Source organism: Somniosus microcephalus, chromosome 5, assembly GCF_052327205.1.
Source record: "Somniosus microcephalus isolate GS21.2 chromosome 5, FLI_Smic_1.0, whole genome shotgun sequence".
NCBI classification, from domain to species: Eukaryota; Metazoa; Chordata; class Chondrichthyes; order Squaliformes; family Somniosidae; genus Somniosus; species Somniosus microcephalus.
The window spans coordinates 16942220-17004283 of record NC_140991.1 but is presented as its reverse complement, the minus strand read 5'-3'; the positions used below and the strand labels follow the sequence as shown (position 1 = coordinate 17004283).

The 62064-nt window shown below is 49.1% G+C and overlaps 2 protein-coding genes across 2 annotated transcripts in view; one reads left to right on the top strand and one right to left on the bottom strand.

The window, feature by feature from the left end:
- Positions 1–7421: 7421 nt before the first annotated feature.
- pycr3 (pyrroline-5-carboxylate reductase 3) lies at positions 7422–36075 on the bottom strand. Its single transcript, XM_085987369.1, has 6 exons — positions 35826–36075; positions 32125–32189; positions 17763–17942; positions 14707–14919; positions 13115–13207; positions 7422–11135 (listed from the first exon to the last, which is right to left on the bottom strand). Exons 1-6 carry the CDS (start codon positions 35902–35904, stop codon positions 10953–10955), a joined length of 813 nt encoding a protein of 270 aa, XP_085843495.1. The 5' UTR covers positions 35905–36075; the 3' UTR covers positions 7422–10952.
- A 15193-nt stretch (positions 36076–51268) lies between these two features.
- Positions 51269–62064, top strand: part of bmb (brambleberry) — a 31070-nt gene continuing 20274 nt past the window's right edge. Inside the window, exons 1-3 of the mRNA XM_085987368.1 lie at positions 51269–51697; positions 58541–58669; positions 60833–61018. Coding sequence (XP_085843494.1) covers positions 51452–51697; positions 58541–58669; positions 60833–61018 — 561 coding nt within the window. The 5' untranslated portion in view covers positions 51269–51451. The remainder of the gene's footprint in view (positions 51698–58540; positions 58670–60832; positions 61019–62064) is intronic.

The following is a 62064-nucleotide window of genomic DNA, read 5'->3' as shown; positions in this document are numbered from 1 at the left end:
AGGGAGGTTATGATGGAGCTGTACAAAACGCTGGTAAGGCCACAGCTGGAGTACTGTGTGCAGTTCTGGTCGCCTCACTATAGGAAGGATGTGATTGCTTTGGAGAGGGTGCAGAGAAGATTCACCAGGATGTTACCTGGGATGGAGCGCCTCAGCTATGAAGAAAGACTAAACAGGCTGGGGTTGTTTTCCTTGGAGCAAAGAAGGCTGAGGGGGGACCTGATTGAGGTGTACAAAATGATGAGGGGCATAGATAGGGTAGATAAAGAGGAACTTTTCCCCTTAGTAGGGGGGTCAATAACAAGGGGGCATAGATTCAAGGTAAGGGGCAGGAGGTTTAGAGGGGATTTGAGGAGGAACTTTTTCACCCAGAGGGTGGTTGGAGTCTGGAACTCACTGCCTGAAAGGGTGGTAGAGGCAGGAACCCTCACAACATTCAAGAAGCATTTGGATGAGCACTTGAAATGCCATTGCATACAAGGCTATGGACCAAATGCTGGAAAATGGGATTAGATTGGACAGGGCTTGATGGACGGCGCAGACACGATGGGCCTCTTTCTGTGCTGTATAACTCTATGACTCTATGCTGTTCCCCGAGCTTACGCTGGGTTTCCGTGGGATTCGGAAGGCGGGGAGAGATGTAGCAAGCAAAGGAGTTTAGAGTGTTCCAGAGTGTGGAAGCAAGGTGGTTCAAGACTCTGCCATTGAGGGTGGGGTTGCCAAGTTTGCCAATGCTCCTGGATTGTCCGAAACGCTCCTTGAAACGAAGATGAATCTCCTGGGTACTGCTGCAAATAACCCGGAAGAAAATGCAGAAGTAGGTTTGCGTGTCGTGGTGACGCTTTGAATGACCTCTAACATATTATTTTCAAATTGTTTGGCAATTGGCTGAAAAAGTTTTTACAAAACTACCCAAGACAGAAAAACAAAGCTCTTCCCACCCCTTCCTCAAAGACAAGGGGGTGGTGGGGGGAGGGAAATATTAGTATCGACATTACTGACTGACACTGATGAAAGGTCATCGGCCTGAAACGTTAACTTCGTTTTTCTCTCTCTACAGATGTTGCCTGACCTGCTGAGTATTTCTGTTTTTATTACTGATCACAAACTCCTTTTAAACATTTTAAAGATTATAGTTTTCAAAATATATTGCAGGGTTAAACCATAACAGGTGGTATTTGGCTGCTGTACTGACGTTTGCTCAGTGATGTCTTGGATATGTGGGAAAAGGGGTACATAAGAACATAAGAAATAGGAGCAGGAGTCGGCCATTCGGCCCTTCGAGCCTGCTCCGCCATTCAATGAGATCATGGCTGATCTTCTGCCTCAATTCCATTCACCGGCCCTATCGCCATATCCCTTGATGCCCTTACTAGTCAGAAATCCATCGATCTCTGTTTTGAATATACCCAATGACTGAGCCTCCACAGCCCTCTGGGGTAGAGAATTCCAAAGATTCACCACCGTGTGTGAAGAAATCTCTTCTCATCTCAGTCCTGAATGATAACGTAAATTCGGAATATTACTTTGGACTACATGAAGAAAGACTAGAGGAGATAAATGAAAATGAGCAAAAAATAAATTTAGTATAATATCCGGAAAAACTGTTTTTACTCAAAGAATGATCAGCATTTGGAATAATCCGGCGAGTAAGGGACTCGAAAGAGAAACAGTAAGGATAGTTAAAATAGAATCAGATAGAGGGATGAGCTTTGATGGCTTTTAATAATCACTGACTTTTCTTATAAAAATGTGTATTTAGAAAATACTTTTAACATAGTAAAACATCCCAAGGCGCTTCATGGGAGCGTAATCAGACAGAAATTTGACACCAAGCCAAAGAAGGCGATATTAGGACAAGTGACGTGAAGCTTGGTCAAAGAAGTAGGTTTTAAGGAGCGTTTTAAAAAAGGAGAGTGAGCAAGTGAATTCCAGAGATTAGGGCCTAGACAATTGAAGGCATGGCCGCCAATGGTGGGACAAAGGAGATGGGGGATGGACAAGAGGCCAGAGTTGTAGGAACACTTTATAATAGCGCTGGTTAGGCCACAACTGGAGTATTGCGTCCAGTTCTGGTCACCACACTTTAGGAAGGATGTGAAGGCCCTCGAGAGGGTGCAGAGGAGATTTACCAGAATGGTTCCGGGGATGGGGGATCTTAGCTACAAGGACAGGTTGGAGAAGCTGGATTTGTTTTCATTAGAGCAAAGGAGGTTGAGCGGTGATTTGATATAGGTGTACAAGATTATGACGGGTTTGGATAGGCTAGATGAGGAAAGGCTGTTCCCACTAGTTGATGATACAAGGACTAGGGGACACAGATTTAAGGTTTTGGGCAAGAGATACAGGGGGGATGTGAGGAAAATGATTTTTACACAGCGAGTGGTGAGGACCTGGAATTCGCTGCCGACAGAAGTGGTGGAAGCGGACACACTCAATGCTTTCAAGGGGAGACTGGATAGGCACTTGAGGGAAATAAATTTGTAGGACTACGGGGATAGAGTGAATGGGACTCACTGGATTGCTCTACAGAGAGCCGGCACGGACTCTATTACGTCCGTGAATGATTGAGACACGGACAGCAGGAGTTGAACAAAACAAGTCTTTACTGATGGAAGTCAATAGTGAAACTGAAACAACAGAGGCTCGCTAGCGCCTTTTATACAGGGGTGGTCACTGCCGGTACTGCAGTCTGAGACCAGTTATTCTCTTAAAGGTACATACACAACAATTCCTCCCCTTTTAGATAAACAGTACATAACGTTCATTTAACAACTAAATGATAACTAATTACAATCACAATTACGGTTGCTAGATACATTGGTTAAGTTTAAGCAATTATAAGTTCAGTCTTTGAGGAGGCTCCCTGATTCTGTCTGGATAACGCCTCTTTGGGGTATCAGGTTCTTCTGGCAATGTTGAGTCGGGATCAATGTCGTTGTTTGGTTCATCTGCTTCCAATATTACCGGTTCTGCGGTAGCTGCAATTGGAACGTCGATTTCATTACCAGGTGTATCAGGTTGTGGTGTGGAGTTGACGTTTTCCAGTGACTCTAGAATCTGGTCAGCATGGCGTCTTACAATGCTCTCCCCAACGTCCACGGTGTACATGAGAGGTCCTTGTCGTGTACAAATCGTTCCTGGCTGCCATTTCTCAGTGCGGTAGTCCCGGGCCAAAACTGGTTGACCTATCTTAAAACTCCTGGTCGGCCTTTCATTCATATTCTGAAACTGCCTGTTCTCCACATCTCTTCGGACGTTTGGCTTAACCAAATCCAAGCAGCATCGTAGTCTTCGATTGAAGAACATCATGGCTGGAGTTTGGTTGGTAACTGCATGTGTCGCATTCCGGTAGGCAAACAAGAAGTTGTCCACCTTGTGTTGTAGGGATATATCTTCATTACACATTGCCTTGATAGCCTTCTTAAATATTTGGACAAACCTCTCGGCCAATCCATTAGTGGCTGGATGATATGGGGCAGATGTGTAATGCTTAACACCATTGTTCTTTAAGAACCTCCGGAACTCTTCAGACACAAACTGTGGTCCATTGTCAGAGCAAATCTGTTCAGGCAGCCCATTCCTGGCGAATATGGTTCGTAAAACTGTGATAGTTTTTTCCGTGGTGGTTGAGGACATTTTTATTACCTCTGGCCACTTTGAATGTGCATCCACCGCAATTAAAAACATCGAGTCCATGAAGGGACCAGCAAAATCAATGTGCACCCTTTGCCATGGAGATGAGGGCCACTCCCATGGATGCAGAGGAGCTTGTGGTGGGGCATTTTGGACCTTCTGGCATCCTGCACAGCTCTTGGTCATCTCTTCAATTTCTCTATCGATTCCCGGCCACCACACAAATGCTCTGGCTAAGTTCTTCATTTTTACCCCACCCAGATGACCCTCATGAAGCTCACTGAGCACTCTATCCATCAACTTAGGTGGAATTACTACTCTGGATCCACACATCAAGGTTCCTCTGCACACTGACAGCTGTTCTCTTCTCGGCGAGAATGCTGGCAGCAGTGGTTCGCCATGTGCTGGCCATCCCTTCACCGTTAAATCATAGACCCGTGATAGTGTCGGGTCATTCCGTGTTTCCTTTTCTATGTTTGCATTCGTCACAGGGAGACATTCGACTATGGTCGAGTGGAATAACTCCATTGGATCCACTGCAAGGTCTTCTTCTTCCACCGTCGGCAACGGTAGGCGTGACAATCCATCAGCATTTCCATGCTGTTTAGTTCCTTTGTACTCGATGTCATATTGGTGTGCCCCTAGGAAAAGGGACCACCTCTGCAGCCGTTGTGCTGTCATTATCGGTACGCCCTTCTGAGGGTTGAAAATGGAGACAAGAGGTTGATGATCGGTTAGTAGAGTAAATTTTTGACCGTGCAGGTAGTGATTGAACTTCTTCACCCCCCACACTAGGCTGAGGGCCTCTCTGTCAATCTGGGCGTAGTTACGCTCGGCAGAAGTTAACGAGCGTGACGCAAAAGCTATCGGCCTCTCTAAACCATCAAGGAATTTATGTGACAGTACCGCCCCAATGCCGTAGGGAGACGCATCACACGCCAGTCTGATCGGCAGTGCTGGGTTGTAGTGAGCCAATACTTCCCTTGAAGTGATTAAGTCCTTACTCTTCTGAAAGGCCCGCTTACAATCATCGCTCCATTTCCATGCTACCCCCGTTCGTAGCAGGGCGTTCAGTGGGTGCAGAATTGTCGACAAATTCGGCAAAAACTTATGATAGTAATTCACCAATCCGAGGAATGACCTCAGTTGCGACACATTTTCAGGCGCTGGGGCCTTAACAACCGCTTCAATTTTGTCAGGGGACTTATGTAACCCCTCTTCATCAATCACATGGCCACAATATGGTATCTGTTTCTTAAAAAATTCGCACTTGGGGCGGTTGGCTCGCAGCCCATGTTCCCGTAGTCTAGTGAGCACCTGTTCTAGGTTGTTAAGGTGTTCACTGTCATCTTCACCCGTCACAAGGATGTCGTCCAAGTAACACTGAGTCCCCGGAATCCCTTGCAGGACTTGTTCCATCGCTCTTTGCCATATCGCCGGAGCCGATGCTACTCCGAATACCAATCGATGATACTGGTAAAGACCTTTGTGAGTGTTTATCGTGAGATACTTCCTAGAGGACTCTTCAACCTCCATCTGCAAATATGCTTGTGCTAGATCAATTTTTGTAAAACGCTTCCCTCCAGACAGTGAGACAAAGATGTCTTCTATCCTTGGAAGAGGATATTGTACTGTGTGAAGGACTGGGTTCACCGTCACCTTGAAATCCCCACAGATGCGAATCTTCCTTGGCTCCCCGGACTTATTGCTTAACGTTTTCTTCATGACAGGAACGATGGGTGTCGCCCACTCGCTCCAGTCGACCTTAGACAACACGCCTGCCTTCTCCAGATTCTCCAGCTCTGCCTCGATGGCTGGGCGAATTGCATATGGTACCGGTCTTGCTTTGAAAAACTTGGGAACTGCATTCTCTTCTATTTTTATCGAGGCAGTTACGCCTTTAAGCGTGCCCAGTTCTTGTTGAAATACCTCTTTGGCGTTAGCTAAGATTGTTGACAATCGTCCAGGAGTGACGTCTTCATCTTTTTTGCCGTCCACCGTCATTGCATGAATGGAGTGCCAATCTAAGTTTATCTTCCTGATCCATTCCCGTCCCAATAACGGTGGTCCACCATTTGGCAGTATGTAGAGATACAATTTCCGTATTTCCTTGCCGTTGTATTCGACAGGCACCCTTATTTTTCCTCTGGGGTATACTTTTTGCACCGTATACGTCGTCAAGACGATGGATGTCTCTCTCAAGGGTATGTGTGAAAATAGCTGCTCGTAGTCTCGTCGATTCATGACGGTTAGCGCTGATCCTGTATCCAATTCCATTTTAACTTGGGACCCTGCTATCGTGAGGGTGACCCAAATGGTTCGGTGATCCTCTTTTGCGATTACATTGTGAAGTTTGAGACAGCTTAGTCTCCTGTTCCCGGATTCACTATCGCTCATTTGGTCTTCGGAACTACTGTCCGTCATCTTTTGTACTTTCTTGTACGGTTCCTTAGTAGCCTTTTTGTTGTCGCTGGTCTTCTTCCCAGACCTGCAAACTCGTGCAATGTGTCCCATCTTCCCGCATTGCCTGCATATTTTGTCTTTGGACCAGCAGTCCTTCTGGTCATGGTTAGTTCTGCCGCAGCGATAACATTTTGCAAATCCCCGTGTCATTTCGTGGGTGCCGTATTCCTGTGGTTTTTGTTGAATTTCTGCAGCTCCCCTGGCTGCTGCTTCATACGATACTGCCACGCTGAAAGCCTTATCTAGCGTCAGCTCTTTCTCTGCGAGTAACTTCTTCTGTGTTCCTTCACTCCGGAGTCCACAGACAAATTTGTCCCGTAGGGTATCTGCCAGTCCTGCTCCGAACTGGCAGTGCTTTGATAGCTTGCGTAGTTCCGTAAGGTACTCAGCATTGCTCTCATCTTTATGCTGAGTTCTCCTGTGGAATTTAAATATTTCTGCTATCAACAGCAGTGCAGGGTTTAGGTGTTCCTGTAGGACAGCAACAATTTCGTTAAAACTCTTCGCCTTCGGTTTGGCTGGAGTAATCAGGTTCTGCAATAGGCCGTACGTTCTAGCGCCCATTACGTTTAGCAGTATCGATGCCTTTTTCTCCTCCACTATTTCGTTTGCCTCGAAATATACCTCGACTCTTTCCACATACGTGGTCCAGTCCTCTATTGTATTATCAAAAGCAGTGATACAGCCAGTCTTCGGCATCTTGCAAATCTAAAATGGCGCCTCCCGCGCTTTGCCTTCTTCCCTGATTTAACAAAATGGCGCCTCCCGCGCTTTGCCTTCTTCCCCGCTGTTGCAACCTGCAGCTCCTCGCGGTTTCTTGCGCGTTTAATATTTCTTTTTTTTAAAATTATTTTCCCGTCGTGGAACATCACTGTGGGATTCTTGCCTCCCTCTTCGCGGGTCTATACGCAGCCCGGCTTCGTAGCACCGGCCACGCCCTGTGTGCCCCACCCTCTCTCTTCTTCCCGACAACGCTGCTCGGCCCCGTTGCAAACCACCCGCTCGAGTTCGCGACTGCCGCAGCCCAGGAAAGATCAGTGCACTACCTGCCACCAGCCCGAATAGCTGAAGCACCGTCGACAGGAACCAGGCCCCACTTCCGACAGCTTCTCCAGCAATCTTCAACTCTGCAAACCCAGGGGCGGATGCCCACGGTCGACGCCTGTTTCTACTGCCTCTTACTTTCTTTTCTTTCTGGCCTCGACCTCTGCTCACTTCGCTGTAGGAATGGATCCCAGGAGGTGGTGCAGACTGTAGGTAGGCTCGTATCTGCTCGTCGCCAGTATTATGCCCGTGAATGATTGAGACACGGACAGCAGGAGTTGAACAAAACAAGTCTTTACTGATGGAAGTCAATAGTGAAACTGAAACAACAGAGGCTCGCTAGCGCCTTTTATACAGGGGTGGTCATTGCCGGTACTGCAGTCTGAGACCAGTTATTCTCTTAAAGGTACATACACAACAGACTCGATGGGCCGAATGGTCTCCTTCTGTGCCGTATGACTCTGTGACAGAGTTCTTGGAGCGTTGTAGGGCTGGAGGAGGTTACAGAGATAGGGAGGGGAGAGGCGAGGCATGGATGGATTTGAACACAAGGATGAGAATTTTTAAATTGCGTTGTTGGTGGACCGGGAGTCAATGTACTGAAGAATTCTAAGCTTCTTAATATGGAATATTTGGTGTCTACTCTTGAGAAGGACTAAATAAAGCCTATGGGAACTGTCAGGGTAGATGCTCGCCCGGGAACCTTGAGATGGATAAAGGAATAGACTTGAAACCTTAGAATAGCAGGTTAAATACTAGGTAAAAGGGAATAATAGATTAAAGTATGAACAGCAAAGGAAGAATAACTCTTGTGCAGCCAATGCAATCGAAACAAAATTACAGGTAGACTAATTTGGGATGGATCGCTTACCGAGGTACGGATCGGTTATAACGAAACACCAATTGATCAAAATCAAAACGCATCATGGAATTGTTTAGAGCTCTAGCTGCCTTGAGAACGCACGTATGGCAGATTGACTGGAACCAGCTGTACTGTTCAAGGACACTTACTTATTTTGCCAACAGCGAAAGATCAGGAAATATAACCAAGGACAGCAGCTTTGCTGAACTGTGGGAAATGAAAAGAAGCAACAGCCTGTTGTGCCCAGCAACAGACTCAGGAAGAAAAGACTGCAGTGATTTTCAGGAGACCACAAGCGCCATTCGAGGAAGATGTCAACAAAGAATTAACCACTACTCTCCCAGAACAAGGACCCAATTTTCCTCGATTCTGAATTGTGTTCCGCAGAATAAGGCAGTATGACATCTCCAACTGGAAAAACTGCTGTGTCTTAATGTCAATAAAATTACTTAGTGTTTAAAACCATTTTAGTATCTCGGTTGATTCTTGATCTTATGGACCTATTAAGAGAAACCCTACAGTGCAGCAAGCACAGGGATGATAAGTGAACGGGACTTTCAGCAGCAGATGGGCGGAGACAGGGGTGGATAGTACGATGGTGGAAATCGGCGGTCTTGTTGATGGTAAACATATGGGGTCAGAAACCAGGCTCGGGATCAAATAGGATGTCAAGGTTGAGCACAGTCTGGTTCAGCCTGAGACAGTGGCCAGGAATGGAGTTTGTGGCGGGGGGAGGGCACCAAGAAAATGACTTCAGTCTTCCCAATGTTTAATTTGACTAAATTTCAGCTCATCATTGAATGTTGAACAAGCAGTCTGACAACACAGAGGCAGTGGAGGGTTGAGAGAGGTGGTGGTGAGGTAGAGCTGGGTGTCGTCAACGTACATGTGGAACCTGGTGTTGTGTTTGGAATGATGTCGCCAAGCAGCATGTAGATGAGGGATAGTGGGGGCTAAGGCTAGATCCTTGCGGGACTCCAGAGGTGACAGTGCAGGAGCGGGAGCAGAAGCCATTGCAGGAGATTCTCTGGCTACAACTGGATAAATAAGAGTGGAACCAGGAGATGGCAGTCCCACTCAGCTAGACAATGGGGGAGAGGCGGTGGAGAAGGATGGTGTGGTCAAATTTGTCAAAGGCTGAAGACAGGTCGAGAAGGATGAGGAGGGATAATGCACCACGGTCACAGTCACACAGGATGCCATTTGTGACTTTGATTAAAGTAATTTCAGTGCTGCAGGAGGGGTTCAAGCATGGAGTTGTGAGAAAGATAGGCATGGAGTTGAGGAAAAGATGGGCACAGATTTAAGCGGGAACAACATATTCAAGGACTTTGGGGAGGAAAGGTAGGTTGAAGATGAGGTGGTAGTTTGCAAGGACAGAGGGGTCAAGGTTGTTTTTTTTTTCAGGGTGAAAACAGCAGGTCTGAAAGGGAGGAGGAACAGTGCCTGAGGAGAGGGAACCGTTTACAATATCAGCTAACATTGGGGCCAGGAAGGGACGTTGGGTGGTCAGTAATTTAGTGGGAACAGGGTCGAGAGAGCAGGAGGTAGATGTCATTGGATAAGATGAACTCGGAGGGGAGATCGGAGAGAAGCTAGATAAAGATGAGAGTTCAGGGCTAGGGCAGGGGGGAACCTTGGATGGCAGAAGGGAAGGATGCAGCGGAGCGGATGGTCTCAATCTTAGTGACAAACAAGTCCATTAGATCCTCGTACTTCTTGTTAGATGAGGATGGAGGGGGCAGGGGAGAGCATTTTAAGGAGATGGTTGGTAGTGGAGAAAAGAAGCTGGGGGTTAGCTTTGCATTCCAGGATGACCCTGGAGTAGTGAGCAGTTTTGGCAGAGAGCAGGGTCCGAAAGTGCTTGATGTGGTCCAGCCAGATCTGGCGATGAACGGCTAAACCAGTTGTGTGCCATAAATATTCAAATCTGCGTTCCTTGGACTTAAGGGAGTGAAGATGGTGGTTGTACCAAGGGGAACGGCCGGGGTGGAGAGAGTTAGAGCTTTACTGGGGACACAGGCATTAAAGGTGGAGGTGAGGGTGTGATTGAACAGACCGGTAGCTGCAGAAGTATTGTGGTGAATGGAGGGCCAAAGGCTGGACAGTTGGGAATTTAGGCAGGTATTGGAAGGTATAACCAGATGGGGAGGCTTCAGTAAGGGGCAAGGTGTCATCACCCAGGAGGTAAATTTCTGTCAAGACCATGCAAGGGCCTTGTTCTTTAAACTAATGTACTGTAAATCCAAGTGTTCCTGTGCAGCATTTACACTGATAATCAAACTAAAAGCTCAACCAGTGTAACACCCAAGCGATTGTGAAGTGCTCATACACAACCAGGGCTCACAAGAATGACCATGAATGCCCACTGGTTGTTGACAAAAGCTGACCAAAGTGACTCGTTAGATTGAGAGTGAAGCTCCCGCCACACTGTCCCAACAATGTGCCCAGCCTGTACCTCAGAATGCTGCTTCCCACTGCACCAGTTGGACAATTTTCCCCACACGTGACCTCTGAAGGAGTGGGTTGAGTGAAGCATAAAGGCTCGAGTGGAGCATAAACGCCGGCATGGACTGGTTGGGCCGAATGGCCGGTTTCTGTGCTGTATATTCGATGTAATTCCGCCCCAATTCATTTTACGCAGGACCGTTACACCCAGCAAACAGAGCAGTCCTTCTTTCCAAGTCAGGCCCCACAGATGAAAAGCCCTCTGCACCACCCAGTTCCTCAATGGTTACACGGGATCGGATGGTTTATGAAGTTTATATTTTAATGTTGGATTTCAGATGCGCCTCGAGCCTCAGATGAACTCCTGAACTAGATTACACCCCCTCGTTAATCCCTCCTGGGCCCTAGAAACCGATGACGAACATTGTAAAGCTCAGGGAATTACAGAATGGTTCTGGAGCATTCCCTGCCGCCACTGTGCCTTCCACCGTCGCGGTGACTAGTTTTTGCCCAGCTCGCGCGCCCGGTTCGTCGCAGCTTCGACGGCATTCATCACGGTGCTGCGTAGGTTGCCCTTCTCCAGCTCGTACAGGCCGTAGATGGTCGTCCCGCCCGGTGTGCACGCGTCGCTCTTCAGTTTTCCCGGGTGGTCCCCGGTCTCCAGGATCATCTTGGCAGCTCCCTGAGGAAAAGGTATCACACAAACAGAAAAAAAGAAATGCTTGAAATATACTTTATTACAATAACATTTATTATATAAAATATTAATATTGTATATATTACAGGCGTCTCCCAGCTCTTCAGCCTATAATGAAGAAACATAGAAGATAGGAGTAGGCCATTCGGCCCTTCGAGCCTGCTCCGCCATTCAATGAGATCATGGCTGATCATCCAAATTCAGTACCCTGTCCCTACCTTCTCCCCATATTCCTCGATCCCTTTAGCCTTAAGAAATATATCCAACTCTTTCTTGAATATATTTAATGAACTGGCCTCCACCGCCCTCTGTGGCAGAGAATTCCACAGGTTCACCACTCTCTGGGTGAAGAAATTCCTCCTCATTTCAGTCCTAAATGTCCTACACCTTATCCTTAGACTATGACCCCTGGTTCTGGACTCCCCGACCATCGGGAACATCCTTCCAACATCTAGTCGGTCCAGGCCTGACAGAATTTTATAGGTTTCGATGAGATTCCCCTCTCAATCTTCTAAACTCCAGCGAGTATAAGCCCAATCGACACAATCTCTCCTCATACGTCATTCCTGCCATCCCAGGTATCAGCCTGGTGAATCTTCGCTGCACTCCTTCCATGGCAAGAACGTCCTTCCTCAGATAAGGCGACCAAAACTGCACACAATACTCAAGGTGTGGTCTCACCAAGGCCCTGTACAACTGCAGCAAGACATCCTTGTTCCTGTACTCGAACCCTCTTGCTACAAAGGCCAACATACCATTTGCCTTCTTAACCGCCTGCTGCACCTGCATGCTTACCTTCAGCGACTGGTGCACAAGGACACCCAGGTTTCTTTGCACTTCTCCTTCTCCCAATCTATTGCCATTCAAATAATAATCTGCCTTCCTGTTTTTGCCACCAAAGTGGATAACCTCACATTTATCCACATTATAGTGCATTTGCCATGTTTCTGCCCAATCAGAAACTCCTTTGATTCAATCAACTCTACCTCTTTGCTTCCCAAATTGCAGTAAGTTTTGCTATTTAACTATATCAAATCAAAGTATTAGGTAAAAATAAGGACAGAATGTAAGATGGAAATTGAATTAAGTCTGCGCGCCCTGGTCTAATTATCTACTGAAGATTATACTTGGTCTTTGCTCCCCATGTGCAACATTATGGGAGATTCACTAAATTTTTGTCAAGGGCTACAATCACAAGCTGTATTTGGTTTAGGGGTCACCCTGAGGAATGTTGCATCAGTGACAAGACACGGGTCTGCGCTTAAACTATTGCACACGGACCGCCGATTTCAAATGTACCACCCACGGCAGTTGCCAAGTGAAGGCAAGACACATTCCCACTCTGTCACCTGACCCCGACTGTCAATCCCGGGTGTCTGTCTCTCTCTCTCTCCCTATTCCCATCAGCTAGGAACATGCGTCTCTTCCTCTCTTCCCACTAACAGGGGGTGTCCCTTTCTCTCTCTCCTGCCCCCGCACCCCCACCCACCCCAAGCTGCATTTGGCAGCTCCATGCAGATAAGTTTATCAACACCAGTTTTTTTTCTCCCCTCCTTTCCTGAAGTCACCGACTCATTGCTGGGGTGTGGTTACACCGACACCAGCCACTCTCTGGTGCTTCACCCAGCTGGACACTCCTTGTATGCAAGTCTGAACGGTGTGCATCAGCAGGATATTGGACTGCAGGGGGCATCACAGTTGAACCCAATCCTGTCCTCACAATCGAAGAGGCACTGTTTATTGATCAGGAGGGATTGATATAATCCATCCCTAACCCAGGATCGTTGAGACCATTGTAGAGCCTCTATCACTGCCTTGGCTGAGATCAAGTAACTCCGTTCAGACCAGGGGCTGAACCTGGGACTCCCCTTGTCTGTATAACTCATAGCAAGCCGTGAATTTACCCACTAACGCGAGGGAGCAGACAACTTCAATTCGACAATGACTGACGTTGTGTCACCTACCAGCAGCGTCTGAGCGACAAGCTTCTTCGACAAGTCATACGGCATTCCCATCTTAACACCCCCGTCCACCAGCGCCTCAGCAAACAGGTAGACCTACACAATTAGAAAGTCTGGTGTTTATAACAGTGTCTTTCACAACCTCAGGACATTCCATGCACTTTACAGCCAATGAAGTATTTTTTTTGAGGTGTAGTCGCTTTAGTAACGTAGGAAATGCAGCAGTCAATTTGCACACAGCAAGGTCCCACAAACAGCAATGTGATAATGACCACATAATGTTTTTTTTTTTAGTTATGTTGGTTGAGGGATAAATATTGACCAAGATACTGGAAAGAACCCCCCTGGCTCTTCTTCAAAATACTGTTCCTGTATTGCAGGAGGGAGGAAAGAAATCACCCAGGGTTAGCTCTACCAAAGAGCCGGCACAGGCATGATGGGCCGAATGGCCTCCTTCGGTGCTGTATCATTCTGTGATTCTATGGTTCCAGTTCCTGATCACTATCCAACAAGATTTGGCATTGCTGTGATGTTTCCCAAGGTTGAATAACTGATACTCATTCTCAGAAGCCCACCTATGACGAATGACCACTTGGGAGAGGTTGCAGAGGGTAGCTAGTACCAGAGGTCATCCAGTGCCCTAGCAAGGGGGCCAATAAGAACATAAGAAATAGGAGCAGGAGTAGGCCAATCGGCCCCTCGAGCCTGCTCCGCCATTCAATAAGATCATGGCTGATCTGATCCTAACCGCCAATCCACTATCACAGAACCATCTCCTGAATCTAACAGAATTAGACACACGAAATAGGAGCAGGATCAGGCTACACGGCCCCTGGGCCCGCTCCGCTACCCACAGAGCCATGACCGATCTGAACCTAGACTCATGTCCAAATTCCTGCCCGCTCCCCATAACCCTTAATTCCCTTTACTTCTAGGAAACTGTCTATTTCTGTTTTAAATTTATGTAATGATGTAGCTTCTACAGCTTTTTGGGGCAGCATATTCCATGGACCTACCACCCTCTGAGTGAAGTAGTTCCTCCTCATCTCAGTTTTGAAAGAGCAGCCCCTTATTTTAAGACTATGCCCCCTAGTTCTAGTTTCACCCATCATCAGGAACATCCTCCCCGCATCCACCCGATCCAACCCCTTCACAATCTTATATGTTTCAATAAGATCGCCTCTCATTCTTCTGAACTCCAATGAGTAGAGTCCCAATCTACTCAACCTCTCCTCATATGTCCATCCCCTCATCCCCGGGATTAACCGAGTGAACATTCTTTGTACTGACTCGAGAGCAAGTATGTCCTTTCTTAAGTATGGATACCAAAACTGTACGCAGTATTCCAGGTGCGGTCTCACCAATACCTTGTACAACTGAAGCAATACCTCCCTATTTTTATATTCTATCCCCCTAGCAATGAAAGCCAACATTCCAATAGTTTCAGGAAAGGAATGAAAGCTCGATCTTATCCTTGTAGACACTGCTACACGTGCACTGACCAGGCAGTGCCACATGGGGTGGTGCACTTAGCTGCAGCCCATCGAGCCAGCACAATTACATAGTCAAGTCCTACTCCCCGCTGCAATACGTACATATGCCACTCCGCTCCCACTAATCCCCGTGTGGATGTCTAGGTAGGATTCTGGGGTCTCTTCACACAGCCCACAGGTAGATACAAGGCTCTTCAGGAGAGTGGCTTCCTGCTCCCCAGCATTGCTTCCACGGCAAAACGCCATCGAGCCCTGCTGCACCACGCACGGAAGGTTCGGCATCATCCGCAACACCTTGGTCCCAACAGGCAAGAACTGAGAAGAGAGAGTTACAGCTCAGGAGTTCGGAGTATGAGAATTAACGAAAGGCACTTCATTAAAATAAATCCAAGAGTTTACATTCACACGTGTTCACTTTATGAAGCCATTGTATATTTGGAGTACATGGTGCTTATGGGAGGAGTAAATTGTACAATCTGGTTTATTAGAATGGCTGTGTCTGCACCCAGAGCAATACAAGTTTAGGGAGCAGTGGCAATTTGCTTGTTCTTGGTCTATTGGGATCACTTGGGTCCAGGATCGGAGGCTGTCTACTGATAGACAAGTGCATCTTAAAAGGTGAGAGAGGTGGAGAGGTTTAGGGAGGGAATTGAGAGCTTAGGGCTGAGGTGGATTGTTATGTCCTTCCCGGTCAGTGGAAGGGTCCCTGTGCTGAAAGGGGGTGTTTGGGGGGGCGGCAGGTACCCGTGCTTCACACTGTTCGGTAGTTCTTCAATTCAAGATGGAGACCAAACTGTTCGAGCTGGGATCTGACCTTTCCTTTTATTAATTCATGGGATGTGGGCATTGCTGGCAAGACCAGCATTTATTGCCCATCCCTAGTTGCCCCTGAGAAGGTGGTGGTGAGCTGCCTTCTTGAACTGCTACAGTCCTTGTGGTGAAGGTGCTCCCACAGTGCTGTTAGGGAGGGAGTCCCAGGATTTTGACCCAGCGACGATGAAGGAACGGCGATATACTTCTAAGTCAGGATGGTGTGTGACTTGGAGGGGAACTTGGAGGTGGTGGTGTTCCCGTGCGTCTGCTGCCCTTGTCCTTCTAGGTGGAAGAAGTCGCGGATTTGGGAGGTGCTGCCGAAGAAGCCTTGGCGAGTTGCTGCAGTGCATCTTGTAGATGGTACACACTGCAGCCACGGTACGCTGGTGGTGGAGGGAGTGAATGTTTAAGGTGGTGGATGGGGGTGCCAATCAAGCGGGCTGCTTTGTCCTGGATGGTGTCGAGCTTCTCGAGTGTTGTTGGAGCTGCACTCATCCAGGCAAGTGGAGAGTATTCCATCAGACTCCTTACTTGTGCCTTGTAGATAGTGGAAAGGCTTACATCTGATTTGTTGTAGGGAGGTCTGCATTCTGCCACAGAGAAAAGAAGCTGGTAGCAACAGCATGTGCTAGGCTTCTTATTGCAGAGGACCCTTGTTATTCAGTGGGCAGGTGCAGCAAGCATTAGGTTGGATCCTCCAGGACAGCAAGACCAGTCATGGTCTTTGTGGGTCCTCAGAATATCTGAGTGCAGGGCTGTAATTAGGGGGTTATCAGACAAAATCTGACAACGAGCCGAAGAAGGAGATATTAGGGCAGGTGACCAAAAGTTTGGTCAAAGAGGTAGGTTTTAAGGTGCGTCTTAAGGGAGGTGCAGTGGGGAAAGAGTTAAACTGACATCGCTGGCAGTTTCACTGAATAGTGTAAGGAAGGACAGGGACTACCATGAAAGACCACATCCAGAGAGATGCGGTCAAAGATAGCTGACCTTTGGAGAGATATAAAACAATTAAATGGAGACAGGATGTCCAGCATTTCAACTGCCCGTAAGAACTTTATTACCTAGGTTACATTCCAAGGTATCTTTTAATTAGCATTCAGCAGTTTGAGTGATTGATTGAGGAGGCAGCTTACACATGTTTATATTAAGATTCGTAACCAATCCGTGAAGGTGCATGCAGGCCAAGATCCAATCAGGTGGCAGGAATGAATTTAGCATGAGGTGGCCGGAATGAATTTAGCATGAGGTGGCCATGCTTACTGTAATGTATAAAAATGTAGTGTTTTCTGTAACAATTTGGAAAGGTCTGGCTAAGACAGAGCAGACTGTCTCCCCACTGGTGCAATAAAGACGACTTGACTATCGATCTAAAACCTTGTGTCGGGTGTTGGTTTAAAATACTCCACAACAGAGGAGAGAGAGAGGCGGAAAGGTTTAGGGAGGGAATTGCAGAGCTTAGGGCTGAGGCAGCTGAAGGTACGGCCACCAATGGAGGGACGAAGGAAATCAGGGATGCGCAAGAGGCCAGAATTGGAGGAACGAGTTCTGAGGGTTGTAGGGCTGGTGGAGGTTACAGAGATGGAGAGGGACGAGGACATGCAGGAATTTGAACAGAATGATAAGAATTTTGAAATCCCTGGTAATTATTACCTGCCATTCTGAATTCAAGGAGTAGCACAGACGTGTAGAAAACCAACCATTCTGTATAAAACCAGTAACACAAAAGCAAAATACTGCGGATGCTGGAAATCTGAAATAAAAACAGAAAACGCTGGAAATACTCAGCAGGTCAGGCAGCATCTGTGGAGAGAGAAACAGAGTTAACGTTTCAGGTCGATGATACTTCGTCAGAACTGATGAAGGGTCATCGACCTGAAATGTTAACTCTGTTTCTCTCTCCACAGGTGCTGCCTGACCTGAGGAGTATTTCCAGCATTTTCTGTTTATTATGGTATGAAACCAGTGTTCTGTGGCCAATCTAACCATGTCCTAAGCTGTATATTACTGAGAAGATTCTTCAGTTCCCCCAGGGTAGGGAGGGGAAAAAGAAAATCAGTCCTGACTGCTATCCAGCAATCCCTGCTGAAATGTGCAATTGCGTGCAGACACACATCGGGCGAGTACAGGAATGGGCTCAGCTGCCACTCTCACTGTCAAGGGTCACGTGAACGATTGCCAGACGGGTGAGGTACTGGAGGGCGATTGGCCGATTTGACACCAAGAAGTCCACACCTTCGGAAGAGGAGGGGATAAGCTGGTGGCAAATCTCCCCTCAAGAAATACTCACTTGGATCGCACCCACTCCCCCACCCCCCCCCCCCCCAACCTGAGGCGTGTCTACTCACTTTTTCCAGCGTTTCTATGGTAACCCCAGCTGCCACGGAAACGATGAGGTGCGCCGGCGTGACGAATGGAGAAATGTCTCTCAGGACTCCGGGCAGGATGTAAGGCTTGACGCTTAGAAAGAGGACGTTGCAGCTCTCTACCACGGAGGTATTCCTGTGCGTAGTCTGCATCCCAGCTTCCTACAGAGCAAGGCACAATAGGAACAGAAGGAAATCCGGAGCGAGAAAAGATAATTCGACCAGCAATCACACTCCTTCCGCATACAACCCGCTCCATCATGGACTTTACCCGATTTCCTTGGGAAAGCTCGGTTTAGTTTCTTCCCCCACCCCCCCGCCACAAGTTAAATCAAAACGCCCATCACCAATCTTCCTTTTGTCATTGAACAACTTCTCTCCCCACATGACGTAGGGTCATCCAGACTCGAGTCATCGTTGGCTTGTTCTCTCTACACAGATGCGGCCGGACCTGCTGTGATTTCCAGCAAAAAAAAAGTTTTTTTGTCTGTTTTTTGTTTTTCATACAGACCCCAGCATCTGCAACATTTGACCCCTTGTGACCCCACCTCATTGTTCTTTGATGTAATGTTTTCCTGACTGACCTGTTTGGACACCATTCACACCTTTGATTGCTGTGATTATCTCTCTGCCGAGGTGTGATAAATGGCAGTTGGAAAGATTACCTGTAAACATCTGACATTATTCTCTGACTATATAAGCTGTGTCTTTATGCATTTCTCCACTTCACCTGACGAAGGAGCAGCGCTCCGAAAGCTTGGGATTTCAAATAAAACTGTTGGACTATAACCTGGTGTTGTGTGACTTCTTACATTTCCCCACATGAAGGCACTGACTCTTTCCTGGGTACAGTTTCTAGAGCTGACTCTTTCCTGGGTACAGTTTCTAGGGCTGACTCTTTCCTGGGTACAGTTTCTAGAGCTGACTCTTTCCTGGGTACAGTTTCTAGGGCTGACTCTTTCCTGGGTACAGTTTCCAGAGCTGACTCTTTCCTGGGTACAGTTTCCAGAGCTGACTCTTTCCTGGGTACAGTTTCTAGAGCTGACTCTTTCCTGGGTACAGTTTCTAGAGCTGACTCTTTCCTGGGTACAGTTTCTAGGGCTGACTCTTTCCTGGGTACAGTTTCTAGAGCTGACTCTTTCCTGGGTACAGTTTCTAGGGCTGACTCTTTCCTGGGTACAGTTTCCAGAGCTGACTCTTTCCTGGGTACAGTTTCCAGAGCTGACTCTTTCCTGGGTACAGTTTCTAGAGCCGACTCTTTCCTGGGTACAGTTTCTAGAGCTGACTCTTTCCTGGGTACAGTTTCTAGAGCTGACTCTTTCCTGGGTACAGTTTCTAGAGCTGACTCTTTCCTGGGTACAGTTTCTAGAGCTGACTCTTTCCTGGGTACAGTTTCTAGAGCTGACTCTTTCCTGGGTACAGTTTCTAGAGCTGACTCTTTCCTGGGTACAGTTTCTAGAGCGGACTCTTTCCTGGGTACAGTTTCTAGGGCTGACTCTTTCCTGGGTACAGTTTCTAGAGCTGACTCTTTCCTGGGTACAGTTTCTAGGGCTGACTCTTTCCTGGGTACAGTTTCCAGAGCTGACTCTTTCCTGGGTACAGTTTCCAGAGCTGACTCTTTCCTGGGTACAGTTTCTAGAGCTGACTCTTTCCTGGGTACAGTTTCTAGAGCTGACTCTTTCCTGGGTACAGTTACTAGAGCTGACTCTTTCCTGGGTACAGTTTCCAGAGCTGACTCTTTCCTGGGTACAGTTTCTAGAGCTGACTCTTTCCTGGGTACAGTTTCTAGAGCTGACTCTTTCCTGGGTACAGTTTCTAGGGCTGACTCTTTCCTGGGTACAGTTTCTAGGGCTGACTTTCCTGGGTACAGTTTCTAGAGCTGACTCTTTCCTGGGTACAGTTTCTAGAGCTGACTCTTTCCTGGGTACAGTTTCTAGAGCTGACTCTTTCCTGGGTACAGTTTCTAGAGCTGACTCTTTCCTGGGTACAGTTTCTAGAGCTGACTCTTTCCTGGGTACAGTTTCTAGGGCTGACTCTTTCCTGGGTACAGTTTCTAGAGCTGACTCTTTCCTGGGTACAGTTTCCAGAGCTGACTCTTTCCTGGGTACAGTTTCTAGAGCTGACTCTTTCCTGGGTACAGTTTCTAGAGCTGACTCTTTCCTGGGTACAGTTTCCAGAGCTGACTCTTTCCTGGGTACAGTTTCCAGAGCTGACTCTTTCCTGGGTACAGTTTCTAGAGCTGACTCTTTCCTGGGTACAGTTTCTAGAGCTGACTCTTTCCTGGGTACAGTTTCCAGAGCTGACTCTTTCCTGGGTACAGTTTCTAGAGCTGACTCTTTCCTGGGTACAGTTTCTAGAGCTGACTCTTTCCTGGGTACAGTTTCTAGAGCTGACTCTTTCCTGGGTACAGTTTCTAGAGCTGACTCTTTCCTGGGTACAGTTTCTAGAGCTGACTCTTTCCTGGGTAGAGTTTCTAGAGCTGACTCTTTCCTGGGTACAGTTTCTAGAGCTGACTCTTTCCTGGGTACAGTTTCTAGAGCTGACTCTTTCCTGGGTACAGTTTCCAGAGCTGACTCTTTCCTGGGTACAGTTTCTAGAGCTGACTCTTTCCTGGGTACAGTTTCTAGAGCTGACTCTTTCCTGGGTACAGTTTCTAGAGCTGACTCTTTCCTGGGTACAGTTTCTAGAGCTGACTCTTTCCTGGGTACAGTTTCTAGGGCTGACTCTTTCCTGGGTACAGTTTCTAGAGCTGACTCTTTCCTGGGTACAGTTTCTAGAGCTGACTCTTTCCTGGGTACAGTTTCTAGAGCTGACTCATTCCTGGGTACAGTTTCTAGAGCTGACTCTTTCCTGGGTACAGTTTCTAGAGCGGACTCTTTCCTGGGTACAGTTTCTAGGGCTGACTCTTTCCTGGGTACAGTTTCTAGAGCTGACTCTTTCCTGGGTACAGTTTCTAGGGCTGACTCTTTCCTGGGTACAGTTTCTAGAGCTGACTCTTTCCTGGGTACAGTTTCTAGGGCTGACTCTTTCCTGGGTACAGTTTCTAGGGCTGACTTTCCTGGGTACAGTTTCTAGAGCTGACTCTTTCCTGGGTACAGTTTCTAGAGCTGACTCTTTCCTGGGTACAGTTTCTAGAGCTGACTCTTTCCTGGGTACAGTTTCTAGAGCTGACTCTTTCCTGGGTACAGTTTCTAGAGCTGACTCTTTCCTGGGTACAGTTTCTAGGGCTGACTCTTTCCTGGGTACAGTTTCTAGAGCTGACTCTTTCCTGGGTACAGTTTCCAGAGCTGACTCTTTCCTGGGTACAGTTTCTAGAGCTGACTCTTTCCTGGGTACAGTTTCTAGAGCTGACTCTTTCCTGGGTACAGTTTCCAGAGCTGACTCTTTCCTGGGTACAGTTTCCAGAGCTGACTCTTTCCTGGGTACAGTTTCTAGAGCTGACTCTTTCCTGGGTACAGTTTCTAGAGCTGACTCTTTCCTGGGTACAGTTTCCAGAGCTGACTCTTTCCTGGGTACAGTTTCTAGAGCTGACTCTTTCCTGGGTACAGTTTCTAGAGCTGACTCTTTCCTGGGTACAGTTTCTAGAGCTGACTCTTTCCTGGGTACAGTTTCTAGAGCTGACTCTTTCCTGGGTACAGTTTCTAGAGCTGACTCTTTCCTGGGTAGAGTTTCTAGAGCTGACTCTTTCCTGGGTACAGTTTCTAGAGCTGACTCTTTCCTGGGTACAGTTTCTAGAGCTGACTCTTTCCTGGGTACAGTTTCCAGAGCTGACTCTTTCCTGGGTACAGTTTCTAGAGCTGACTCTTTCCTGGGTACAGTTTCTAGAGCTGACTCTTTCCTGGGTACAGTTTCTAGAGCTGACTCTTTCCTGGGTACAGTTTCTAGAGCTGACTCTTTCCTGGGTACAGTTTCTAGGGCTGACTCTTTCCTGGGTACAGTTTCTAGAGCTGACTCTTTCCTGGGTACAGTTTCTAGAGCTGACTCTTTCCTGGGTACAGTTTCTAGAGCTGACTCTTTCCTGGGTACAGTTTCTAGGGCTGACTCTTTCCTGGGTACAGTTTCCAGAGCTGACTCTTTCCTGGGTACAGTTTCTAGAGCTGACTCTTTCCTGGGTACAGTTTCTAGAGCTGACTCTTTCCTGGGTACAGTTTCCAGAGCTGACTCTTTCCTGGGTACAGTTTCTAGAGCTGACTCTTTCCTGGGTACAGTTTCTAGAGCTGACTCTTTCCTGGGTACAGTTTCCAGAGCTGACTCTTTCCTGGGTACAGTTTCTAGAGCTGACTCTTTCCTGGGTACAGTTTCTAGGGCTGACTCTTTCCTGGGTACAGTTTCTAGGGCTGACTCTTTCCTGGGTACAGTTTCGAGAGCTGACTCTTTCCTGGGTACAGTTTCTCGGGCTGACTCTTTCCTGGGTACAGTTTCTAGGGCTGACTCTTTCCTGGGTACAGTTTCTAGGGCTGACTCTTTCCTGGGTACAGTTTCTAGAGCTGACTCTTTCCTGGGTACAGTTTCTAGGGCTGACTCTTTCCTGGGTACAGTTTCTAGGGCTGACTCTTTCCTGGGTACAGTTTCTAGAGCTGACTCTTTCCTGGGTACAGTTTCTAGAGCTGACTCTTTCCTGGGCACAGTTTCTAGCGCTGACTCTTTCCTGGGTACAGTTTCTAGAGCTGACTCTTTCCTGGGTACAGTTTCTAGCGCTGACTCTTTCCTGGGTACAGTTTCTAGAGCTGACTCTTTCCTGGGTACAGTTTCTAGAGCTGACTCTTTCCTGGGTACAGTTTCTAGAGCTGACTCTTTCCTGGGTACAGTTTCCAGAGCTGACTCTTTCCTGGGTACAGTTTCTAGAGCTGACTCTTTCCTGGGTACAGTTTCTAGAGCTGACTCTTTCCTGGGTACAGTTTCTAGAGCTGACTCTTTCCTGGGCACAGTTTCTAGCGCTGACTCTTTCCTGGGTACAGTTTCTAGAGCTGACTCTTTCCTGGGTACAGTTTCTAGCGCTGACTCTTTCCTGGGTACAGTTTCTAGAGCTGACTCTTTCCTGGGTACAGTTTCTAGAGCTGACTCTTTCCTGGGTACAGTTTCTAGAGCTGACTCTTTCCTGGGTACAGTTTCCAGAGCTGACTCTTTCCTGGGTACAGTTTCTAGAGCTGACTCTTTCCTGGGTAGTTTCCAGAGCTGACTCTTTCCTGGGTACAGTTTCCAGAGCTGACTCTTTCCTGGGTACAGTTTCTAGAGCTGACTCTTTCCTGGGTACAGTTTCTAGAGCGGACTCTTTCCTGGGTACAGTTTCCAGAGCTGACTCTTTCCTGGGTACAGTTTCCAGAGCTAACTCTTTCCTGGGTACAGTTTCTAGAGCTGACTCTTTCCTGGGTACAGTTTCTAGGGCTGACTCTTTCCTGGGTACAGTTTCTAGAGCTGACTCTTTCCTGGGTACAGTTTCGAGAGCTGACTCTTTCCTGGGTACAGTTTCTAGAGCTGACTCTTTCCTGGGTACAGTTTCTAGAGCTGACTCTTTCCTGGGTACAGTTTCTAGCGCTGACTCTTTCCTGGGTACAGTTTCTGGAGCTGACTCTTTCCTGGGTACAGTTTCCAGAGCTGACTCTTTCCTGGGTACAGTTTCTAGGGCTGACTCTTTCCTGGGTACAGTTTCTAGAGCTGACTCTTTCCTGGGTACAGTTTCTAGAGCTGACTCTTTCCTGGGTACAGTTTCCAGAGCTGACTCTTTCCTGGGTACAGTTTCTAGGGCTGACTCTTTCCTGGGTACAGTTTCTAGAGCTGACTCTTTCCTGGGTACAGTTTCTAGAGCTGACTCTTTCCTGGGTACAGTTTCTAGGGGCTGACTCTTTCCTGGGTACAGTTTCTAGAGCTGACTCTTTCCTGGGTACAGTTTCTAGGGCTGACTCTTTCCTGGGTACAGTTTCTAGAGCTGACTCTTTCCTGGGTACAGTTTCTAGAGCTGACTCTTTCCTGGGTACAGTTTCTAGAGCTGACTCTTTCCTGGGTACAGTTTCCAGAGCTGACTCTTTCCTGGGTACAGTTTCTAGCGCTGACTCTTTCCTGGGTACAGTTTCTAGAGCTGACTCTTTCCTGGGTACAGTTTCCAGAGCTGACTCTTTCCTGGGTACAGTTTCTAGAGCTGACTCTTTCCTGGGTACAGTTTCCAGAGCTGACTCTTTCCTGGGTACAGTTTCTAGAGCTGACTCTTTCCTGGGTACAGTTTCTAGAGCTGACTCTTTCCTGGGTACAGTTTCTAGAGCTGACTCTTTCCTGGGTACAGTTTCTAGAGCTGACTCTTTCCTGGGTACAGTTTCTAGGGCTGACTCTTTCCTGGGTACAGTTTCTAGAGCTGACTCTTTCCTGGGTACAGTTTCTAGAGCTGACTCTTTCCTGGGTACAGTTTCTAGAGCTGACTCTTTCCTGGGTACAGTTTCTAGGGCTGACTCTTTCCTGGGTACAGTTTCCAGAGCTGACTCTTTCCTGGGTACAGTTTCTAGAGCTGACTCTTTCCTGGGTACAGTTTCTAGAGCTGACTCTTTCCTGGGTACAGTTTCCAGAGCTGACTCTTTCCTGGGTACAGTTTCTAGAGCTGACTCTTTCCTGGGTACAGTTTCTAGAGCTGACTCTTTCCTGGGTACAGTTTCCAGAGCTGACTCTTTCCTGGGTACAGTTTCTAGAGCTGACTCTTTCCTGGGTACAGTTTCTAGGGCTGACTCTTTCCTGGGTACAGTTTCTAGGGCTGACTCTTTCCTGGGTACAGTTTCGAGAGCTGACTCTTTCCTGGGTACAGTTTCTCGGGCTGACTCTTTCCTGGGTACAGTTTCTAGGGCTGACTCTTTCCTGGGTACAGTTTCTAGGGCTGACTCTTTCCTGGGTACAGTTTCTAGAGCTGACTCTTTCCTGGGTACAGTTTCTAGGGCTGACTCTTTCCTGGGTACAGTTTCTAGGGCTGACTCTTTCCTGGGTACAGTTTCTAGAGCTGACTCTTTCCTGGGTACAGTTTCTAGAGCTGACTCTTTCCTGGGCACAGTTTCTAGCGCTGACTCTTTCCTGGGTACAGTTTCTAGAGCTGACTCTTTCCTGGGTACAGTTTCTAGCGCTGACTCTTTCCTGGGTACAGTTTCTAGAGCTGACTCTTTCCTGGGTACAGTTTCTAGAGCTGACTCTTTCCTGGGTACAGTTTCTAGAGCTGACTCTTTCCTGGGTACAGTTTCCAGAGCTGACTCTTTCCTGGGTACAGTTTCTAGAGCTGACTCTTTCCTGGGTACAGTTTCTAGAGCTGACTCTTTCCTGGGTACAGTTTCCAGAGCTGACTCTTTCCTGGGTACAGTTTCTAGAGCTGACTCTTTCCTGGGTACAGTTTCTAGGGCTGACTCTTTCCTGGGTACAGTTTCTAGGGCTGACTCTTTCCTGGGTACAGTTTCGAGAGCTGACTCTTTCCTGGGTACAGTTTCTCGGGCTGACTCTTTCCTGGGTACAGTTTCTAGGGCTGACTCTTTCCTGGGTACAGTTTCTAGGGCTGACTCTTTCCTGGGTACAGTTTCTAGAGCTGACTCTTTCCTGGGTACAGTTTCTAGGGCTGACTCTTTCCTGGGTACAGTTTCTAGGGCTGACTCTTTCCTGGGTACAGTTTCCAGAGCTGACTCTTTCCTGGGTACAGTTTCTAGAGCTGACTCTTTCCTGGGCACAGTTTCTAGCGCTGACTCTTTCCTGGGTACAGTTTCTAGAGCTGACTCTTTCCTGGGTACAGTTTCTAGCGCTGACTCTTTCCTGGGTACAGTTTCTAGAGCTGACTCTTTCCTGGGTACAGTTTCTAGAGCTGACTCTTTCCTGGGTACAGTTTCTAGAGCTGACTCTTTCCTGGGTACAGTTTCCAGAGCTGACTCTTTCCTGGGTACAGTTTCTAGAGCTGACTCTTTCCTGGGTACAGTTTCCAGAGCTGACTCTTTCCTGGGTACAGTTTCCAGAGCTGACTCTTTCCTGGGTACAGTTTCTAGAGCTGACTCTTTCCTGGGTACAGTTTCTAGAGCGGACTCTTTCCTGGGTACAGTTTCCAGAGCTGACTCTTTCCTGGGTACAGTTTCCAGAGCTAACTCTTTCCTGGGTACAGTTTCTAGAGCTGACTCTTTCCTGGGTACAGTTTCTAGGGCTGACTCTTTCCTGGGTACAGTTTCTAGAGCTGACTCTTTCCTGGGTACAGTTTCGAGAGCTGACTCTTTCCTGGGTACAGTTTCTAGAGCTGACTCTTTCCTGGGTACAGTTTCTAGAGCTGACTCTTTCCTGGGTACAGTTTCTAGCGCTGACTCTTTCCTGGGTACAGTTTCTGGAGCTGACTCTTTCCTGGGTACAGTTTCCAGAGCTGACTCTTTCCTGGGTACAGTTTCTAGGGCTGACTCTTTCCTGGGTACAGTTTCTAGAGCTGACTCTTTCCTGGGTACAGTTTCTAGAGCTGACTCTTTCCTGGGTACAGTTTCCAGAGCTGACTCTTTCCTGGGTACAGTTTCTAGGGCTGACTCTTTCCTGGGTACAGTTTCTAGAGCTGACTCTTTCCTGGGTACAGTTTCTAGAGCTGACTCTTTCCTGGGTACAGTTTCTAGGGGCTGACTCTTTCCTGGGTACAGTTTCTAGAGCTGACTCTTTCCTGGGTACAGTTTCTAGGGCTGACTCTTTCCTGGGTACAGTTTCTAGAGCTGACTCTTTCCTGGGTACAGTTTCTAGAGCTGACTCTTTCCTGGGTACAGTTTCTAGAGCTGACTCTTTCCTGGGTACAGTTTCCAGAGCTGACTCTTTCCTGGGTACAGTTTCTAGCGCTGACTCTTTCCTGGGTACAGTTTCTAGAGCTGACTCTTTCCTGGGTACAGTTTCCAGAGCTGACTCTTTCCTGGGTACAGTTTCTAGAGCTGACTCTTTCCTGGGTACAGTTTCTAGAGCTGACTCTTTCCTGGGTACAGTTTCCAGAGCTGACTCGTTCCTGGGTACAGTTTCTAGGGCTGACTCTTTCCTGGGTACAGTTTCTGGAGCTGACTCTTTCCTGGGTACAGTTTCCAGAGCTGACTCTTTCCTGGGTACAGTTTCTAGGGCTGACTCTTTCCTGGGTACAGTTTCTAGAGCCGACTCTTTCCTGGGTACAGTTTCTAGAGCTGACTCTTTCCTGGGTACAGTTTCTAGAGCTGACTCTTTCCTGGGTACAGTTTCTAGCGCTGACTCTTTCCTGGGTACAGTTTCTGGAGCTGACTCTTTCCTGGGTACAGTTTCTAGGGCTGACTCTTTCCTGGGTACAGTTTCTAGAGCTGACTCTTTCCTGGGTACAGTTTCTAGAGCTGACTCTTTCCTGGGTACAGTTTCCAGAGCTGACTCTTTCCTGGGTTGTTCACGCCTCAGGGTAGGGCAGCACAGGGGGTGACCATCAGGCGGAGCAACAAAGGCAGGCAGGTAGTGCAGGGAACCCCTGCGGACATCCCCCTTTCAAACAAGTATACCGCTTTGGATACTGTTGAGGGGGATGACTCACCAGGGGAAGGCAGCAGCAGCCAACTTCCTGGCACTGGCGGTGCTCCTGCTGCCCAGGAAGGGGTGAAAAAGAGTGGGAGAGCAATAGTGGTAGGGGATTCTATAGTAAGGGGAACAGATAGGCGTTTCTGTGGCCGTAGACGTGAATCCAGGATGGTTTGTTGCCTCCCTGGTGCCAGGGTCAAGGATGTCACTGAGCGGCTGCAGGGCATTCTGGAGGGGGAGGGTGAACAGCCAGTGGTCGTGGTCCACATTGGTACCAACGACATAGGTAAAAAGAGGGATGAGGTCCTGCAGCAAGAATTTAGGGAGCTAGGTGAAGGATTAAAGAGCAGGACCTCAAGGGTTGTAATCTCTGGATTACTCCCAGTGCCACGTGCTAGTAAGTATAGAAATAGGAAGATAGAACAGATGAATGCGTGGCTAAAGGGATGGTGCAGGGGGGAGGGCTTTAGTTTCCTGGATCACTGGGTCTGCTTCTGGGAAAGGTGGGACTTGTACAAGTCGGACGGTTTACACCTGAACCAGAGGGGAACCAATATCCTTGCGGGGAGGTTTGCTAGCACTGCTGGGGGGGGTTTAAACTAACTTGGCAGGGGGATGGGGTACAGAGTGGAGCTATAGTAGGGGGTGATTTACAGCCAAATACAGAGGGAAAAACAAGTCAGCTGGGAAGGCAAAGCAAATATGTGAAGGCAAAAGAGAATATGGCAGGGCTGGAAGGCATTTATTTTAATGCAAGGAGTCTTGCAAATAAGGTGGATGAACTGAAGTTGTTGTTGAACACATGGGAGTACGATATTGTTGCTATCACGGAGACATGGTTGAGGGAGGGTCAGGACTGGCAGCTCAATATTCCGGGGTATAGAATCTTCAGGCGAGACAGAGGGGGGTGTAAAAGGGGAGGGGGTGTTGCAATATTAATTAAGGAGTCAATTACTGCTGTAAGGAGGGATGATATATTAGCGGGTTCCTCTAATGAGGCCATATGGGTAGAACTTAAAAACAAAAAGGGGGCAAGCACTTTGCTGGGAGTGTACTATAGGCCCCCAAACAGTCAGGGGGAGATAGAGGAACAGATATGTAGGCAAATCTCAGAAAAGTGCGAAAATAATAGGGTAATAATAGTGGGGGATTTCAACTTCCCCAATATAAATTGGGATAGTCAGAGTGTGAAAGGCTTAGAGGGTGCAGAATTCTTAAAGTGCATCCAGGAGAGCTTTTTGAGCCAACATGTAGAAAGTCCTACAAGAGAGGGGGCGGTACTGGACCTAATTCTGGGGAATGTAGCCGGGCAAGTGGTGGAAGTGTCAGTAGGAGAGCATTTTGGCGACAGTGACCACAATTCGGTGAGATTTAAGGTGGTCATGGAAAAAGACAAAGACGGCCCGGAAATAAGGGTTCTAAATTGGGGGAAGGCCGATTTTAATATGATAAGGCAGGATCTGGCCAAATTGGACTGGGAGCAGCTACTTATAGGAAAATCCGCTTCAAAACAGTGGGAGACTTTCAGAAGGGAAATAGAGAGAGTACAACGCCAACATGTTCCTGTAAAGGTCAAGGGTGGGACCAACAAGCAAAGGGAACCTTGGATGACAAGGGATATACAAAAATGCATTAGAAATAAAAGGGGGGCTTTTGGCAGTTACAAAAGACTAAAGACGGAAGAAGCCCTAGAGGAGTATAAAAAATGCAGGGGCATACTTAAAAAAGAAATTAGGAGGGCGAGGAGGGGCCATGAAATAACACTGGCGAGCAAAATAAAGGAAAATCCTAAGATGTTTTATAAGTATATTAAGGGCAAGAGGATAACTAGGGAAAGGGTAGGGCCCATTAGGGACCAAAGTGGCAATCTGTGTGTAGAGCCAGATGATGTAGGCGGGGTTTTAAATGAATTTTTTGCATCTGTGTTCACTATGGAGAAAGACGATGCAGACATAGAAATCGGGCAAGGGGGCTGTGACATACTTGAACATATTAGCATCGAGAGGGAGGAGGTGCTAGCGGTTTTAGCAGGCCAAAAAGTGGATAAATCCCCAGGCCCAGACGAGATGTATCCCAGGCTGCTGTGGGAGGCAAAGGAGGAGATTGCAGGGGCTCTGACACAAATTTTCAGAACCTCTCTGGCCACAGGGGATGTACCAGAGGACTGGAGAACAGCTAACGTAGTACCATTATTCAAGAAGGGTAGCAGGGATAAACCAGGGAATTACAGGCCAGTGAGCCTAACATCTGTGGTAGGGAAATTATTGGAAAAAATTCTGAGGGACAAAATTAGTCTCCACTTGGAGAGGCAAGGATTAATCGGGGATAGTCAGCATGGCTTTGTCAAGGGTAAATCATGTCTGACAAATCTGATTGAATTTTTCGAGGGGGTGACTAGGGGGGTGGATGAGGGAAATGCTGTGGATGTGGTTTACATGGACTTCAGTAAAGCTTTTGACAAAGTCCCGCATAGGAGACTGGTCAAGAAGGTAAGAGCCCATGGGATCCAGGGTGCCTTGGCGCGTTGGATCCTAAACTGGCTGAGTGGCAGGAGGCAGAGGGTGATGGTCGAAGGTTGCTTTTGTGACTGGAAGCCTGTGTCCAGTGGGGTACCTCAGGGATCGGTGCTGGGTCCCTTGTTGTTTGTGATCTACATAAATGATTTGGATGAGAATGTAAAAGGTATGATCAGTAAGTTCGCAGATGACACGAAAATTGGTGGGGTGGTAAATTGTGAGGAGGAAAGCCTCAGGCTACAGGACGATATAAACGGGTTGGTCAGATGGGCGGAAAAGTGGCAAATGGAATTTAACCCTGAAAAGTGCGAGGTGATGCATTTTGGACGGACAAATAAGGCAAGGGAATACACAATGAGTGGTAGGACCCTAGGAAGTACAGAGTGTCAGAGGGACCTTGGTGTACATGTACATAGATCCCTGAAGGCAGCGGAACAGGTAGATAAGGTGGTTAAAAAGGCATATGGGATATTTGCCTTCATTAGCCGAGGCATAGAATATAAGAGCAGGGAGGTTATGATGGAACTGTACAAAACGCTGGTGAGGCCACAGCTGGAGTACTGTGTGCAGTTCTGGTCGCCTCACTATAGGAAGGATGTGATTGCTTTGGAGAGGGTGCAGAGAAGATTCACCAGGATGTTACCTGGGATGGAGCGCCTCAGCTATGAAGAGAGGCTGGACAGGCTGGGGTTGTTTTCCTTGGAGCAAAGAAGGCTGAGGGGGGACCTGATTGAGGTGTACAAAATGATGAGGGGCATAGATAGGGTAGACAAAGAGGAACTTTTCCCCTTAGTAGGGGGGTCAATAACAAGGGGGCATAGATTCAGGGTAAGGGGCAGGAGATTTAGAGGGGATTTGAGGAGAAACTTTTTCACCCAGAGGGTGGTTGGAATGTGGAACTCAATGCCTGAAAGGGTGGTAGAGGCAGGAACCCTCACAACATTCAAGAAGCATTTGGATGAGCACTTGAAATGCCATTGCATACAAGGCTATGGACCAAATGCTGGAAAATGGGATTAGACTGGACAGGGATGGATGGGCGGCGCAGACACGATGGGCCGAAGGGCCTCTTTCTGTGCTGTAAAACTCTATGACTCTATGACTCTATGGGTACAGTTTCCAGAGCTGACTCTTTCCTGGGTACAGTTTCTAGAGCTGACTCTTTCCTGGGTACATTTTCTAGAGCTGACTCTTTCCTGGGTACAGTTTCTAGAGCTGACTCTTTCCTGGGTACAGTTTCTAGAGCTGACTCTTTCCTGGGTACAGTTTCTAGAGCTGACTCTTTCCTGGGTACAGTTTCTAGAGCTGACTCTTTCCTGGGTACAGTTTCTAGAGCTGACTCTTTCCTGGGTACAGTTTCTAGAGCTGACTCTTTCCTGGGTACAGTTTCTAGAGCTGACTCTTTCCTGGGTACAGTTTCTAGAGCTGACTCTTTCCTGGGTACAGTTTCTAGAGCTGACTCTTTCCTGGGTACAGTTTCTAGAGCTGACTCTTTCCTGGGTACAGTTTCTAGGGCTGACTCTTTCCTGGGTACAGTTTCTAGGGCTGACTCTTTCCTGGGTACAGTTTCTAGGGCTGACTCTTTCCTGGGTACAGTTTCTAGGGCTGACTCTTTCCTGGGTACAGTTTCTAGGGCTGACTCTTTCCTGGGTACAGTTTCTAGGGCTGACTCTTTCCTGGGTACAGTTTCTAGGGCTGACTCTTTCCTGGGTACAGTTTCTAGAGCTGACTCTTTCCTGGGTACAGTTTCTAGAGCTGACTCTTTCCTGGGTACAGTTTCTAGAGCTGACTCTTTCCTGGGTACAGTTTCTAGGGCTGACTCTTTCCTGGGTACAGTTTCTAGGGCTGACTCTTTCCTGGGTACAGTTTCTAGGGCTGACTCTTTCCTGGGTACAGTTTCTAGAGCTGACTCTTTCCTGGGTACAGTTTCTAGAGCTGACTCTTTCCTGGGTACAGTTTCTAGCGCTCATACACAGTGAATGCTGGCAGGCTAATCAGCTGTGGGCACTTCACAACCGGAGCACGATTCCATCCTCACTCAGGATTCACTTTGAAGCACAGTGCGGGAGAGAGGTTCCACTGGATAGTGAACCAGGAGCAGGATTTTCCTTCTCTCTAGTCTAGAGGGTACGGAGACCAATTGTTACCAACTAATCGGATCTGGAACGCTCCTGCACAACGTGGCTCTGTAAACACACAACCAATTAACCAACGATGCCAATCGGGGAGGTGGGACTCTGGGGTATTCTTTCAGTGGGTTCTGTCTGCCAGTCACCCCCCTCCTCCCCATTTTGCTTCACACAGCTTTAATCCAGTGGCCTCTCACTGCACCTTACCTTGAATTTGTGCAAGTTGTTGTTTGATGGAGCTGAAGCCATCACTTTCTCAGGTTTCACATTTCCTAAGAAACAAACAAAAGAAGATGTTTAGCTTTAAATTAGGATCCCCGGCCCACTGCACCTTGCGGCTCACCTTTCCCCCACCTCCTCAGACCCCGGGTAGCACACAAGGTCACCGGCTTGTTTGTGTTTTTACCCGCAGGAACCAGGCAATTTCAACCAATACAGGCAGGTCGCTCTTACTAATGGGAGGCAGGTCACAAGCTTAAGTTATAAATTGCGGTGGACCTTTCACTCTGATTTTTATCCAGGCTGGGGTAGGGCTCTACAGACACCGGTCTCCCCCCTGGTGCCTATGCTTCAGGGGTGCTCCTTGACAGGTTATTCAGCTGCAGGCGGCATGAACGGCAAGTCTGATTCTGCCCTTACCGGTGTGTGAGCATCCCCGATTTTAATCGCTTCACCACTGGCGGCCCTAAGTGTACGTGTGCAGGCGGGTGTCTGTGCGGGCCGGGTGTCTGTGCAGGCCGGGTGTCTGTGTGTAGCATTTCTACTGCTGCCCTGGCTGTGATCAGCTAACCTAGCATTGAGCAGGGATCAAACCTCGCTCTGAATGGCTCTGCACACCAGGCAATGTCTCTCTTCTTCTTAGGCAGTCCCTCGGAACCGAGGATGACTTGCTTCCACACGAAAAATGAGTTCTCAGGTGACTGATGAGTCCAATGCGGGACCTACAGTCTCTGTCACAGGTGGGGCAGACGGTGGTGGGGTGCTTGGCTTCCGCTTGCTCCTGGCGAAGAGTCTCGAGGTGTTCGGCACCTTCCCGGATGCTTCTCCTCCACTTTGTGTGGTCTTGGGCCAGGGATTCCCAGGTGTCGGTGGGGATGTTACACTTTTTCCAAGGAGGCTTTGAGGGTGTCCTTGAAGCGTTTCCTCTGCCCACCTGGGGCTCCCCTGCCGTGTCGGAGCTCCGAGTAGAGCGCTTGTTTTGGGAGTGTCGTATCGGGTATGCGGACGATGTGACCCGTCCATCGGAGCTGATTGAGCGTGGTCAAAGCTTCGATGCTGGGGATGTTGGCCTGAGCGAGAACACTGACGTTGGTGTGCCTATCCTGCCAATGGATTTGTAGGATCTTGCGGAGGCAGCGTTGGTGGTACCTCTCCAGTGCTTTGAGGTGCCTGCTGTACATGGTCCATGTCTCTGAGGCATACAGCAGGGCGGGTATCACTGCTGCTCTGTAGACCATGAGCTTGGCGCCGGGTTTGAGGTCCTGGTCTTCAAACACTCTCTTCCTCAGGCGACCGAAGGCTGCACTGGCACACTGAAGGCGGTGTTGGACTTCGTCATCGACGTCTGCCCTCGTTGACAGTAGGCTCCCGAGGTATGGAAAGTGGTCCACGTTGTCCAAAGCCTTGTCGTGGATTTTGATAATCGGGGGGTAGTACTGTGTGGCGGGGGCAGGTTGGTAGAGGACCTTTGTCTTACGGAGAACACTCCCTTCGCTGAACACCTCACAAAAATAAAATACACAACTTCCAGACCAAGTCTGGCACCGAGGGGAATTTCTTTGCGGTCTTGCCATGCTTCCAGATAATGTCTACCAACGCCTGTCACGCACAGGACAGCGGAAACAACACACGTGAACCTACAGGTCAGGCCATCAGGCATAGATGTATTTAAGGGGAAGCTAGATAAACACACGAGGGAGAAAGGAATACAAGGATATGTAGATAGGGCTGGACGAAGAGGGGCGGGAGGAGGCATGGTCCTGGCGCGGAGGCTCCTAGAATGCCCTTCAGTGCGGACAATTGTACTTTTATAGCTCAGCATGAGCAGTCCATGCAATTATTCGAGAGTGTGACAAGTGGCCTCCAGGGTTTGGGCATCTATGGAGGAGTCCGCAAGCTCCACCTGTGCATTGCCAGACCGAGCTGCAGACCACCATGGGTGTATGGCCGCTGGAGGACCATCAGTGGCACTGGCTCCCCCCTGGCCATTCAAATGGTCTCGCTGGAGTTCGGGGGACCCTGAACATGGTTTCCTAACCATCGCCAAGATTCAGCGTGAATCCCCGCAGCTTTCCGTTTAACGAATCGCCTTTTGTGTGGAACTTAGCCACTTGGTTTGCATTTTGGGAATTTTCTAGTTAAGGCAGTAAAAACCCAGACACGTTACCCCCCCACACTGTAAACCCAGACACGTTACCCCCGACACTGTAAACCCAGACACGTTACCCCCGACACTGTAAACCCAGACACGTTACCCCCGACACTGTAAACCCAGACACGTTACCCCCGACACTGTAAACCCAGACACGTTACCCCTCAACACTGTAAACCCAGACACGTTACCCCTCAACACTGTAAACCCAGACACGTTACCCCCCACACTGTAAACCCAGACACGTTACCCCTCAACACTGTAAACCCAGACACGTTACCCTCCCCCCCAACATTGTAAACCCAGACACGTTACCCCCCCACACTGTAAACCCAGACACGTTACCCTCCCAACACTGTAAACCCAGACACGTTACCCCCCCCACTGTAAACCCAGACACGTTACCCCCCCCACTGTAAACCCAGACACGTTACCCCTCAACACTGTAAACCCAGACACGTTACCCTCCCCCCCAACATTGTAAACCCAGACACGTTACCCCCCCCCACTGTAAACCCAGACACGTTACCCCCCCCACTGTAAACCCAGACACGTTACCCCCCCCACTGTAAACCCAGACACGTTACCCCCCCCACTGTAAACCCAGACACGTTACCCCCCCACTGTAAACCCAGACACGTTACCCCCCCCACTGTAAACCCAGACACGTTACCCCCCCCACTGTAAACCCAGACACGTTACCCCCCCCACTGTAAACCCAGACACGTTACCCCCCCACTGTAAACCCAGACACGTTACCCCCCCCACTGTAAACCCAGACACGTTACCCCCCCCACTGTAAACCCAGACACGTTACCCCCCCCACTGTAAACCCAGACACGTTACCCCCCCCACTGTAAACCCAGACACGTTACCCCCCCCACTGTAAACCCAGACACGTTACCCCCCACACTGTAAACCCAGACACGTTACCCCCCCAACACTGTAAACCCAGACACGTTACCCCCGACACTGTAAACCCAGACACGTTACCCCCGACATTGTAAACCCAGACACGTTACCCCCGACATTGTAAACCCAGACACGTTACCCCCGACATTGTAAACCCAGACACGTTACCCCCGACATTGTAAACCCAGACACGTTACCCCCCCCACACTGTAAACCCAGACACGTTACCCCCCCCCACACTGTAAACCCAGACACGTTACCCCCCCCACACTGTAAACCCAGACACGTTACCCCCCCCACACTGTAAACCCAGACACGTTACCCCGCCCCCGACACTGTAAACCCAGACATGTTACCCCCAACACTGTAAACCCAGACACGTTACCCCCCCCAACACTGTAAACCCAGACACGTTACCCTCCCCGCCAACACTGTAAACCCAGACACGTTAAGCCCCCCCCCACACACCAAACACTGTAAATCCACACCAATACATCCCTAAGCCACATTGCATTCAAAAATCTAACAAGATGCACCAGAGAACTCGAGCTTAGGTTAGCTTTGCAGATGTATGAACTGCTGTGTTAAGTGACTGCACTCCCAGTAACTCTGCCAAATGCATTACCTGACACCAAGAGCCCTGTGGCGATCCCAAAAGCCATTTTCCCTGCACCAATGAAGCCCACACTCAGATCTTGCTCCATCGCTGCTGCAGATAATCAGCAAGAACACAAGCAACCACCACTGGCCCACCACAAAATAACCCTGCGTTCCAGTACTACAACTGGCCAACCATAAAACATCCACCGGCTTGAGAACTGCACCAGGCAGGCTAGAAAACAGCCACAGGTTGAAGACCTACACCGGCCCAACTTTAAAACATCTATCTCTGAGTTACACTTCTTTGGTCAGCCAAATGTCCAACACACAGACCTCCATGTTAACATCCTCATGATGGGCGGAAGAGGGGGTTTAACCCTAAAAAAGGGGAACGCATCTTTACGGCAGCGGATAGCCTGCCGTGCAAGTGTCCCGTCTTGGAGAATGCAATTGGGAGCCTGATTGAAATTTAACAATTGCCTGCTGGGTTTCCCAGTTGTGGGGTCAGTGATCACAGGTCAGGGATCAGTTGTGGGGTCAGTGATCACAGGTCACTCACACCCATCATAATGAAGTGTTTCGAGAGACTGGTCCTGGCTCACATCAAAGCCAGTGTTCCCGCCTCTCTTGAGCAACACCAGTTTGCCTATCGTGCAAACAGATCAACGGAGGATGCAATCACAACTGCTCTACATTCTGCATTGAAACACTTAAAAGAGACCTACATCAGAATGCTGTTCATAGACTACAGCTCAGCATTCAACACTATCGTCCCCAACAAGCTGGCCACCAAACTCCACACTCTTGGCCTGAACACTTCCCTTTGCAACTGGACCCTGGACTTCCTAACTAACAGACCCCAGTCTGTCAAATTAGGTAACCACACCTCCCCCCGCCCCTGACCCTGAACACGGGGGCCCCACAAGGTTGTGTGCTGAGCCCCCTCCTCTACTCCCTCTTCACCCACAACTGTGTGGCTGTTCATGGTTCCAACACCATCATCAAGTTTGCGGATGATACCACGGTGGTAGGCCAGATCACCAACAACGATGAGTCAGCCTACAGGGAGGAGGTCCAGCACCTCGTGAAGTGGTGTGCCGATAACAACCTGGCCCTTAACATCAAGAAAACCAAGGAAATCATTGTGGACTTCAGGAAGTCTAAAGGCGGAAGACACACCCCCATCCACATCCATGGGGCTGTGGTGGAAAGGGTGGACAGCTTTAAGTTCCTCGGAGTCCACATCACGGAAGACCTCTCCTGGTCCCTCAATACCTCCTCTTTGGTGAAGAAGACCCAGCAGCGCCTATATTTCCTAAGGAGGCTGAAGGGATGTAACCTGTCACCCCTGATCCTCTCTAACTTTTACCGCTGCACAATAGAGAGCATCCTGACGAACTGTATCACAGTATGGTATGGCAGCTGTAGCTCCTATGACCGGAAAGCCCTGCAGCGGGTAGTCAAAACTGCCCAACGCATTACCGGCACCCGGCTACCGACTATTGAGAACATCTACCAGAAACGCTGTCTACGGAGGTCACTGACCATCATCAAAGACCCTACCCACCCCAGCCACAGTTTGTTCACCCCCCTGCCATCTGGGAGACGCTACAGATGCATTCGCACCCGAACGACCAGATTTAGGAACAGCTTCTTTCCCAGGGCTGTCATCCTATTGAACTCTGCAAATAAACTCTAAAGCCCGCACATCTGCCAATGCACTTTATTATGTTTATGCTTATGTATTACAAGCCAAATGAATGTTGAATGTTAAATGTCTTAATCAAAATGTACACTCTCGGGAGCCGCAAGCCTACATTTCGTTGTACTGCACTTGTGCACTAACAATGACAATAAAGTTGATTATTATTATTATTATTATTATTATTAGTTGTGGGGTCAGTGATCACAGGTCAGGGATCAGTTGAGGGGGTCGGAGATCACAGGTCAGGGATCAGTTGAGGGGTCAGTGATCACAGGTCAGGAATCAGTTGTGGGGTCCGTGATCACAGGTCGGGGATCAGTTGTGGGGTCAGTGATCACAGGTCAGTGATCAGTTGTGGGATCAGTGATCACAGGTCAGGGATCAGTTGTGGGGTCGGTGATCACAGGTCAGGGATCAGTTGAGGGGTCAGTGATCACAGGTCAGGGATCAGTTGAGGGGTCAGTGATCACAGGTCAGGGATCAGTTGAGGGGGTCGGAGATCACAGGTCAGGGATCAGTTGTGGGGTCAGTGATCACAGGTCAGGGATCAGTTGAGGGGTCAGTGATCACAGGTCAGGCATCAGTTGAGGGGTCAGTGACCACAGGTCAGGGATCAGTTGTGGGGTCAGTGATCACAGGTCGGGGATCAGTTGTGGGGTCAGTGATCACAGGTCAGGGATCAGTTGAGGGGTCAGTGACCACAGGTCAGGGATCAGTTGTGGGGTCAGTGATCACAGGTCAGGGATCAGTTGTGGGGTCAGTGATCACAGGTCGGGGATCAGTTGTGGGGTCGGTGATCGTGGGTCAGGGATCAGTTGGGGGGTCAGTGATCACAGGTCAGGGATCAGTTGTGGGGTCAGTGATCACAGGTCAGGGATCAGTTGTGGGGTCGGTGATCACAAGTCAGGGATCAGCTGTGGGGTCGGAGATCACAGGTCAGGGATCAGTTGTGGGGGTCGGTGATCACAGGTCAGGGATCAGTTGTGGGGTCAGTGATCACAGGTCAGGGATCAGTTGTGGGGGTCGGAGATCACAGGTCAGGGATCAGTTGTGGGGGTCGGTGATCACAGGTCAGGGATCAGTTGTGGGGTCAGTGATCACAGGTCAGGGATCAGTTGTGGGGGTCGGTGATCACAGGTCAGGGATCAGTTGTGGGGGTCGGGGATCACAGGTCAGGCATCAGTTGTGGGGGTCGGGGATCACAGGTCAGGCATCAGTTGTGGGGTCAGTGATCACAGGTCAGGCATCAGTTGTGGCGGTCGGTGATCACAGGTCAGGGATCAGTTGTGGGGTCAGTGATCACAGGTCAGGGATCAGTTGTGGGATCAGTGATCACAGGTCAGGGATCAGTTGTGGGGTCGGTGATCACAGGTCAGGGATCAGCTGTGGGGTCGGTGATCACAGGTCAGGGATCAGTTGTGGGGTCGGTGATCGTGGGTAAGGGATCAGTTGGGGGGTCAGTGATCACAGGTCAGGCATCAGTTGTGGGGGTCGGTGATCACAGGTCAGGGATCAGTTGTGGGGTTGGTGATCGTGGGTCAGGGATCAGTTGTGGGGTCGGTGATCACAGGTCAGGCATCAGTTGTGGGGGCAGTGATCACAGGTCAGGGATCAGTTGTGGGGGTCGGAGATCACAGGTCAGGGATCAGTTGTGGGGGTCGGTGATCACAGGTCAGGGATCAGTTGTGGGGTCAGTGATCACAGGTCAGGGATCAGTTGTGGGGGTCGGTGATCACAGGTCAGGGATCAGTTGTGGGGGTCGGGGATCACAGGTCAGGCATCAGTTGTGGGGTTGGTGATCGTGGGTCAGGGATCAGTTGGGGGGTCAGTGATCACACATCAGGGATCAGTTGTGGGGTCGGTGATCGTGGGTCAGGGATCAGTTGTGGGGTCAGTGATCACAGGTCAGGCATCAGTTGTGGGGTCAGTGATCACAGGTCAGGGATCAGTTGTGGGGTCGGTGATCACAGGTCAGGCATCAGTTGTGGGGTCAGTGATCACAGGTCAGGGATCAGTTGTGGGGTCAGTGATCACAGGTCAGGGATCAGTTGTGGGGTCAGTGATCACAGGTCAGGCATCAGTTGGAGGGGTCCCTGGCGATCATGGGTCAGGCATCAATTTGGGGGTACCCAATGATCGTGGGAGTTGTATACGGGATGGTTTCCTGGACCAATATGTCGAGGAACCAACTAGAGATCAGGCCATCTTAGACTGGGTATTATGTAATGAGAAAGGAGTAATTAGCAATCTTGTTGTGCGAGGCCCCTTGGGGAGGAGCGATCATAATATGATCGAATTCTTCATTAAGATGGAGAGGGAAGTATTTGACTCAGAGACTAGGGTCCTGAATTTAAATAAAGGAAACTACGATGGTATGAGGCGCGAGTTGGGTAGGATGGAATGGGGAATGTTACTTAAAGGGTTGACGGTGGATATGCAATGGCAAACACTTAAAGATCGCCTGGATGAAGTACAGAATTTGTTCATCCCAATTTGGCATAAAAATAAAACAAAAAAGGTGACTCAACCGTGGCTAACAGGGGAAATTAGGGATAGCATAAGATCCAAGGAGAGGACATATAAATTGGCCAGAAAAAGCAGCAAACCTGACGATTGGGAGCAGTTTAGGATTCAGCAAAGGAGGTCAAAGGGATTAATTAAGAGGGGCAAAATAGAGTATGAGAGTAAGCTTTCAGGGAACATAAAAACTGACTGTAAAAGCTTGTATAGATGTGTGAAGAGAAAAAGATTGGTGAAGTCAAGCGTAGGTCCCTTGCAGTCAGAATCAGGGGAATTTATAATGGGGAACAAAGAAATGGCAGACCAATTACATACATACTTTGGTTCTGTCTTCACAAAGGAGGACACAAATAACCTCCCCGAGATGTCGGGGAACATAGGGTCTAATGAGAGGGAGGAACTGAATGAAATCAGTATTTGTAGGGAAATGGTGTTAAGGAAATTGACAGGATTGAAGGCCAATAAATCCCCAGGGCCTGATAATCTACATCCCAGGGTACTTAAGGAAGTGGCCCTAGAAATAGTAGATACATTGCTGGTCATCTTCCAAAATTCTATAGATTCTGGAACAGTTCCCATGGATTGGAGGGTAGCTAATGTTACCCCACTATTCAAAAAAGGTGGTAGAGAGAAAACGGGGAATTATAGACCGGTAAGCCTGACATCGGTAGTGGGGAAAATGCTAGAGTCCATTATAAAAGATGTAATAGCAGAGCACTTGTAAAACAGCGACAGGATCGGACAAAGTCAACATGGATTTATAAAAGGTAAATCGTGCTTGACTAGTCTACTGGAATTTTTTGAGGATGTAACTGGTAAAATAGATAAGGGAGAACCAGTGGATGTGGTGCATTTGGACTTTCAGAAGGTTTTCGATAAGGTCCCGCATAAGAGATTAGCATGTAAAGTTAAGGCACATGGGATTGGGGGTAAGGTACTGACTTGGATAGAGAACTGGTTGGCAGACAGGAAGCAAAGAGTTGGAATAAACGGGTCTTTTCCGAGTGGCAGGCAGTGACTAGTGGGGTACCGCAGGGATCGGTGCTAGGACCCCAACTATTCACAATATATATTAATGATCTAGATGAGGGAACTAGATGTAATATCTCCAAGTTTGCAGGCGACACAAAGCTGGGTGGGCATGTGTGCTGTGAGAAGGATGCAGAGAAACTCCAGGATGACTTGGACAGGTTAGGTGATTGGGCAGATATATGGCAGATGCAGTATAATGTGGATAAATGCGAGGTTATCCACTTTGGTGGCAAAAACAGGAAGGCAGATTATTATCTGAACGGCAATAGGTTGGGAGAAGGGGAAGTGCAACGAGACCTGGGTGTCCTTGTGCACCAGTCGCTGAAGGTAAGCATGCAGGTGCAGCAGGCGGTTAAGAAGGCAAATGGTATGTTGGCCTTCGTAGCGAGAGGATTCAAGTACAGCAACAAGGATGTCTTGCTGCAGTTGTACAGGGCCTTGGTGAGACCACACCTTGAGTATTGTGTGCAGTTTTGGTCGCCTTATCTGAGGAAGGATGTTCTTGCCATGGAGGGAGTGCAGCGAAGATTCACCAGACTGATACTTGGGATGGCAGGAATGACGTATGATGAGAGATTGGGTCAATTGGGCTTATACTTGCTGGAGTTTAGAAGAATGAGAGGGGATCTCATTGAAACTTATAAAATTCTAACAGGACTGGACAGACTAGATGCAGGAAGGATGTTCCCGATGGCGGGGGAATCCAGAACCAGGGGTCACAGTCTAAAGATAAGGGGTAAGCCATTTAGGACAGAGATGAGGAGGAATTTCTTCACCCAGAGAGTGGTGAACCTGTGGAGTTCTCTACCACAGAAGGCAGTTGAGGCCAATTCATTAAATATATTCAAGAAGGAGTTAGATATATTTCTTAAGGCTAAAGGGATCAAGGGATATGGGGAGAAGGCAGGGACAGGGTACTAAATTTGGATGATCAGCCATGATCTCATTGAATGGCGGAGCAGGCTCGAGGGGCCGAATGGCCTACTCCTGCTCCTATCTTCTATGTTTCTATGACCCCCCCAGTTGATGCCTGACCCGCGATCGCCAGGGACCTCCCAGTTGATGCCTGACCCGCGATCGCCAGGGACCCCCCCAATTGATGCCTGACCCACGATCACCAGGGACCGTCCCTAAGGGTCCCTGGCTGTGGCCTCCTGCCACTGGTTTTCCCACCCCACAGCTGGCCAGCCTGTCATTTGGCCAGCTATCAGGCAGGAAATGGAAGAAAAGAATTATAATGAGGAACTGCCATTTTATTCGCCAGAACCTTTGCGTCCCCAGCCTTGCAGGGTTTTACCCGCACTACCTGCGCGCCTCCTGCTAAATACTGGGGCCACAGTCTCCACTGTTTATAGCAGTGCATTTGTGCATATAATTTATACTTTTTCAGTCAGTGCACAACCGCTTGCACTTATAAGCACTCCTTACATGAAAAAATGTCCCAGATGATTTCCAATGGGAGAGGTGGACATTGTGCAGGAGAAAGAAAAAATTCACCTTTACATAACACTTTTTATGTAATAAAGGGACGGAGTGATCATTTGCACCATGTTTTGACTTTCTGTACATGTGCATTTGGTACTGCCGATCCGGTCACGCATGCGCCCAGCCAAGGGTGCGGCGGCTGCGGACTGCACCGCCACGCTTTCCTCGGCTCAGTGCAGAGAAGGTCAGGGGTCGGATAGGTGGGGGGGGGAAGGGGAAGAGGGGATCGAAGGGGGAGAGAGGAGAGCGGATCGGGGGTGGGAGAGGAGAGCGGATCGGGGGGGAGAGGAGAGCGGATCGGGGGGGAGAGGAGAGCGGATCGGGGGGGAGAGGAGAGCGGATCGGGGGGGAGAGGAGAGCGGATTGGGGGGAGGGGAAGAGCGGATCGGGGGGAGAGGAGAGCGGATCGGGGGGAGAGGAGAGCGGATCGGGGGGGAGGGGAGAGCGGATCGGGGGGGAGAGGAGAGCGGATCGGGGGGAGAGGAGAGCGGATCGGGGGGAGAGGAGAGCGGATCGGGGGGGAGAGGAGAGCGGATCTGGGGGAGAGGAGAGCGGATCGGGGGGAGAGGAGAGCGGATCGGGGGGGAGAGGAGAGCGGATCAGGGGGAGAGGAGAGCGGATCGGGGGGAGAGGAGAGCGGATCGGGGGGGGGAGAGGAGAGCAGATCGGGGGGGAGAGGAGAGCGGATCGGGGGGGAGAGGAGAGCGGATCGGGGGGAGAGGAGAGCGGATCGGGGGGAGAGGAGAGCGGATCGGGGGGGAGAGGAGAGCGGATCGGGGGGAGAGGAGAGCGGATCGGGGGGAGAGGAGAGCGGATCGGGGGGGAGAGGAGAGCGGATCGGGGGGAGAGGAGAGCGGATCGGGGGGGAGAGGAGAGCGGATCGGGGGGGAGAGGAGAGCGGATCGGGGGGAGAGGAGAGCGGATCGGGGGGGAGAGGAGAGCGGATCGGGGGGAGAGGAGAGCGGATCGGGGGGGAGAGGAGAGCGGATCGGGGGGAGAGGAGAGCGGATCGGGGGGGAGAGGAGAGCGGATCGGGGGGGAGAGGAGAGCGGATCGGGGGGAGAGGAGAGCGGATCGGGGGGGAGAGGAGAGCGGATCGGCGGGGAGAGGAGAGCGGATCGGGGGGTGAGGAGAGCGGATCGGGGGGAGAGGAGAGCGGATCGGGGGGGAGAGGAGAGCGGATCGGGGGGGAGAGGACAGCGGATCGGGGGGAGAGGAGAGCGGATCTGGGGGAGAGGAGAGCGGATCGGGGGGGAGAGGAGAGCGGATCGGGGGGAGAGGAGAGCGGATCGGGGGGGAGAGGAGAGCGGATCGGGGGGGAGAGGAGAGCGGATCGGGGGGGAGAGGAGAGCGGATCGGGGGGGAGAGGAGAGCGGATCGGGGTAGAGGAGAGCGGATCTGGGGGAGAGGAGAGCGGATCGGGGGGGAGGGGGAGAACGGATCGGGGGGGAGAGGAGAGCGGATCAGGGGGAGAGGAGAGCGGATCGGGGGGAGAGGAGAGCGGATCTGGGGGAGAGGAGAGCGGATCGGGGGGGAGAGGAGAACGGATCGGGGGGGAGAGGAGAGCGGATCGGGGGGAGAGGAGAGCGGATCGGGGGGGAGAGGAGAGCGGATCGGGGGGGAGAGGAGAGCGGATCGGGGGGGAGAGGAGAGCGGATCGGGGGGGAGAGGAGAGCGGATCGGGGGGGAGGGGAGAGCGGATCGGGGGGAGAGGAGAGCGGATCGGGGGGGAGAGGAGAGCGGATCGGGGGGGAGAGGAGAGCGGATCGGGGGGAGAGGAGAGCGGATCAGGGGGAGAGGAGAGCGGATCGGGGGGGAGGAGAGCGGATCGGGGGGGAGAGGAGAGCGGATCGGGGGGGAGAGGAGAGCGGATCGGGGGGGAGAGGAGAGCGGATCTGGGGGAGAGGAGAGCGGATCGGGGGGGAGAGGAGAGCGGATCGGGGGGGAGAGGAGAGCGGATCGGGGGGGAGAGGAGAGCGGATCGGGGGGGAGAGGAGAGCGGATCGGGGGGAGGGGAGAGCGGATCGCGGGGGAGGAGAGCGGATCGGGGGGGAGGAGAGCGGATCGGGGGGGAGAGAGGAGAGCGGATCGGGGGAGAGAGGAGAGCGGATCGGGGGGGAGAGGAGAGCGGATCGGGGGGGAGAGGAGAGCGGATCGGGGGGAGAGGAGAGCGGATCGGGGGGAGAGGAGAGCGGATCGGGGGGGAGAGGAGAGCGGATCGGGGGGAGGGGAGAGCGGATCGGGGGGAGAGGAGAGCGGATCGGGGGGAGGGGAGAGCGGATCGGGGGGGAGGGGAGAGCGGATCGGGGGGAGGGGAGAGCGGATCGGGGGGGAGGGGAGAGCGGATCGGGGGGGAGAGGAGAGCGGATCGGGGGGAAGAGGAGAGCGGATCGGGGGGGAGAGGAGAGCGGATCTGGGGGGGAGAGGAGAGCGGATCGGGGGGGAGAGGAGAGCGGATCGGGGGGGAGAGGAGAGCGGATCGGGGGGAGGGGAGAGCGGATCGGGGGGAGAGGAGAGCGGATCGGGGGGGGAGAGGAGAGCGGATCGGGGGGGGAGAGGAGAGCGGATCGGGGGGGAGAGGAGAGCGGATCGGGGGGGCGAGGAGAGCGAAGGGGAGAGGGAGGAGAGGGGATCGAAGGGGGGAGGGAGGAGAGCGGATCGAAGGGGGGAGGGAGGAGAGGGGATCGAAGGGGGGAGGGAGGAGAGGGGATCGAAGGGAGGAGGGAGGAGAGGGGATCGAAGGGGGGAGGGAGGAGAGGGGATCGAAGGGAAGAGGGAGGAGAGGGGATCGAAGGGGGGAGGGAGGAGAGGGGATCGAAGGGAGGAGGGAGGAGAGGGGATCGAAGGGGGAGGGAGGAGAGGGGATCGAAGGGAGGAGGGAGGAGAGGGGATCGAAGGGGGGAGGGAGGAGCGGGGATCGAAGGGGGGAGGAAGGTGAGGGGATCGAAGGGGGGAGGGAATCGAAGGGAGGAGAGGGGATCCAAGGGGGAGGGAGGAGAGGGGATCGAAGGGGGGAGGAAGGTGAGGGGATCGAAGCAGGGAGGGAATCGAAGGGAGGAGAGGGGATCGAAGGGGGGAGGAAGGTGAGGGGATCGAAGCGGGGAGGGAATCGAAGGGAGGAGAGGGGATCGAAGGGGAGAAAGAGAGGAGGGGGATCGAAGGAGGAAAGAGAGGAAAGGTGATCAAAGGGGGGAGGGAGGAGGGGGATCAAGGGGGGAGGGAGGAGAGGGGATTGAAGGGGGAAGGAGGAGGGGGGATCAAAGAGGGGAGAGAGGAAAGGGGCTCGAAGGGGGGGCAGAGAGGAATGGGGTTCGAAGGAGGAAAGAGAGGAGAGGGGATCGAAGGAGAAAAGAGAGGGGATTGAAGTGGGAGAGGAGAGGAGCGGGGTGGGGGGAGATGCGGTCAGGAGCTCGGGGGGAGGGAAGGTCAGGAACTCGGTGGGCGGGGGAAGTGCACGGAGAGAACAGTAGGGATGGGGGAAGAACGTGATCCAGGCCTAAAGTGGGGGATAACAGTGAGAACGTGATCCAGATGGGAAGACAGATCACGTTGTCCCCTCCTCTGTTCGACGTGGATCACGTTCTACCAACCCCACCCCGCCTCTTTTACACCCGCACTACGTTCTCCATCTCCTCCTCTGAGGCCTGGTTGATTTCTCGGAAAGCTTGGTGTATGTGGCAACTGACATAATTAGACTGGACAAAATCGGGAAGTCATAACACTGTCACTATTCACTTCATACCCAATAAACCTGTTAACAATCCGGGACCCACACACAATGCCTCATCTATGGGGGAGAAGGTCAGGAACTTGTGGGGAGGGGTGGAGAAGGCCAGGAACTTGGGGGAGAACGTCAGAAGCTAAGGCTGGGAGAAGGTCAGGAACTTGTTGGGGTCGGGGGGAGGTCAGGAACGTGGGGTGGGGGGGGAGAAGGTCAGGACCTTGGGTTGGGAGAAGGTCAGGAACTTGTTGGGGGGGAGGGAGGTCAGGAATGTGGGGTGGGGGGGAGAAGGTCAGAAACATAGAAGATAGGAGCAGGAGTAGGCCATTCGGCCCCTCGAGCCTGCTCCGCCATTCAATGAGATCATGGCTGATCATCCAAATTCAGTACCTCGTTCCTGCCTTCTCCCCATATCCCTTGATCACTTTAGCCTTAAGAAATATATCCAACTCCTTCTTGAATATATTTAATAAATTGGCCTCAACTGCCTTCTGTGGTAGAGAATTCCACAGGTTCACCACTCTCTGGGTGAAGAAATTCCTCCTCATCTCAGTCCTAAATGGCTTACCCCTTATCCTTAAACTATGACCCCTAGTTCTGGACTCCCCGGCCATCGGAAACATCCTTCCTGCATCTAGTCTGTCCAGGCCTGACAGAATTTTATAGGTTTCGATGAGATCCCCTCTCAATCTTCTAAACTCCAGTGAGTACAAGCCCAATCAACCCAATCTCTCCTCGTACGTCATTCCTGCCATCCCAGGTATTAGCCTGGTGAATCTTCACTGCACTCCTTCCATGGCAAGAACATCCTTCCTCAGATAAGGCGACCAAAACTGCACACAATACTCAAGGTGCGGTCTCACCAAGGCCCTGTACAACTGCAGCAAGACATCCTTGTTCCTGTACTCGAACCCTCTTGCTACGAAGGCCAACATACCATTTGCCTTCTTAACCGCCTGCTGCACCTGCATGCTTACCTTCAGCAACTGGTGCACAAGAACACCCAGGTCTCTTTGCACTTCCCCTTCTCCCAATCTATTGCCATTCAAATAATAATCTACCTTCCTGTTTTTGCCACCAAAGTGGATAACCTCACATTTATCCACATTATAGTGCATTTGCCATGTTTCTGCCCAATCACCCAACCTGTCCAAATCGTACTGGAGTTTCACAACATCCTCCTCACTGCATACCCTCCCACCCAGCTTTGTGTCGTCTGCAAATTTGGAGATACTACATCCAATTCCCTCGTCCAGATCATTAATATATATTGTGAACAGCTGGGGTCCAAGGACCGATCCCTGCGGTACCCCACTAGTCACTGCCTGCCACTCGGAAAATGACCCGTGTATTCCAACTCTTTGCTTTCTATCTGCCAACCAGTTCTCTATCCAAGTTAATACCTTGCCCCCAATCCCATGTGCCTTAATTTTACAAGCTAATCTCTTATGCGGGACCTTATCGAAAGCCTTCTGAAAGTCCAAATACACCACATCCACTGGTTCTCCCTTATCTATTTTACCAGTTACATCCTCAAAAATTTCCAATAGATTAGTCAAGCACGATTTACCTTTTGTAAATCCATGTTGACTTTGTCCGATCCTGTCACTGTTTTCCAAGTGCTCTGCTATTACATCTTTTATAATGGACTCTAGCATTTTCCCCACTACCGATGTCAGGCTTACCGGTCTATAATTCCCCGCTTTTTCTCTACCACCTTTTTTGAATAGTGGGGTAACATTAGCTACCCTCCAATCCATGGGTACTGTTCCAGAGTCTATCGAGTTCTGGAAGATGACCAGCAATGCATCTACTATTTCCAGGACCACTTCCTTAAGTACCCTAGGATGTAGATTATCAGGCCCTGGGGATATATCGGCCTTCAATCCCGTCAACTTCCCCAACACCATTTCCCTACAAATACTGATTTCTTTCAGTTCCTCCCCCTCATTAGTCCCTATGTTCCCCGACATCTCTGGGAGGTTATTTGTGTCCTCCTTTGTGAAGACAGAACCAAAATATGTATTTAATTGGTCTGCCATTTCTTTGTTCCCCATTATAAATTCCCCTGATTCTGACTGCAAGAGACCTACGCTTGACTTCACCAATCTTTTTCTCTTCACATATCTATAAAAGCTTTTACAGTAAGTTTTTATGTTCCCTGCAAGCTTACTTTCATAATCTATTTTACCCCTCTTAATTAATCCCTTTGTCCTCCTTTGCTGAATCCGAAACTGCTCCCAATCCTCAGGTTTGCTGCTTTTTTTGGCCAATTTATATGCCCTCTCTTTGGATCTTATGTTATCACTAATTTCCCTTGTAGCCATGGTTGAGTCACCTTTTTTGATTTATTTTTATGCCAAACTGGGATAAACAAATTCTGTAGTTCATCCATGTGATCTTTGAATGTTTGCCATTGCCTATCCACTGTCAACCCTTTGAGTGACATTACCCAATCAATCCTACCCAACTCGCGTCTCATACCATCATAGTTCCCTTTATTTAAATTCAAGACCTTAGTCTCTGAGTCAACTACTTCCCTCTCCATCTTAATGAAGAATTCGATCATATTATGATCGCTCCGACCCAAGGGGCCTTGCACAACAAGATTGCTAATTAATCCTTTCTCATTGCATAATACCCAGTCTAAGATGGCCTGATCCCTAGTTGGTTCCTCGACATATTGGTCCAGGAAACCATCCCGTATACACTCCAGGAATTCCTCCTCCACAGTATTGTTACTAATTTGGTTAGCCCAATCTATATGTAGATTAAAGTCACCCATGATGACTGCTGTGCCCTTATTGCACGCGTCTCTAATTTCCCTTTTAATGCCATCCCCAACCTCTGCATTACTGTTTGGGGGTCTATATACCACTCCCACTAATGTTTTCTGCCCTTTGGTATTTCTCAGTTCTACCCATACAGATTCCACATCATCAGAGCTAATATCTTTCCTTACAATTGTGTTAATCCCCTCTTTAACCAGCAATGCTACCCCACCTCCTTTTCCTTTTTGCCTATCTTTCCTGAATATTGAATACCCCTGGATGTTGAGTTCCCAGCCTTGGTCCCCCTGGAGCCATGTTTCCGTAATTCCAATCATATCATATTATTTACCTCTATTTGCACTGCTAATTCATCCACCTTATTACGAATGCTCCTTGCATTAAGACACAAAGCCTTCAGGCTTGTTTTTTTAATGCTCTTAGACCTTTTAGAATTATTATTTACTGTGGCCATGTTTCTTTTAAACCCTTGATTTCTCCGATTGCCACCTTTGTTATTCTCTTTCCTGTCTTTTGCTTCTATCCTTGTTTCCCTTTCCTTTGTCTCCCTGCTCAGGTTCCCAACCCCCTGCCATTTTAGTTTAAACCCTCCCCCACAGCACTAGCAAACACTCCCCCAAGGACATCGGTCCCGGTCCTGCCCAGGTGCAGACCGTCCGGTTTGTACTGGTCCCACCTCCCCCAGAACCGGTTCCAATGTCCCAGGAATTTGAATCCCTCAAGTCAGGAACTTGGGATGGGAGAAGGTCAGGAACTTGTTGGGGGAGAACATCAGGAACTTAGGCTGGGAGAAGGTCAGGAACTTGTTAGGGAGGGGGGGATGTCAGGAACGTGGGGTGGGCGGGGAGAAGGTCGGGACCTTGGGTTGGGAGAAGGTCAGGAACTTGTTGGGGTGGGGGGGTTGGAGGTCAGGAACGTGGGGTGGGGGGAGGTCAGGAACTCAGGGGGCAGAAGGTTAGGAACATGGGGTGGGGGGGAGAGAAGTTAAGGAACTCGGGGGGGAGGGGAAGAAGATCAGGAATGTGGGGTGGGTGGGAGTTCCGGAACTCGGTGGGGCGGGGGGGTTGGGGGGGGGGAGAAGGTAAGGGGACCAATCAGAAATCTGGTCTTGCCATCCAAGGGACCAATCAAAGCTTTGGGGTTGCAAATACACACTGCCATAAAGAGAGGGGATTGAAGACACAGTCAAAGGTATTAGTATTGATGTGGCTCAGATGGAGCAAAGATGCAAATTACAAGAGCAAAATGTACAAATTGGGATGTACGACCAGAGAAAGTTGCAAGGAAGAGTAGAATGAGGCCATAGAAAATGTGTCAGTATTTGCAGGGGGTCCTGGGGGTGTGTCATTATTTACACGGGGTTCCGGGGGGGGTGTCAGTATTTGCAGGGGGTCCTGGGGGTGTGTCAGTATTTGCACGGGGTCCTGGGGGTGTATCAGTATTTGCACAGGGTCCTGGGGGGGTGTCAGTATTTGCACGGGGTCCTGGGGGTGTATCAGTATTTGCACAGGGTCCTGGGGGGGGTGTCAGTATTTGCACGGGGTCCTGGGGGGGTGTCAGTATTTGCACGGGGTCCTGGGGTGTGCCAGTATTTGCACGGGGTCCTAGGGGTGTGTCAGTATTTGCACGGGGTCCTGGGGGTGTGTCAGTATTTGCACGGTGTCCGGGGGGGGTGTCAGTATTTGCACGGGCTCCCGGGGGTGTGTCAGTATTTGCACAGGGTCCTGGGGGGGTGTCAGTATTCGCACGGGGTCCTGGGGGGTGTCAGTATTTGCACGGGGTCCTGGGGGTGTGTCAGTATTTGCACGGGGTCCTAGGGGTGTGTCAGTATTTGCAGGGGGTCCTGGGGGTGTGTCAGCATTTGCACGGGTTCTGGGGGTGTGTTAGTATTTGCAGGGGGTCCTGGGGGTGTGTCAGTATTTGCACGGGGTCCTGGGGGGGTGTCAGCATTTGCACGGGGTTCTGGGGGTGTGTTAGTATTTGCAGGGGGTCCTGGGGGTGTGTCAGTATTTGCACGGGGTCCTGGGGGGGTGTCAGTATTTGTACTGGGTCCTGGGGGTGTGTCAGTATTTGCATGGGGTCCCGGTGAGGTGTGTCAGTATTTGCACGGGGTCCGGGGGTGTGTGTCAGTATTTGCAGGGGGGGGGAGTGTGTCAGTATTTGCACAGTGTGCTCCCACTGGGTAATGAGATAAATATAAAAGGCGTGCACTGAACTAGGAGGGCGCGCCGTGCTGTCTGGGTGCAGCGGATTGGCTGTTTCCCGGGGGGGCGGCAGTCAACAGGGAGCGGGCGGCGGGTTTGAATAAAGAAATGGTTCAGACAGGAGCAGCAAACCGGCCTGAGTGACCGACTGACCGCCCGGACACACGGCCTGAGTGACCGACTGACCGCTCCGCCATGCCGGCCGGGCCCTTGCTCCTCCTCCTCGTTCTCTCCTCCTGCCTCGCCGCCGGCAGCGGCTCGGCTATTTTCGGTTGGTTTCTTCGCAAAGAAGCCGAGGCGCCGGCCGCCGGTGTGGGCGGCTCCGGCTGGGTCCCGGTCCCCGCCCAGCACCCGCCCTTCGAGATGACCACGGTGGACGAGAGGTTTGTGGCCGAAGCCGCGCACCTGGCGCTGGCCCCGCTCGACAGCTGTCACCAGAAGGTAGGGCACGGAGCCGGACCCCGCTGGGCAACCGGCTCACTTATTCAATAATAATTGTGGATTTGCAGCGACTTCAGGACCAGCTCCATATCTGCTCCACTGGAATTATAACTTTAATTTTGTGTTGCAAACTGTTAGCCATTTAATTTTATTTGCAAATAAGAAAAAAACTTGCATTTATATAGTGCCTTTCGGGACCTACCTAGAAGGACAAGGGCAGCGGGTGCATGGGAACACCACCACCTCCAAGTCACACACCATCCTGACTTAGAAATATATCGCCCTTCCTTCATCGTTGCTGGGTCAAAATCCTGGAACTCTCTCCCTAACAGCGCTGTGGGAGTACCTTCACACGGACTGCAGCGGTTCAAGAAGGTGGCTCACCACCACCTTCTCGAGGGCAACTAGGGATGGGCAATAAATGCCAGCCTGGCCAGCGACGCCCAGATCCCCAAGAATGGCTATAAAGCCCTTTTTAAAAAAAAACTCAATGAATTACTTTTGAAGTGTAGTCCCTGTTGTGATGCAGCAGCCAATTTGTGCACAGCAAGCTCCCACAAACAGCAATGAGATAATGATCTGGTTCATGCAGTTCTTTGCATGAAAACAGATGCGAACATTTAAAAAAAAAAAAAGTGATGTTGGTTAAATATTGGCCAGGAGAACACCCTTGCTCTTTAAATAGTTCCGTGTGATCTTTCACCCCCACCTGTATGTCCTCTATATATGGGGTTGAAGTTGCATTGCTGCTGTTTAGCCCATTACATTATCTGTTGTACACCAGAGATCCCAGGTGCAAAGCAGGTGTTTGTGTCTGAACAACCTGTTCCAAGTGTTGACACTGGGTTCCTATTGCACACTCCCAGTACTCTGCTACATGCACACCTCCCTGGGGTTGGTCATCTCTGGATATACTCCCAGCCCAGTACATTGCAATGAACGGAGCTGCTACTGGATGTGTACGGTAGTGTTCCTATCAGTCACACTAGGGGAATTGGCAGTGGATGAGGAAACGGAGTAAGAAATTTGCCTTTGGAAAAATATACTTAATTTTTTTTTAAGGAAATTGGGAAGTTTGTCTCTTGAACCAGTGAAGTCCGTTGACCTGGAGTGAGGGTCTCCGAGCTGCCCATGGGTCATTTGAAGTCATGATTTAAAATTATGATTTCCTTCTATACCTGTAATCCTGACTACCATGCCAAACGCTTTCTATTATCAGTACAAAGGGCACTATGGTGATGTTGTCTACCTTTTGAATTACTGACTCTTATTGAAATGTTAGCACAAGAGCCCTACAGGACTGCATCCCCACAGAGGGATGTTTGAAAACCGCTATCCTATACTGAACTATGTAAAATAGAATTTACAATAGTTAGTGTAAGATACTACAGAAGGTGAGGAAATCCAGCAAGGTTCATGCTTCTGATTGCCATGCATTCACTCCAGCTGGAAAATATCAGGGGTGTGGATATTGGATGAGGATTGGATTGGGATCGACCCTTCCCCAAAAACAGTCGAATAGTCCGCTGTCGGTGCGTGAATGAAGAATGGCCAGGTGAACAAGATACTGAAGGGATATTGGTGCATCTAAAACCATAACCCAGGAACAGCTTTCACGAGAGGGTGGAATAAAATTGGGAGGAGAGGTGAACTTCTTTATTTTTTATTATGGGGTTTGACTGACTCAAAACTCGGACTGCATGAAGGAATGTTGAACATCCTTCCATTGGAAAGTCTGGCTGCTGGATACAACAACTCTAGCTATTGATATCTGAAAACTAACTACCTGTCAGTTAACGGTCAAGGAAGATGCTGAATGGTTACAGGAGTACCCAAGTAATTGTGATACAGTACTTAGCATGAGACAACAGGGGGATGAATGAGAGGAATGTGACAATGTGTAAATAGCAGTGGAAGTGGGAGGAAGGGAAGGTAGAAATGGAAGCATGAAAGACTGGCCAAGGGGAATGGTTTCCAGTAGCCTGAGTGAAGAAAAAAAAAACAAGGTGACGCCGCTGGCTAACAAAAACCTATCCCTCTCCAATTGACCCTCGGCCTTTTGGGGAGTGCCAGATTTCCACTACCCTTTCTGTGGAAAGAGTGCTTCCTGATTTCACCCCTGAATGGCCTGGCTCTAACTGATTTTAAGATTATGCCCTCTTGTTCTGGATTTCCCCCACCAGATGAATTTGTTTCCCTGTATCTACCCGATCGAATAAATAATCATCTTAAACGCCTCGATTAGATCATCCCTCAACCTTCTAAACTCGAGAGAATGCAAACCGAGATTAATTTTCACAAAACTAATTAGACATTCCAGTAGCAATAACCTTGTTTAAAAATCTGTCTCTGGCGATGTGGGCGGTTTTATTATCAACTGTTTTCATTGATAAGGTTTTGGACAACCAAACCTCATTCCTCTTCCACGAATAATGAATCAGTGAGGGAAGCCTCACTCTACATCTAAGCATGCTGCAGCTGATCTGTGAAACCTTTAGCTGGCACTACATGGAAACCGTTCTAGTCCCCAATGCTAACATCCTCATCTCCACAAAATTGGCACAAAAAAAGTAAAATGGAAACTGAAGCTGGAACCTGTCTTTTCTATACTCTCTTGCAGACCATTGTGGAGTCTGTGTTTAGCCAGTCAGATTAGGTCCTTCAAAATAAAACCGATAATTCTCATTTGATGCAATTTAAAAGTTGAAGTGATTGTTAAGAATGGAGAATCCCTGTTGAATGTGTGACTGCTGTATAAAACAGACACATTGACCCAGGTGTGATTAACTTAAGTAGATCAGTGTCTGCTTCAGTATGTTCATAGTATCAACTGTTCCCCTTCATAAATAATGTGATCTGATGTGTAAATGAACGGTCTGGCACTTGTTCTGCAAGTCTGTTTTTTTAAAAAAAAGACGGACTATTGTCCTAGCCTGGTAGGTAAAGATAACACCTAGTAGAGCACAGGTCAGAAGGTTAAAAATAAACTTCAAATACTAAAAATCTGAAATAAAAAAAAACAAAACGCTGCAGGGTCATTGGTATCTGTCAAGAGAAAAGATAAGTTTAACATTTGGAGTGTGGACCCTTTATAAGACTCGATCCTGAGACCCAGGCTAATCCCAGGGTCTGTGCTGACTTTGCTGCTCTCAGCTGAGCCGGTATTTGGGGCTGCTAAATTTCCCTTTGTCCTTGGGCGAGAAAGAGGGAAAATGGGCTAATATTGCAGCTCCTGATGGCTTCTCAGTGACCCTTTTTGGGAAGTGTGTGCGTGGACAGGATCAGCTTGGCTGTGATTCCTCTACAAGTGGCTGGCCTGTTGTCACTGGATTCATATACAGGAAACTTTTTTTTTTTTTTTATCTGGGACCGGCGTGGTGCCGGTTTATCAAAGTCCGGATTACAGAGAGGTATTGTAAAAGGTATGAGCCCCATACACTGCAACAGATCCAGGTGTCCCTTTTGCTATGCAACAGGTGCAGGAACCCCGGTTACATGGCCACAGATCCAGGAACGGCCTCTAATATGAGGTAAAACTTAACCGGCAAAATTGAGGAGTAGGTTCAGGTAAGAGATTTCGGGTTATTTAGGTGCCGGTAAATCGAGAGTTTCCTGTAGATTGATACAGCACAGGAAGCCATTCGGCCCATTGTGCCTGTGCCGGCAGGCATATGAAGCATTGCCACTTGGGTGAGGTGCCAAATGCTATCTGGTGCATGTGAAACTGTACCCATCATGCTCCAGAATAAGTTGGTACCTACAGGGGAGAAAACTGGCACCAAAACACTTCTGCAATTGGCCAATTATAAATAGTTGACCAATAGATGTTGTTCAAGTGAGATTGGAAACTGAATCCTATGGGAGAGTGGAAAAGTGAAATCCCAAGTAGCCACAAAGTGGCACTTTCCCTATTGCCTATAGTGGGCATGGAGCTTCTGACACCCTACAAAGGCTCTTCTGAATTTGTTGACTGGCACCTGTTTTTTAAAAAAAAAAAAAAAAAAAAAAAAATCTTGGAATCACTCCCTTTGGCATGACTTTCAACTGACCGTTTTATATAATAAATTCACCTGAAGCTGCTTGGTGCCTCAAAGCACCGTGTCTCCTGCACTGTTGGCCATCGGTGCTGCAACATGAAGCCCACTCACATCTGGAGATGGAACAATATTAGTTCCTTGTAATTGAAGACTAACTTTACTGAATTCCCTCCCCACTAAACAAAATTGTGACTTTTTGTTTAAAAGCAAATGTGCTCCCACAGCGGAGGAAGGAAAATTTGGGCAGGGTGCAAGTTTGTCAGTCCTGGGTAGTTTTTATGCACCTCTGACTAGTCAATTGTAGAGGACTGGTCTCAGCCAGGGAAGGTAGATTTCTGTGCAGCAATCAAGCTGAGAAGGAATCCACTGTATGGGATCTCTGAGCTGGCGTGCTGTCTGTGGGCAGAAATGCCTGAGCAGGTGACGCAATGTTTTCCGATGGGTGGTGGCACTGAAAACTGCCTGCCGATTTGGGATTCTGCAGGCAGAATGGATGGAGCCCGAAACTTAATTGAAGGTGTGAGTCGATTTCTGTCCTTTCTTGCACTCCTACTTTGACCAAATGCTGATATTGTGTGTTTTCTGGGTTATTGCACCATTTAAAACATCCAAATCATTAACTCTAGAACAATCTTGAATGTTTAGGTGGTCTAAATTGAGGAGAACACCGCTGTAAACTGTGGACAATAAGTACTTCTCAGTTCTGCAGTAAGATTCACCAACATACGCAGGTGCCTAATACAGTAACAGATGCAATTTCATGTAAAATCTTTGCACTATTATGTAAATAGCTCATTAGCAGAATTGCTTGTATTAAATTAAACTAAGTGGCTATTAGCAAGAATTCACATTGAAGCAGCATGAATTTAACATCAGTTTCTGTAGTAACTGATCTCTGCTTTAGGTGTGTAGTAACACTCTGAGGAGCTAGATTTGATATGAGCTGAACTCTCTTCCCAACCCAACTCCCTTGTATTTGCTAACTGGTTAGTTTTCAGGAGGCGTTGTTTTAAAATGGAGTCCCCTTTGCAGCATTTAATTCAGAAATTGTCTCCAATGCCCTGGTGAGTAAATGCACCACCACATGCTGTACTGAGCTATAAAGATTAGGAAAGCCCTAGGTTTGGCTTCCTGTCTGTTGACTTGCTTGATCTCAGCCAGTTAGCGGAGCTGCAACTGATCTCTGGGCTAGGGGACAGAAGAAAATAGTCAGCTTGAGTTCCCAACCCTGCTAGAATATGTGTGATTGGTGAGGCTATGATTTGAGGAATTTCAACCTTTCTCCTTCCCTTCCCCTCTCCTGACATGAGATGACTCCTTCAGGAGCGGCATGTCTATAAATTTACCCCCATTTGCTCCAAATGGACTATTTCCCAATAAGAGCGGTTTAATTAAATTCATGATCAGACACTTTACAAATCCAGCATGAGCGCACCACTGGAAGCAAAGCCTTTTTTCCCAGCCCTCCTTTCTTGAAAGGAAAACTTTCATTGATACAGCGCCTTTAACAACCTCTGGATGCCCCAATGCTCTTTACCAATTAAGTACTTTTGAAGTGTAGTCACTATTGTAATATAGAGAATGCTGCAGCCAATTTGCGTACAGCAAGGTCCCACAAGCAGCAATGGGGTTATATCGGGAAAGGATGAACAGGCTGGGTCACTTCTTTACTCTTGAAAAGAGAAGACTGAGGGGTGACCTAATGGAGGTCTTCAAAATTATGGAAGGTTTTGATCGAGCAGACAGTGTGTTTCCACATGTGGAGTAGAGCAAAACTAGAGGCCATCAATAGAAGATAGTCACCAAGAAATCAAATCGGGAATTCAGAAGCAACGTCTTTACCCAGAGTGTGGCGAGAATGTGGAACTCGCTGCCACAGGGAGTAGTTGAGGTGAATAGTAGAGATGCATTTAAGGGGAAGCTAGATAAGCATACGAGGGAGAAAGGAATAGAGGGTTATGCTGATTGAGTTAGATGAGGAAAGACGGGAGGACGCTCGAGTGGAGCATAAACGCCGCATGGACTGTTAGGCCGAATGGTCTGTTTCTGTACAGTATGTAATTCGAAGTGACCAAATAATCTATTGTATTGGCCGTGGAATAAATATTGGCCAAGACTTTGGAATTCTTGACCCCAGAGGGCTGTGGATGCTCTGTCCATGAGTATATTCAAGACACAGATCGCTAGTTTTTTTGGGGGACTAAGGGAACCGAGGGATTTGGGGGATAGGGTGAGAAAGTGGAGTTGGAGAAGTTCAGCCATGATCTTATTGAATATTGGAGCAGGCTCGATGGGCCATACGGCCTACTCCTGCCTCCATTTCATGTGTTATTTTAAGTGACCTCTTCTGCCAATAATGCCACGGGATCTTTTTCATCCACTTAAACCGAGGCTCTGTCTGCCCTCAACGTCTCATCCGAAAGACATTGAAAGTGTTTCACGTTGCTGTTCGTGATGCCTTTCCCAAGTGGCTATTCGTGTGACGACACGGAGTGTCCAAAATCCCTTCAACGATGAAAGGCATCGCAGCTGCTGTCTGTGTGTGCACTCCTTGATTAGCATCAACACTAGGGAACTGTAGCTGGTTTCTCTCCCTCACTAGCACTGTGGCCAGTTGGAATACCCCAATGTGGGGCTTTAGTTGAGATATAACTCTAGAATCTGTATGGCTTACACCGGGTAGTGCCTTTATCAGTAGGTCATTGTTAGAGCTTCTGTCTATGCTCCTCTCGCAGCTCACTTGGTGAAGGCAGTTACTGATAAAGCTGAGAATTTGTTTGAATTTTGATTTTTTTTACCCCCGTAGGTAATAGCTCAGCTAACGTCCTCCTGCAGTGACCTTTCAGAAGAGGAGCTTGCCAAACTTGGGGTGTCCTTATTCAACTGTCAAGCAGCTGCTGAACGTCGCCTCACTTACCCGTGCACTGCAGACATGGTAATTCCATTGGGGTGGTTTTTCTTCATGGGGTTGGGAGGAGGGAAGAATGGCAATCAAAATACTCCAGTATAACAACAGAAAATGCTGGAAAAACTCAGCAGGCCAGGCAACATCCGTGGAGAGAAAATAGTCAACGTTTCGGGTAAACCCTTTGTCAAGACTAAAGAAGCACAGGAAATGCAATGGATTAAAAGGCCGGGCTGGGAGAGAACAAAAGAGAAGTGAAGAGACATAAGAGGTATTCAAAACAAGACGAGATGGTGATGGGACTAGTGGAGATAAAAGACTGCTCTAGATTAGGTGTGAAATGTTCTGGCAGAATGGGAGACAGCTGCCATGTGGGAGAGAGGAAAAAAAAAAAAGAAAGTTGGGGGGGGGGGGGGGGAAAAAACCAAAACCAAGGTGTGGATAAAAAATAAAAGTAAAAATGTAATGGGGGCCGAGGTTATGATCTGAAATTGTTGAACTCGATATTGAGTCCGGAAGGCTGTAAAGTGCCGTTCCTCGAGTTATTTCGGATTTCCAGCATCTGTAGTATTTTGCTAAAATACTCCATCACATTGGTTGGTGCATCAGTGACTCGTGTCCTTGAATAGTGGGATGTGAGGTTGGGGTTATAATTTCACAGTCTCTCCCTTTGAGTACTCGATTGAACCAAGTACCAATACTCCTCTTTCGGTGGATTTGCGCTGTGCTCCAAATCATGTAGGTTTTAGAGGCTAATGGTAATGAGCAGACTGAGCACAGCAGCGCTATTTTAGATAACGTTTCAGGTCGATGACCTTTCAGCTAACTTTTTGTTTCTCTCCTTGGAAGCTGCTTGACCTGTTGAGTGTTGCCAGAATTTTCTGTTTTTATTAAAGCTATTTTAGAAACTGATTACTGTCTGACAAACACTGGTTAACCTTTTCTTTTGTGATTTTCCAGTGGCTTGTCATTCCCCTGAGTCCGGTGCATATTCAATGTAGAATTGAGGTGTATTTGCCACTAGAGCCTCCCACTTGTACAATAGCAGTACCTTTTTTGTTTTTAATTATCGTGCTGTGAGTGTGTATCACATGCCACTTCAGCTGAAAAACAAGAGTACTACCTGATGTCTTTCATTTTTAAGGTCTGGGAATATGGTGCCCTTCCTCGGCTAACTGCTGGTGGCATTCGGTGGTGTCCAGGGTCACCTCTCCTGTTCTGTTTCATCCACACAACATGTCTGAAGTTTAGAACTCACCAGTACAGTGAGCTAAATGCTGCTGAAGTGTGAACTGGATATTTGCTCCTCCACTGACTTTATTTTGTGGTGTCCCCTGCAGGTCTTAGTTATTTATCCCAATTTTATTTTAACTAATCTTCCTCTCCAGCTTTGTATTTTACAGGCTTCCCAGACCAAGATGCTTGTGTCCAGTCCTTCGAACAGCTAGGCGAGGCCTGGCCTGTGGCATTCACATTCCCTTCTCTTGGCACTTACGGTGCCAGAGCGCACTAAAGCTCAGTGTTTGTGAAGCAGCAGCTAAAATGGCTGTAGATGATTAGAGTAACTGTCACAAGACAAGGAGCCTGGCACAGTATGTACAGGAAACTCGTTTAAACAGCACCTAAATAGCCTGAATTCTCTAAGTGGCAAAATTCTCACTCCGAAAACACCTCAATAACCGACAAAGTTGCCGAGTCCGAGTCTCCCGCGGTGGTCAAGTTAGTCAGTGGGGGTAGTTCTCCAAACTGCCACTACTCGGCTTCTTGGCGCTGTCAGAAGTCGGAACACCTCAATACCCCTGTAACAGGAGTCTGACTCTCCCGCGCTGCCGGTAGTCTCTTCTGATCCGCCATTTTACAGGGGTACTGTGTGTCTCCCACGCTGCTGGTAGTCATTGCATTGCATTGCATTACCCTCAACTGGCAGTACTGTACTTAATCAAGCATCTTCCACCATCCATTTAACACCACATTCTGTAGGTGAGTACCCAATTACTGTATACTGCACATTTCTTGATTTTTAAAAAATTTTCTTTGTTAAAAATAGCCTCTGTAGATAACCCTCTCCGTCATCCGAAATTTTTGATCAACCAGCACCATCCTGGTCCCGTCGGTACCGGATACCGAAGAGTTTCCTGTATCTGATATTAATTTGACGATTTATTCTTCCTCCCACACCCCGCTGGCCTCAAGACATTAGCCGAATGTACAGCAGATATGGACCCTGACACCTGGAATGCATACCATATAGTCAGTAACCGGGCACGCTCTGTGTGCTACGCCACACGGCAGCAGGATTTCAAGCGGAGGACCGAAGTGACGGTGAACTCTCTGGTGGCTACAGCTTCCAGTCAGTTAGAAGCCATGAAAATGCTGAAGGTAAATGTGTTCTCCCTCCATTCACTGTAACTTTAATCATAGCTCTCTTTTGCTGAAGTACCTGGGGGCCATTTTTCTATCTTAAAGGCACTACATATTAATGCCATCAAAAACTTAGATTTATATTAGAATCAGAAGATTGGTTTGAACCTGATACAACTGATGTTTGAAATCAATTGGTGGGACTTTGATTTTTTTTTTTTGGACAAGTGTGTGAGCAGTGCTCTATTTGGACCACTGATTAGCAAAAAATGCTGATCACTGGTTTCCCTGCTGTTAGCAGGTCTTGCTGCCTGTCTGCAAACCACTCATTAACTGGAGCCACCATGAGTACTGAAAGCCGATAAATCCCCAGGGCCGGATAACCTGCATCCCAGAGTACTAAAAGAGGTAGCCATGGAAATAGTGGATGCATTGGTTGTCATCTTCCAAAATTCTATAGATTATGGAACAGTTCCTGCAGATTGGAGGGTGGCAAATGTAACAACACTATTTAAAAAAGGAGGGAGAGAGAAAACAGGGAACTACAGACTGGTTAGCCTAACACCAGTAGTAAGGAAAATGCTAGAGTCTATTATAAAGGATATGATAACAGGACACTTAGAAAATATCAACGGGAGTAGACAAAGTCTACCTGGATTTATGAAAGGGAAATCATGTTTGACAAACCTACTGGAGTTTTTTGAGGATGTAACTGGTAGAATAGATAAGGGAGAACCAGTGGATGTGGTGTATTTGGATTTTCAGAAGGCCTTTGACAAAGTCCCACATAAGAGGTTAGTGTGCAAAATTAAAGCACATGGGATTAGGGGTAATGTACTGGCATGGATTGAAAATTGGTTAACAGACTGGAAACAGAGTAGGAATAAATGGGCCTTTTTCGGGGTGGCAGGCGGTGACTAGTGGGGTACCGCAGGAATCAGTGCTTGGGCCCCAGCTATTCACAATTTATATCAATGATTTGGATGAGGGAACCAAATGTAATATTTCCAAGTTTGCCGACGACCTGAAACTAGGTGAGGTTGTGAGGAGGATGCAAAGAGGCT

Excerpts from the sequence above, each read along its gene's own strand:
- pycr3 (XM_085987369.1), bottom strand. The coding sequence starts at position 35,904 with ATGGAGCAAGATCTGAGTGTGGGCTTCATTGGTGCAGGGAAAATGGCT. Across the intron at positions 32,190-35,825 it reads CACAGGGCTCTTGGTGTCAG|GAAATGTGAAACCTGAGAAA; the intron begins GTAATGCATTTG and ends TTTGTTTCTTAG. Across the intron at positions 11,136-13,114 it reads TTGTCGCTCAGACGCTGCTG|GGAGCTGCCAAGATGATCCT; the intron begins GTAGGTGACACA and ends CCTTTTCCTCAG.